This window comes from Narcine bancroftii, chromosome 4 (genome assembly GCF_036971445.1).
Source record: "Narcine bancroftii isolate sNarBan1 chromosome 4, sNarBan1.hap1, whole genome shotgun sequence".
NCBI classification, from domain to species: Eukaryota; Metazoa; Chordata; class Chondrichthyes; order Torpediniformes; family Narcinidae; genus Narcine; species Narcine bancroftii.
In genome coordinates, this window is record NC_091472.1 from 210,622,209 (window position 1) to 210,694,297 (window position 72,089).

General features: G+C 44.1%; 1 protein-coding gene across 1 annotated transcript; it reads left to right on the forward strand.

The window, feature by feature from the left end:
* Positions 1-46,068: 46,068 nt before the first annotated feature.
* Positions 46,069-46,369, forward strand: LOC138762432 (gastrula zinc finger protein XlCGF7.1-like; the record flags this gene model as incomplete). Its single annotated transcript, XM_069936189.1, has 1 exon — positions 46,069-46,369. A coding segment is annotated over one exon (273 nt), but the record flags the coding sequence as incomplete, so codon positions are not given.
* Positions 46,370-72,089: the final 25,720 nt, after the last annotated feature.

Here is a 72,089-nt window from a genome sequence, read left to right on the forward strand (position 1 = left end):
AATAGAAGAGGAAATAATAGATCCAGCAGGGAGATATGTAATGATAAAATGTCAGATATATTCGGATTTTTGGAATTTACTCAATGTATATTCACCTAACGAAGAAGATTAAAAATTTATGCAAGATATTTTTTTGAAGATAGCAGACACGCAAGGGAACATACTAATAGGAGGGGATTTCAACCTTAATTTGGATTCAAACATGGATAAAACTGGGAAAAAAATTAACAAAAAGAACAAAGTAACCAAATTTATTATTAAATCGATGCAAGAAATGCAACTTTTGGATATATGGAGGAAACAACACCCAAAGGAAAAGGAATATTCACATTATTCGGGTAGACATAAAACATACTCAAGAATAGACCTGTTCCTGTTATCAGCTCGCATGCAAGACAGAGTTAGGAAAACAGAATATAAAGCTAGAATATTATCGGACCACTCACCCCTGATATTGACAATAGAGTTAGAGGACATCCCTCCAAGAATGTATAGATGGAGATTAAACTCCATGCTACTTAAAAGGCAGGATTTTAGAGAATTAATTGAAAGACAAATTAAAATGTACTTTGAAATAAATACGGAATCACTGAAAGATAAGTTTATACTAAGGGGCGCAATGAAAGCGTTCATCAGAGGGCAAATAATAAGTTATGTAACCAAGATGAAGAAGGACTACAAATCAGGAAACAGAGCAGTTGGAAAGGGAAATAGTAAATATAGAAAAAGAATTAGCAATGAAGGAAGACACAACTAAAAGAAGAGAATTGGCAGATAAAAAAATAAAATATGAAACACTACAAACATATAAAGTGGAGAAGAACATAATGAAGACAAAACAGAAATATTATGAACTAGGAGAAAAAACGCACAAAATTCTAGCATGGCAGCTTAAGACAGAACAAACTAAGAGAATGGTATTGGCATCAAGGAAAAAAGACAAACAAATCACATATAATCCAACAGAGATTAATGAAAACTTCAGAGAATTCTACGAACAATTATACCAAACTGAGAACGAAGGGAAAGAAGACAAAATAGATGAATTTTTAACTAAAATTGAACTACCAAAATTCTAAATAGAGGAACAAAATAAATTAACAGAACCATTTGAAATAGTAGAAATACAAGAGATAATAAAAAAAACTACCAAATAATAAAACACCAGGAGAGGATGGATTCCCAATAGAATTCTATAAAACATTTAAAGATTTATTAATTCCTCCCCTCCTGGAAGTAATCAACCAGACTGATAAAACACAAAGCTTACCAGATTCATGCAGAACAGCAATAATTACAGTAATACCAAAGACAGGGAAAGATCCACTCGCACCAGCGTCATATAGACCAATATCTTTACTTAACACAGATTATAAGATAATAGCTAAACTATTAGCAAACAGATTAGCCGACTATGTACCAAAAATAGTAAATCTAGACCAAACTGGATTTATTAAAAACAGACGAACAACAGACAATATTTGTAAATTTATTAACTTAATTCATGCAGTAGAAGGAAATAAAGCTCCAACAGTAGCGGTTGCTTTAGACGCAGAGAAGGCCTTTGACAGAGTAGAATGGAATTATTTATTCAAAGTACTACAAAAATTCAGCTTACCAGAGAAATATATTAATTGGATTAAAGCATTATATAAGGGGCCATTGGCGAAAGTGACAGTAAATGGATATATATCAAAGCAATTTAACTTAAGCAGATCAACAAGGCAGGGATGCCCAATATCACCCTCATTGTTCGTGTTAGCTATAGAACCACTAGCAGAATTGATAAGAACAGAAAATAGAATAAAAGGGATTGAAATAAAAGAGAAGGAATATAAAATCAGTTTATTTGCAGATGACGTTATAGTATACTTAACAGAACCATAAATATCAATAAAAGAATTACATAAGACATTGAAGGAATATGGAGAAGTGTCGGGTTACATGATTAACGCAAATAAAAGTGAAGCAATGCCAATGAATAATGCGGATTTCTCAAAATTTAAGAAAGAATCACCATTCAGATGGCAAATGTAAGCAATACGATACCTAGGTATACAAATAAATAAAAACCTCGGCCATCTATATAAACTCAATTATTATCCACTAATGAAAAAATTACAAGACGACTTAGAGCATTGGAAAGATTTACCACTAACACTAATAGGAAGGATAAACTGTATTAAAATGAACATTTTCCCAATGATACAATACCTATTTTAGGCATTGCCAATACACTTGACGGAGAAATTCTTCAGGGAGTTAAAGAAAATCAAAAGGAAATTTTTATGGAAAGGGGGGAAACCGAGGATAGCACTAGATAAATTAACAGAATGGTATAAACAAGGAGGCTTACAACTACGAAACTTTAAAAATTATTATAGAGCCGCACAATTAAGATACCTATCAGATTTTTATCAAACAAGGGAAAAGCCAGATTGGACTAGATTAGAATTAGATAAAATAGGGGAGAAGATATCTGAACATATATTATATAAATGGGATGAAAAATTGGTACAACGTTGGAATTCTTCAGTATTACATCATCTGCTCAATATTTGGAAGAAGATTTATGTAGAAAGGAATAAAACAAATTACCAATTACCAAAACTAATACTGACGCAAAATCAGCTAATCCCTTTTACAATAGATAACCTTTCCTTTAGAGAATGGGAGAAAAATGGAATCAAAAGAATAGAAAATTGCTTTTCAGGAAATAAATTACTATCCTTTGAACAAATGAAGGATAAATATAATATAACTCAAGATACAGTTTTGGCATACTACCAACTGAAATGCTACTTGAAGGACAAATTGGGAAGCAGTCTGAGGTTACCAGAGGGAAGTAATTTTGAATATGTGATTACAGACACAATGATAATCAAAAAATTTATAACAAATATGTATATTAAACTGCAAGAAAAGGAGAATGAGGAAACAAATGGTAAAACTAAACAAAAATGGGAACAAGATTTAAACATAAAGATAAGGAAACATGGGAGAAGTTATGCTCTGGAACTATGAGAAATATAATAAACACGAGGTTACGTATGATACAATATAACTGGATACACAGTCTATACATTACACCTCAAAAGTTAAATAAATGGGACCCAACAGTATCTGACAGATACTGTTGTAAAAAAGAAATGGGAACAACAATTCATGCAATCTGGACGTGTGAGAAAGTGAAAAAATTTTGGGAAGATCTAAACCAGATATTAAATAAAATCACAGAAAGCAATATACCAAAAAACTCAGAGATCTACCTCCTAAGTAACATAAAAAACAAAGAATTTGGACTTGATTTGGATGGTGCACAAAAAAGATTTGTTATGATAGCCCTAGCTGTAGCAAAAAAATGTATTATGTCAGCCTGGAAATTAGAAGATAACTTGAGAATAGAACAATGGTATATAGAAATGAATAAATGTATTCTATTAGAAAAAATAACATATAATTTAAGAAATAATATTACAATATTTGAACAAATATGGGAGCCATACATGAAACACAATAGAGAAAACCTACCGGGGACATCTACCACCTAAAATGAGAGAAGGAGAAGGAAATGAAAAGAATTGACTCAGTGGAATTTCTTGTTTATTTTTATTGAGTGACAACATTGTTTGACAGGTTTAATGTATCTTAGATTCTGTACTTTAAATGAATGGGAGGGGAGGGTGGGATGGGAAGAGGGAGGGGGGAGAAAACAACACTGTATATATTTGAAAAGGAAAATGTATGTATCTTGATCAATGTGGTTTATCGTGTGAAAAATAAAAAATTTAAAAAAAAGAGAGCAGGTGGTTCCCGATAAAGTTTGCAATAAGGTCACAGTCTTGGCCACTCCTACCTACAAAAAAGAGACCCAGCATTTCCTAGGGTTATTCTGATACAGGCATGCCATATTCCACACTTGGCATTGCATTTTCGTCCTCGATATAAGGTTACCCGAAAGAAAACAGACTTTTTATGGGGTGACGATCAGGAAAGGGCATTCCAGTCCTCCAAGCAGGCCCTGCTGATTTCTCCCTGCATCCAAAATACCCCCTACGCACTACAGGTCTCCGTTACTGATCATGTGGCCTTCTGGAGCCTCTGGCAGAAACAAGAGGGCCACTGGGATTCTGGTCACGAACCATGCCCGAGGCTACCACTCGTTATTCTGCTTTTGAACAACAATTACTGGCCTGTTACTGGGCCCTGCTGGAGACTGAAAGAATGACAGACGATGTAGATGTCCAGTTGCGACCTGCACTTCCAATAATGAACTGGGTCCTGGCTAATGACGCTAATCTAAAGATCGGGCGGGCTCAGCAGTCTTCTATTGTTAAATGGAAGTGGTATATTCAGAGTCATGCAACCAGAGGGCCTGAAGGGGTTGGCCGCATACATGAACAGGTGGCTGATCGTCTGTCTCGTCATGAGGATGTTGAACCCGCCTTGCCCCCTCACCTACCACCTTCACCAGTTCAGTGGGGTAAACCTTATGATTTGCTCACTCCAGCAGAACAAGAGGATGTCTGGTTTACTGATGGTAGCAGCCAGTGGCTGCAAGGAAAGCAGAAGTGAAAAGCGGTGGCTTACCATCCCAGGTCAGGAACTCACTTATTGGAGGAGGGGGATGGTGGCTCCAGTCAGTATGCTGAGTTGAAGGCGGTCACTTTACCACTAGACCCTCTTCGCTTGTTTACTGATTCCTGGGCTGTGGCTAATGGACTAGTGGTATGGATGCCTGATTGGCAAAAGAATGACTGGCTGGTACATGACCGCCCAGTATGGGGCAAACAGTTGTGGCAGCTGTTGTGGGATGCTTCCCATCATCATGAGATAACCGTATATCACGTTGACAGCCATACCAATGCAACGACGAACATGGCACAACATAATGCTATAGCAGATCAGCTTGCCACTATCAGCCATGCCGATACCATCCCCCTAGCTCGATGGGCACATGAACAGAGTGGCCATTTGGGGGAGAAGGGATCAGCTATGTAGGCCTGTACACATGCCTTACCCGTCAATCAGGACGATGTCCGCTCGGTCATGCGTACATGCCCAGCATGCCAGCTTGTGAAGTCCCGCACTGTTCCTCCTGGTCCGCATGGCTGAATAAAATGGGGAGCTCGCTCAGCTGCGGTCTGGCAAATTGATTACATAGACTGTATGGGTAAACGTTACGTCCTAGTAATGGTTGACTCCTTTTCAGGCCTGGTTTTTGCTTTTCCCACCAAGACGGCTGACCAAGCTGTCCAAGGACTAAACCATTTAATTTCTCGTTATGATGTACCAGAGGAGATTCAGTCTGATAATGGCTCGCACTTCTCTGGGAAGGCAATCTGTGATTGGGCAACTGACAACAGTATCTTATGGGTCCACCATATTCCTTTTTACCCGCAGGCTGCCGGGTTAGTTGAACAAATGAACGACTTAATGAAGGAACAAATTCGTTTGTTAACACCACTGGAGACCCTGAAGGGGTGGTGCCATGTGCTGCAGCAGGCAGTCGACAATTTGAATCATCGCCCTTTAAAGGGAGGTACACCTTTCCACCGACTTCTTCACGCTTGTGAACTACAGCTATTCCAGAGGAAAAACAGTAATTGCCCCCATTCCCGAGCTAGAGAATGCCGGCCAAAAGGTATGGGTGGTACCACCAGGTAGTGGCCCTCCTGTAAAAGGGGAAATAGTGACATCTTCCCAGGATAACACTCGGTGGGTAGCTACTGAGGGACAGGTTGATTTAGTTTGTTTAAATACTATGTCAGGACAGTAGCTTTACAGAATCGTATGGCCCTGGATTTTCTTTTGGCAAATCAGGGTGGCACGTGTGCCATTGTCGGTTCTGAATGTTACTCGTATGTTCCCGATGTATCCACTAATGTATCTGATATTTTTCAGCATGTATCAAAATCTGTTCGTGAGCTTCAGTGTCTGGGTATTGTGGCCCACAAGGATAGTTTGAGCCTTGATTGGAATCCTTCTTCATGGTTAGCTGGTACATTTGGGGGATTGGGCCACAATATTCTCTGTTGGTTGCTCGCATTATTGCTTATTTTTGTGCTTATTATAGTTTTAGTTTCTCTTTTTTGCTCCTTCTGTACTCAAATGCTTGTAACGTCTCGTAAGTGACAGGCTGCCACCAAGGGGTGGAATGTAATGGAGGATTTAGACCAGCTTATGCAAGAAGGGATGCAGTTGCATCAGAAGACATAATCTAAATTCCACCATGGGGCCCAGAGATGCAGTTGTCTTTTGTTGGTCGCAGAATGTCAGGAGATCTTGAAGATAATTAAATCATTTATTCAAAGCGATAAGTTATGAGTAAACAACTTTTGGGTAATATAAGCCATGGGCCCACTGCTGAAGTTTGAGACTCTCTGAGAGGTGGCAACATCTCTCAGCTAGAATGAAGACTCCAACCAACATCCCGGTTGGGGGAGGTGGAGAAGCTGCTACCGGCGCCCAGACAACCTACTACAAGTGTGCAGTCGTTGCCTCGCTTTGGCAGTTGGGACCAGTCCAGGTGTTGATAAGTATAATTTGGGAAGGCTTACATATTGTAGTTTGAATTCAGTTTTAGATTTAGTAATAAAGACTTGTATAAACTTAAGTGCTCTCGGTGTGTGTGTCTGGTTTTTTTTCGGTAGCTCAAACACTGTGACCAATCATCAGCCTCAATGGGTCATAAAGTTGTGAAATGCAGAAAATAGCCCCTTTGACCCAGATTGTTCGTGCTGGCCCCATTTGGCCCACATCCCTGTTACACCCTTCTGATCCATGTTCCTGAATATATGTCTTTAAGTTCACCTGCCTCCTCGACTACCCCTGGCAGTTCATTCCACATGCCCACCACCCTCTGTGTAAAGTTAAATAGAGGAGTCTGCAGATGCTGGGTCTGCATTGCAATACTGGTGAAACTCAGCAGGTCACTCAATGTCTATAGGTTAACTAATATTTCGGGCCTGGGCCTTTCATCGAGGTAAGAGGAAAAAGCAGGCAGTCACCTGAATAAAGAGGGACGAAGGAAAGGGAAGGAGCTCAGGCTAACAGGAGAGAGGTCATAGGTGGATACAGGGGAGCGAGAAAAGTGGAAAAAGCTGAGGCATGATGGGGGGGTAACTGATTGGGAAGGGGAGTGGGGAGCTGGAGGAAAGGAAATGGAGAATAGGGAAAGAGAGAGGGACCCGGGGGAGGTTCAATGGAAACAAGAGAAGTTGATGTTAGACACATCTGGTTGGAAAGTGTCCAGATGGAATATTCGAGGTTCCTCCAATTCGCAGGTAGCCTTGATTTGGGAGTGCACAAGGCACATGGTTTAGGTGTTTTAAAATGAATAGTATGGGAGGTAGAAAAGGGGGGTGGGTAACATTACTGGTCACGGATAGTAACACAATGATAGAAAGGGAGGAAGCTGCAGAGGGATTGTCCACTGAGTCAGTGTGGGTGAAAGGTAGAAATAGGAAGAGGGGCTGTCACTGTGTTGGGAGTGGACTATAGACCCCCAAATAGCCCCCAGGACACTGAGGAGCAGATAAGCAGGCAGATTTTGGAATGGTGTTGGAAATACAGGGTTGTTGTTATGGGTGAGTTTGACTTCCTTAATATTGCTGGACCCTACTGACTGCTAGTGCAATAAATGGTGGAGAATTTGTGTGGTGTGCTCAAGAAGGATTGCGGACACAGTATGTGGACCAGCCGACTAGAGGAGAGGCCGGACTGGATCTGGTTCAGGGGATGAACCTGGTCAGGTGGTGAACCTTATGGTGGGGAAGCATTTTGGAGAGAGTGACCACAACTCCCTTAGCTTCAACATAGTTATAGAAAGGGATGAAAACTGTCAAAACGGGAAAGCACTGGACAATATGAAGGTTAAAGGAGTGGAAGAGTTGGATCTTCTTAAAAACATCAAGATTGATATGTATCTGGTGCTGAAAGCAATATGCCCCAGGCTGCTGTGGGAAGTGACAGAAGAGGTAGCTGGGGCAGTAGCTATGATCTTTGAATCCTCTGCTCACAGGGGAGGTGTGAGAGGGGAATGGCAAATGTAGTCCCTGGTTTTTAAAAAGGTAATAGGGAGAATCCTGGGAATCATAGATCAGACAGTCTTATGTCAGTGATTTGCAAACTATTGGAGAGAATCCTTAAGCATTTGGAGAAACACAGTCTCGGCATAGCCTCATGAGTCCAGTTTTTTGAGAAGATAATAAAAGAAATTGACAAGGGTAGGGTGGTAGATGTGGTCATCATGGAATTTAGCAAAGCATTTGTCAAGGTACCCCATGAGAAAGACATCCAGAAAGTCATGAAACACAGGATCAGTGGACCCTGCACTGTGTAGGAAGAAAGCAGAGAGTAGTAGTGGAAGGAAAGTGACCAGTGGAGGGGCCATAAGGATCCGTCCTGGGACCCCTGCTCTTGGTGATTTTTCTAATGACCTGTATGAATAGATGGACGGATGGGTCAGGAAGTTTGCATATGACAGGAAGGTTGGAGGAGTTGTGGATGGAGCTGAAGGTTGTCGGAGTTTATGAGGATATGGAGAGAATGCAGAGTTGAGCAGAAAGGTAGCAGATGGAGTTCACTCCGGATAAGTGAGAGGTGATGGATTTTGAAAGGCTAATAGTTATTTCAGAGTGGATGAACAGAGGGACCTTCGGGTTCAAATCCATACATCCCTTAAGGTCAGTGCACAAGTTGATAGGATAGTTAAGAAGGCCTATGGGATGCTGGGTTTCATTAATAGGGGGAATTGAGTTTAGGAGAAGTCATGTTGCAACTCTACAAATCTCTGGTAGGACCACACTTAGTGTTGTGTTCATTTCTTGTCACCTCATAAGAAGGATGTGGAAGCTGTAGAGAGGGTTCAGAGGAAATTTACCCTGTTTCCCAGCAAACCCTAGAGGACATCTGTGCAAAGTTAAGGGAGATAAGTTTAGGGGAGACATCAGGGATAAGTATTTTCCACAGAGTGTTGTGGGGGCCTGGAATGTCTTGCTGGGGATGGTGGTGGAGGTTGCAACATTGGGGTCATTTAAAAGACTTTTAGACAGACACATGGATGAAAGGAAAATAGTGGGTTATGGGATAGGGAGGGTTTCATACTTTTTTTGGAAGGAATATGTGGGTTGGCACAACATCAAGGGCCAAAGGGCCTGTACTGAGCTGTGTGGTTCTATGTTCTAATGCAGCGTCAAAAGGAAGCAAAGGGATTTTCAAAGTGTGGGCTTGAGCCCTTTTCAAGGTCTGAACAAAAAGCTGGCAGGTGCTGGAATGAAAAGGTGGGGAGAGGAACGGAGTGAAGGGGACGGGGTAGGACCAGAGGACAACAGGCAGGAGGTAGATGTGGTTGGAGGGCGGAAAGGAAGAAGCAGAGAAGTGATGGTGTTACAAGATCAAACCAGCAACCACAAAGAAGGCATAGCACACAGAGGTAAAGATGAACAATTACTTTATTAACAAAAAATTGACCTTCAAACTTTAATTCAAAATCCCCCCTTTTATAACAATGCCCACTGGTTACTATGCAAATTTCTTTTACAATGTAAAACTAATAAATTCCCCAACCTTAATATAACATGTATAATTAAAGTCCAAGTTATATTTCCAACCAGCCCATAGAAAACACTTACACACAAAACACACAAGACTCACAAAACTTCAATCTCAACTGAAGCAAAGATCATAAACAAAATTCAGTTTGTTTGGTAAACTGAAGCCAAAAGATCTTTGAGAGAGAGAGAGAGCACAAAATTCGAAGTTGTCTTGTGTTGTTTGCAGAGAGAGGAACAACTGGCTTGGTCCAGATCCTTCTGGCTGCCTTCGGAATGTTTATCCCTTTTAAAATGCCCAACATTCTAAACTGCCCTCCAGACCATGACTCATGTTTTTGGGCCTTCTTCCACTCCACAGCACCCCCGAGTGGTGGTTTATCATCCAAGTCCAGAAATTTTTAGATCATTTTCTTCACATGCCCAGTCTGTCTCCCACTCTCTCAGCAGTCCACCTTCACCTTGGCTCTTAAAGACAAACTGTCACTTTTTAACATAAAACCACACAATACATAGGTCAATACACAACACAGAACTTTGTAACACCTCCCCTGCTAAAAAGAAATTTGGATTTTTAACCATTAATGGAAGTATCACATAAACAAAATATTTTTTGTTACTTTTTTTTTACAGTAAGTATGTGATTAGATTCATATCTACCCAGATTAACATCGTGACAAACAATCTGCTATTACATTACATTATCCATCCCCTTTATGTGTAATAATTAAATCATACTCTTGTAATAGTAAGCTCCAATTCTTCTTCTTATTTTGGATTATGATCAGTATATATTATTAATGGTTTTTGAGGAGTACAAATATACACATCAAAATGTTGCAACACTAAAACAAGTGCTAATAACTCCTCAATGGTTGAATAATTTTGTTGATGGTCGTTAAACTTTTTCGAGAAATATGAAATAGGATGTTCTACTCCATCACCATACAGCACCAACCACAAAGTCACTGCCGTCCACAGCTAAAGAGAATGGCTTTTTAAAGTTAGGGGACACAAGTACAGGTTGATGGCATAAAATGGCCTTTAACTTCAGAAACACTTTCGTACATGCATCTGATCAGTGTGATAGTACAAATTCTATCACCAATGTGTACTGTACGTACTTTGATAGTGTGATTGGCTGAGAGTGTAGCCACACCTACTGGCAGGTCTTAAAGGATTGCTCCAAGCCAGACCAGGTCATTCTGGACTGGTCAACCTACTTGTGATATGCTCCAGTCTTTTAGTTAATAAAAGCCATGGTTTGGATCAACAAGTCTTTGGTTCTTTTGATGCGCATTACAATTTTATTAACTAAAAATAAATTTTGAAGGGATGGAGCGTATGCTATGGCTGGAAAGCCTCAACATCGACCCACAGTCAGCTATAGCCTCAAATGACTTTAAGTACTGGTTGAGGTGCTTCGAAACATACTTACAGCTCTCTGATCCTGCCGTGATAGAGGACAGCCACCGACTACTAATATTGATGACTATGATGTCCCTGAGAGTCTACCAGTGTCCAGGACGCGACCACTTATGTCGCAGCCATGAAGGTGCTGAAAGGGCTCTACGAGCGACCAGTGAACAGGGTCTGTGCTCGGTACAAACTTGCTACAAGGAGGCAACAGCCCGGTGGGTCTTGTAAAGCTTATATTCAGGCACTAAGGGCAATGTGCAGGGACTGTGCTTGCACAGACACAACTGCTGCGGAGACCACAGATGATCTCATTCAGGATGCCTACGTGGTCAGGCTTCGATCAAATGAGGTGAGGCAGTGCCTGCTAGAGCACAGGGGAGAAAACCTAGAGGATGTGATCCAGATCGCAGAGACGATGGAGGCTGCGGTCTTAAGTATGGACATGTACACTCGGGACTGGACTCCACACTCTGATGTAAGTAGGATGTCCTCCCTCTACCCTAATACTGCCACTACACTGCCTGATGCAACCCCAAAGTGTTATTTCTGCAGGAGGAACAAGCACAGCAGGTCCCAGTGCTCAGCGAGAAAAGCCAGGTGCCATAAGTGCCTTAAAAACGGCCACTTTGCTGCAGTCTGTCACTCCAAAATGGCCACTGTCAAACACAGTGCCTCATTTGGAGCCAAATCGCCACTCTCCATTTCAAACTCTTCTTCCTCAGAGTTCTTGTCCAATGAGAGCGAGGACTCCACCGTGCGGCAGAGCCTTATGTTATGGGGCAGACGCTGAGCCCGCAAGGTACAACCCACCCTCGCCGCACTGACGTTCACCCTAACATCCGACCAGGTCCCAACCTCAATGCCCACAGCCGCTGCCGACCAGGGACCTGCCACCACTGACCAGAGACCCGCTGCTGCCGACCAGGGACCCGCCACCGCTGCCGATCGGGGACACGCTGACACTGCCGACCAGGGTCCCAACGCTGCCTTCTGGGGACCCGCCACCGCTGACCGCCCCACCACTGACGGCAAGCAGTGACCCCCAACACTTACCTTTGGTTTCAGGCAGCAACACCATCTCCCCGACACTGTTTCTTCAGGCCCCACTGTTTGCGTGACATCATCACGCACACGTTGCGTGACGTCATCACACAGGTCTCCACTCTCTACATTACAAGTCTCTGCATCAATAACCCTTGACCAGGACTTCCCCCAGCCCCTCACAAAAGCAAAGGAACTGATTAAAGTGCACGGACACTATACCACTTGCTTATTTGACTCTGGGTCAACTGAAAGTTTTATTCGCCTGGACCTGGCCCACCATTGCGGACTAGCTATTCTTCCTACTACACAGAGAATTTCATTGGCGACCAGATCGCTCTCAACTGGGGTAAAGGGATACTGTGTGGCGACCCTGAAAGTCCAGGGCATCATGTTCACAGACTTCAAACTATTAGTCCTTTCCCAATTGTGCGCCCCTGCTCTGCTGGGACTGGATTTTCAGTGCCAATTCCAAACCACTTCCCTGCACTTTGGGGGGGCCTCACGCTCTGCTGAGCTCTGCTGAGTGGTCTGTAACCACTCCACCCCGGGAACCACCTGCCAGCAGCAGCCCGAGCCACCCGCCCCCGCACCCAGGGGCCTCACCTGTAGTCTCTCTACCCTCTGAGATGCTCCGCCAGCACTTTTCGCAAATCTCACCCCTGGCTGGAAGCCTGTGGCCACCAAAAGCCGGCAATGTAGTTCTGAACACAGGAAATTTATCACAAATGAGGTGCGCAGACTGCTGGATGAGGGCATTATCGAACCTAGCTCAAGTCCATGGAGGGCCCAGGTAGTAGTTGTTACAAACGGGGAGAAGCTGCGGATGGTGGTTGACTATAGCCAGACAATCAACCGCTTCATGCTCCTGGATACGTACCCCCTTCCACGGATCATGGATGTAGTGAATCAGATCGCCCAATACCGTGTATTTTCCACCATTGACTTATGTTCAGCCTATCATCAGCTCCCAATCCACCAAGAAGACCGACCTTTCACAGCCTTCGAGGTGAATGGGCGGCTGTATCAATTCCTCAGGGTACCCTTTGGGGTCACAAATGGCATCGCGGTCTTCCAGCGGGAAATGGACCGGATGGTGGACCAGAACGGGCTGACTGCTACTTTCCCGTATCTGGACAATGTCACCATCTGCAGCCATGACACTGAGGATCATGATGCCAACCTTGAGAAATTTTTTCAGACTGCGATTCGGCTGAACTTGACCTACAATTTCGACAAGTATGTCTTCAAGCCGAGTGACTCGGCTCGCAATTCTGGGCTGTGTGGTGGAGACAACCATCCCCTCATGGATGTTCCCCCCCCCCACCACACCCAGAAGGCACTCAAATGCTGCCTGGGTTTTTTCTCTTACTATGCCCAATGGGTTCCACACTATGCCGACAAGGCACGGCCACTCATCAAGACCACATCCTTCCCCCGTCAATCGAAGCCAAAGCGGCCTTTGACCGCATCAAATCGGACATCGCTGCTGCAACACTGCATGCCATCGACGAGTCCATTCCGTTCCAAGTTGAAAGCAATGCGTCCGACTTTGCACTGGCTGCCACTTTGAACCAGGCCGGTCGGCCGGTAGCTTTTTTCTCCAGAACGTTCCAGGGTCCTAAGAGCTGCCACTCCTCTGTCGAGAAGGAGGCCCAGGCCATAGTCGAGGCAGTACGTCGTTGGAGACACTACCTCACTGGCAGGCGCTTTACGCTGCTGACCAACCAATGCGTGGTCTCCTTCATGTTTAGCAATTCCCAACGAGGTAAGATCAAGAATGACAAAATCGGCAGGTGGAGAATTGAGCTCTCCACCTTTAATTATGACATACTGCATCAGCCAGGTAAACTCAACGACCCGCCAGATGTGTTCTCCAGGGGGACTTGAGCCAACATGCAACTGGACAGGCTACAGAAACTCCACGAGGAGCTCTGTCATCCAGTGGTCACTAGGTTCACGCACTGTCAAATCTCGCAACCTGCCCTACACAGTTGAGGAGATTCGCTCCATGACCCTGGCCTGCCCAGTGTACGCTGAGTGCAAGCCCCACTTCTTCTGACTGGAGAACACCCACATCATCAAAGCCACCCGCCCCTTTGAGCGTCTCAGCATAGACTTCAAGGGGCCCCTACTGTCAACCAACCGTAACACCTACATCCTTACAGCCATCGACGAGTACTCCTGCTTCCCGTTCGCTGTGCCCTGCTCGGACATGACTGCCTCCTCAGTTATAGAGGCCCTGCACAGCATCTTCGCCATCTTCGGGTACCCCAGTCACATCCACAGTGACAGGGGGTCCTCATTTATGAGCGTGGAGCTGCGGCAGTACCTTCTGGAGTGTGATATTGCTTCAAGCAGGACCACCAGCTATGACCCACGCGGTAATGGGCAAGTCAAAATAGAGAATGCCACCTTCTGGAAAGCGGTTACGCTTGCCCTCTGGTACAAAGGTCTCCCCACCTCTCACTGGCAGGATGTGCTCACTAGTGCCCTACACTCCATCCGCTCCCTCCTATGCACCGCGACCAATGCCACCCCCCATGAAAGGATGTTCTCTTTCCTGAGGAAATCTGAGTCAGGTACGACCATACCAGCATGGCTCACGGTTCCTGGTCCAGTCCTTTTATGATGCCATGTCCGGTACTCTAAGAATGACCCCTTGGTTGACCAAGTGACTCTACTCCATGTGAACCCACAATATGCCTACATTGAGTACCCAGATGGACGGGAGGACACACTCAGTAAGGGACCTAGCCCAAGCCGGATCAGACACAGCAGTGCCTTTAATCCAACCTCCCCCTATTCCTTCTACCCCAGGTCATGTGCTTGAATAGAGGGACCAGCAACACCCCACCAGCTCAGGCCAGACTGTCGACAACGGCATTGGGGAATTGAGCGAAGCAGTGGCCGCACACTACGGTCCTGCCGGCGACCCCAATCCCGGCGCCACGGCGGTCACGCCAGATGGTCAGACCCCCTGACCGGTACAGCGCCTAACCTCCATTCACCGTGGGTTGGTTCTCAAAGAAGGGGTGAGCGTGATAGTACAAATTCTATCACCAATGTGTATATGTACATATGGTAGTGTAGGATGACTGTGATTGGCTGAGAGTGTAGCCACATCTACTGGCGGGTCTTAAATGATTGCTCCTAGCTAGACCAGGTCATTCTGGACTGTCGACCTACTTGTGATATGCTCCAGTCTTTTAGTTAATAAAAGTCTTGGTTTGGATCAACAAGTCTTTGGTTCTTTCGACATGCATTACAACCAGATAATTTTTTCTTTCTTTCCAAGTAGTTTTGTTAATGAGAGCGCAATTTCTGCAAAGTTTTACAAAATCTACGATAGTAGTCAATCATACCTAGAAATCTCCGAAGAGCTTTCTTATTACTGGGGATAGGGAACACAGTGATAGCCAATACTTTTGCTCCAACTGTCTCTGTCCTTCCACATAACCCAGATAAATTACAGTGACATGTCCAAACTCACTCTTGTGCAAATTCACTGTGAGGTGTGCTTCCACCAGTCTCTCAAATAACAGCTCTAATTCAAGCATGTGTTCTTCCCATGTATCCGTACTAATTACTAAATAATCGATATAGGGTCCTGTGGGGCTTTAAACCCTGAATTACTGCATTAATCATTCTCTGAAATGTGCCAGGTGCATTTTTCATCCCAAAAGGCATATTATACTCATACAATCCCGAAGGTGAAACAAATGCAGAAATCGCCCTGCCTTTCTCTGTCAAAGGAACACACCAGTATCCTTTCAAGAGATCAATCTTTGTAAGAAACTTAGCCTTCCCCACCTTATCTATACAATCATCTATTCTGGGAATAGGGAACGCATCAGTCTTTGTCATCATGTTCACCTTTCGATAATCTGTACAAAACCTAATTGAGCCATTTGGCTTAGGCACCCGAACACAGGGTGAAATCCAATTTGAATGATTTTTGTCACTTTTGAACATATAATCCACCTCTTGATCCAACAATCTGCTCTTTTCTTGATTAACTCGGCGAGGATGCTGCTTAATAGGCTTAGCATCACTGACCTCCACATCATGACAAGCCACAGTAGTTCTTCCTGGAACATCTGGGAATATATCCTTAAATTTCATAAGTAATGTCTTAATTTCTTCCCTTTTTGATTTAGTCAAATGCATTAACTTGGTATCTAAGTTTTTCAAAACTATAGAATTTTCCAGCCTGGGGCTTATCACTTTCTGTGTTCCATGACCTTCTGTGAAACTTATCTCCTCCTTACTTTCCTCTATAACTAGCTCCTTGGTTGGAATCCTAGTCTCCTCCTCAGTCATTTTCTCAAAGTAAGGTTTAAGCATATTCACATGACAGACCTGTGTCTCTCTTCGACAATCAGGTATCTCAATGACATAGGTGATCTGGTTAATTTTTGATTTCACCTTATATGGTCCTGAAAACTGAGGTCTCAAAAGGTTTGACTGCCTTGGAAACAAAACCAATACTTTGTTGCCAGGTTTAATGTCCCTAATTTTTGCTTTTTGATCATACTGAATTTTCATTTTTCCCTGAGCAGTTTTTAAATTTTTCCTTGCCATCTCGCAACCTGATGTAATCTGTTTTTAAATTTGAAAACATAATCCAACAGATTTGATTATATATCATTATGTATCCACTGTTCCTTCAACAATAGTAATTGACCCCTGACTTCATGACCAAACACCAACTCAAATGGACTAAAGCCAAGAGAGTCCTGAGTTGCCTCTCTAACAGCAAACAACAACAAATGGATTCCTTCATCCCAATCCTTGTTAGTTCCCACGCAATAAGCCCTCATCATATTTTTCACAGTTAAATGGAACCTTTCCAAGGCCCCTTGACTTTCAGGATGATAGGCAGACAACACAATTTGATGGGGTCCCAATTCATACACCACCTGTTGAAATATTCCAGACATAAAATTACTCCCTTGGTCTGATTGAATTTCCCTTGGTAGGCCAAACAGTGTGAAAAAATTTAGCATAACCTTCACAATTGTCTTTGCTTTAATGTTCTCAGGGGTAACACATCTGGAAACCTTGAAGCTGTGCACATGAGTGTTAACAAATATTCATTTCCTGCTTTGGTTTTTGGCAATGAGCCAACACAATCCACTATGAGAAGGGCTCCCCAAAAGCAGGGATGTGTTGTAAAGGTCCACTGATGGTCCTTGATTAGGCTTGCCCACCAGTTGAAAAGTGTGACAGGTTCTACAAAAGTTCACAACATCCTTTCTTAATTTCAGCCAATAAAACTTTCCTTATCTTTTCTACCATCTTCTTCACTCCAAGATGACCTCCCAAAGGTGTACTATGAGCCAACTTTAATTGTAAGTTTTAGGAATTACAACTTGCCTTATTACCACCCAGTTTTCACTGGCAGGTATCGCTTGTGGTCTCCACTTTCTCATCAATATTCCATCTTGAAAAAAGTAGCCTATTGGCACAGTTTCAATTTCCTGGTTAGACAGAATCTTATCTTATCCCAGCAAGATCAGGATCATGCTTTTGTCTAGCTATTGACAACAGCAAAGCTGGATGCTTATGTTTGTCCTCAATGCTTGTCTCCACTACGGGATCATCATAGACTTTCTCTACCTCTACCTTTTTTCTAGACATGGCTCTAGTAATGGCACACGCAGGGTAGATTTCCAAATCCTTTTTGGACTCATAAACCAATGGCTTACTTGTGAGTTTCACCGCAGGTATGACTTTACCCTCTGCTAAATCATTTCCTAACAAAAGAGAAACTCCATCCACCGGCAGACTTGATCTTATCCCTATCATAACCGGGCTATTAACTAAGTCTGATTTCATCATTCAATGCAAAGGTATAGGCTCTGCTTCACCACCAATGCCTTTAATTAAATTCACATCTCCAGTATCGGTCTCCTCACCAAAATTCAAAACGTTGCTTAATACAAGCAATTGGGCTGCTCCAATATCCCACAGGATTTTAACTGGCACTTGATTGGATCCTTCTTTAACCGAAATGAAACCTTCAGTCATGAATGATTTAAAAATGTCCCTAACTTTCTCACTCTGAACACAGGCAGTTGGTACCACCCCTTTCTCTTTCTTCCTTTTCAGTACAGGACAATTTGTTATTATGTGCCCTGGCTTCTTACAATAGTGGCAAATAACACTCAAAAACTTTTCCTTCACCCATTTCTCTTCCTCTCTTCCTTTAACCTCACTTCTAGATTTTCTTTCTACTCTACATGGATTATCAGCAGTATTCCTTTGAAATGTTTTCCCTGGTGTCTACTTAGGCTTTTGGGTTAAAGCATATTCCTCTGTGAATTTAACCAATTCTTGCCAAGTTTTTATATTTTTCTCTGCCAAGTAAACTTGAATATCATCAGGAACACAATTTTTAATCTCCTCAATCAGAATGATTTTCCTCAATAAATCAAAATTATTTTCTACTTTCACTGCAGCACACAACCTTCCTATAAGCAAAATCCAGGTAAGATTGGTTTGCTGCTTTTTTAAAACTCCTGAACTTTTGTCTATAAGCCTCTGGTACTAGTTCATAAGATCGGAGTATAGCCTGCTTTACGAATTCGTAATCAGCTGCTTGTTGTACAGTGAGACATGAATACACCTGTTGGGCTTTCCCTTTCAGAACACTTTGTAACAGGAGTGACCACTGGTCTGGTGGCCATTTTTAATTTCTAGCCATTTTCTCAAAATGCTGAAAATACTGGTCTATTTCAGCTTCCTCAAATGGAGGAACCAACCTCACTTCTCTACTGACATGAAACCTCTCCTCCTGACCAGCATGTGGTTTTGGGCTTCTCTCTCTCCTTGGGTTAGGGTCAGCTTTAATTTAGCTAGTTCTAGCTCATGCTTCTGTTCTTTCTCTCTTTCCTCCCTTGCGGCTGCCCTTTCCTCCATTTCTGCCTGCCTTACTGCTTCCCATTTGGCTTTCCTTTCTACCTCTCTTTTTTCCTCTAACTCGAGTTTTCTCAAAGCCAACTTTACTTCCTCTGAAGTTTTCTGCTTTGGAAACTGCTGTAATGCAGCTTCTTCAAATACCCCCTTTCCTACATAGTGCTTAACAATCTTTTGGGCAATTTCCTTCTTTTTCATCCCAGTTCTTACTGTAAGAAGATTTAACTTGCCAACTATAACCATCAGTTCTGACTTTTTAGCCATTTTTAAATTAACCACTGTAGGGTTAGCTATGAACTGGTAAATATTTATAGTTGCTGGTTTTTCTGCTGGTGATTTACGCTCACCGTTTATTTTTAATTTCAAGCTGGAGCTTGAGTCAAACTCAGACGACTGATAACTAAGCACAGGTCAATCACTCCTAAAGCTTCCAAAGTGGTTTGATCCCAGACGAATTCCCCAAATTATGTTACAAGATCAAACCAGCAACCACAAAGAAGGCATATCACACAGGGGTAAAGATGAACAATTACTTTATTAACAAAAATAAAGGGTGTGACCTTCAAACTTTAATTCAAAATCCCTCCTTTTATAACAATGCCCACTGGCTACTATGCAAATTTCTATAACAGTGTAAAACTAATAAATTCCCCAACCTAAATATAAAATATGTAATTCAAGTTTAAGTTATATTTCCAACCAGCCCACAGGAAAACTTAGACACAAAACAAACACAAATCACACAACACTCACAAAACTTCGATCTCAACCGAAGCACAGATCATAAACAAATTTCAGTTTGTTTGGTAAACTGAGGTCAAAAGATCTTTGAGAGAGAGAGAGAGAGAGAGAGAGAGAGAGAGAGAGAGAGAGAGAGAGAGAGAGAGAGAGAGAGCGAGAGCACAGAATTCAAAGTTGTCTTCTGTGTTGCTTGCAGAGAGAGGAACAACTAGCTTGGTCCAGATCCTTCTGACTGCCTTCGAAATGTTCATCCCTTTTAAAATGCCCAACATTCTGAACTGCCCTCTAGATCATGACTCATCCTCTGGGCTTCCTTCCACTCCACAGCACCCCCAGTGGTGGTTTATCATCCAAGTCCAGAAATTTTTAGATTATTTTCTGCACATGGCCAGTCTGTCTCCCACTCTCTCAGCAGTCCACCTTCACATTGGCTCTTAAAGGCAAACTGTCACACAACATATTGGTCAATACACAAGACAGAACTCTGTAACAATGGGGTGTTGTGTTGGGAAGAGTATCGGGTTCGATGCGTTCACAGAGTTGAGTCTGGACACGTAACACATAGGAGACAAACGGGAGAAGGTTAAACTGTACTCGATCACTAATTCACATCAGCAATGATACAGATATTCACCTTGGACTTCAGTTGGATTCTGACAATGGTGAACCTACACTCAACCTGTTCACACTCTACAAACAGTGACTCTTACACACACCTGGTTCACTGACCAATGTGGGTGCAGCTCCCTGCAAGTATTGAACTATTGCAAAACTTTCAGTCAGTATCAGTGTAGTGCACACTTTACCCACAACACTTCTGGCGAGGTCCACAGTAGTGACTTGGTGTGGAGCAATGTCTGGGGCTTGGACGATGAGGCAGAGGGAAAGAATGTGCTGAGCATTGATGTTATATTCAGTGTTAATCTGTGCTTCTAGCTAAAGATGATCCAGGCTGATTTAAATTAGCCAAGGGCAAGGTGTGCACTAATAAGTGGTTGGAGTCCAACCTTGATTGACAGGTAATGTGACTTCTGAATACTTTTCAGATGAGAAGGACACGTGACCACCCACAACATACACATTCCAGACTGGCAGGGAGGCCACGCTCAACATTCCACCCCTCGGACATCACATTACTCTGTAATCACTTTGATGACGATCAATGGCTCTTCATACATGTTATGACTATAACAACAGGAAAAGAAAAGAACAAAAGATGTATTAAAAGTAAACAATTCTAATCAAAAGAATCAATAGATACATGTGCCTTTCGAATGCTGGACAAAGCACATAATCAAATTCAATGACAATGCCTCACCACCTCCCACACCCCCGACCAAACAGGGCTGCTGTGTTCCCGATGGAGCAGGGGTCTGTGGGAGCTATTTCCCAGTGACAGAGGTGAGGGTAGAGAAAGAAATTTGGTGATCAACTCGCATGGCTGGTTTCTCTAGCTTGGCTGGCAAAGGTCAGCACCTTTACCACCAACATCTGTGAGCCCGTGCCTTGGCCTCATGCTTGGGCACTCCATAAGCACAGTTCCCAAATGGGGATCACTGTGCTATCCCATGGTGAGGCAGGGGTCAGCTCAGCAAGCATATACCAAGGTGTTCCCAGAGTGCCCCATTCTTCTGGGCTGTTGGCCAACTCCAGGATGCTGTTCCTGTTCACGTTCTTTGTAAACAGGTGCCCTAAGTCCCTGGTCAGATCCTTGTAATGGGAGCCAGGAGGAGTTGGACTGAACGTTGGCCAATTTGTGATTTTAAATAAAAGCTCCTGAAGCCCCCACCCCATGTTAGTGGGAGGGCTGGTGGGAACGCTATCATTGCCCAGTGGTAACAAAAAAATACAATATTTCCTGCCAGTGTGTGATCTGTAGCATCGTAATTACAAGCTGGAACTACAATTTCCTTCATATACTGAGAGACATTATGCAGAGTAGATTCCACAGCTCAGGTACAAAAAAAAACTCCATTACAAAGGCTGTAAAACAAAGGATAGGGTCGAATGGCCATTGTTGACGTTTAAGGTATGGGTAAAGCCCTTGCTGCACTTCGCGCAGGAGAACGGCTTTTCCCCAAAGTGGACCTGCTGGTGGGTCTGCAGTTTGGAGGTGTGGCTGAAGCCCTCGCAACACTCAGGGCAGGTGAAGGGTCTCTCCCCAGTGTGGCACCGTTGGTGTCTCATTAACTCACTCTCCCATTTAAAGTTCTTCCCGCAGACAGAACACTGAAATGGGTTCATCGCTGTGGGGACGAGAGGGTGTGACCAGGGCATAAATCAATGCAGGTCTGCCCCAGGGCACACAGCTTGTGCTCAGCCCGATGCAGACTCCCGGAGAACTGGGCAGCAGGTTAAAGGCTGGGATTAGAGCCGGACCCGGGGAGAAGTGTCCACCACCCGGGCGTTACCCGGAACGCTCCCTGCTCCGGGACCCCGCTCTCCTCCTAGCACCCTTCACCGAACCACCCTCAGTCCCCGACAAGCGCTGGGAAATTTTGAGCAGTTCACATGCACGTGACGTCACTTCCCACACGCTCCTTTCTGTCACACGTTGATGGGGCACTTTCTTGGCCGAATGGGTTTCTGGGTAACGCTAATCACCATGAAAGGTGTTGAGGAATTGTCGTTAAACGAAGATGTTACCGGGCCAGTGTCTCCCACATCAATTTCGCAGGGCCCGACTGCTACGATGGACGAAACACGGCCGCCCATCAACGCACAGAAAGATCCCATCAACGATGACAACAACGATCAATGTTTTTATGTCGAATGAGGAATAAATATCCGAGGATTAGTTCCCAGCGTCTCTCGCCGCCGCCCGCCCCTCGCTGAGCCCCTTTAAAAACCTCAACATGAATTCTGCTAGTCTATTTGCCCCATTTCGGTCCAGTTTTACACCCCCATTTCCGTTTCCCTTCTTTATTCCACCCCCTTCACTGCTTTATTTACCCCCACCCCCCGCTTCGCTGATATATTTCCCCTTGTTCCCGGCCCCAATTAAACACTTTGCTTCCCAGGGGAAACAGACCACCCGGAAACGGCTCGGGAGGGGTCGCTCCTCAGATGGACAGCTCCCTCCTCCCGGGCTGCATTCGCCCCGTCACGTGATGGTCTGACCCGGCCCAGCTGCGTGCGCGATGACGTCACGGGACTCCCGATTGCAACGGGCCGGTCCATGGAGGAGGCTTCGGCCTGGACCTCGGGGGTGGAGGTGAGACTGGGCCCAAGCGGGGGGAGCGGCCGGGGGCCTGAGTGGTCGATGCCCGGGGCGTGGGTCCGGCCCTTGTTGGAGCCACGCTGCCCCTCCCCAACATCACTGGCAAACAATCCCCCCCGGGACAATCCTGCCCTGGTGCCGACCGTCCGGACGGGCCCTGAGGAGCCCTGGCAAGGGGTTGGTGGAATGTGAATATATTTAACACAAGGTTGGATAGATTTTTACGTTGAGGTTATTCTGGGTCAAAACACAACGGCAGCATCTGCCCCAGATTCACGTGTGGAAAGTTTCTGCTTATCCACGTGTTGGCTGAACAACGTGAGCAAGCCTGACAGAGTGAAATGGACCAGAGATGGTGGAAAAGTAGAGGTGAAAATGAGCAACGGACACGTGAAACCTGGCCTTGTGTCTCCAAATGTGATCAAGCAGGGGCAGCATTTAGATCAGAAATGGAGAGGGGACAAAGATAGGGGAGGGCCTGATGCAGGAGGGGTTTTAGAACACAAATATAAAGGGGCTTTAGAATGTCTGGGTCAGAACTTGGCCTTTGAGATGACCCATCCTAAGTTAATGACAGAACATCAAATAGTATTTCCACTTTGTCTGGTGAATTCAGTGCATTACATGGTTAATGTGAGAAACAGAAGTACCTTCACAGAATTTGCTTGAGACAAAAATTGAGAACAAAGAACTTTTATTATACTATTACAACAATGCAAAGTTGGGTGCTTCCCCTTACTCTGGGAATACACACAGATACTGAGGCAGACCCAACTTTTATACATTTCATTTCAGTACAGAGATACCTTCCCCTTAACATTCTTCTGCATCCTGGATTGGTTTAGCATTAGGTAATTCTGCCCACGTGGATTCTAACTTCTTATCAGTTTATGTGCCTTCCTGCAAACTTGTTAGCCAGGAAATATCATGTCTTTGTTCTTTACTCATTAATCAATCCCCAAGACTTGCTAAAGCTATTTACTTGCTATCCTGTTTTGAAGATCCTTATTTTATTATACTTTTATAACCCTTCCTAACCCTTCTTCCCATTCCAGCATCCCTTCACCCTGATTTAACCCATAATACTTCATTTCTAATGAGCACTTGCTTGACTCCTCACATTTCAGTATCCCTTATCCTTAAGTTAACCCATAATACTTCATCCTTAATTAGCACTTGCTTGACTCCTCACATTCCAGTATCGCTTCACCTTAAGTTATCCCATAATACTTCATCCTTAATTAGCACTTGCTTGACTCCTCACATTCCAGTATCCCTTCACCTTAAGTTAACCCATAATACTTTATCCTTAATTAGCACTTGCTAACGGTAGTGTTCCGTTAAGCTTGGTCCCTTTCCCAGCGAGTGAGTAAACGAACTGCGGCCTCAGCATCATCAGACGGAGTTTGGGAAGCATACATCATTTGGGTTGTAGTGACCTGCCGAAGGGCCCGTTGAATTAAACACTGCACACAAGTCTTTAGGCAGGGAAGCACCATAATGGCCAGAATAGCAAGTCCAGCTGCTATAAGGGCTATGGGTGTCAGACTCCAGTTACCAATAAAAAGTCTAGTCCATCCCACACCGGACCAAGGTTGCCAAGTCTGAACCTGGGTATGGGAAGATTTTCGAACTCCTTAAGAAGTGTCTTTAACCGCCTGACCATTGTGAGCATTGTCCTTAACCAGTCTTTCACAAACGATGCCTTCAGCAGCCAGCGAGTAATCGAGAGCCAGGTGGTTTTGTTGAACTGTGCCTCGTATCTGTCGTCTTTCTTCAGCCCATAAATTCAGGGCCATCACTGTCTGTTCGGTGATGATCTCCAAGGCTGAAGTCTGATTAAACGATTTAAATGCCAAGCAGCTTTAGTATTCTGGAGCAGCTTACTTCGTTTACAGCTGGAACTCCCCTTACAGTGGTGGGGTTTTTTTTAACATTCGGAATGTCTGTGTGACCCAAAGGATGCTTTACAGGAGACCAAGTTGGGGAGGGGTGTTTCTTGTCACTTAACCTGTGAGTTGCAGCTTGTCTGCGAACATTAGCATAAGTATCACTGAGCCTGAGTTGCAGCCAGTTTGTGAACATTAGCATATGTATTAACTCTATCTCTGCCACATGTACAATCCTGACGAACATTCTGATGTCTTTGTCCCACCATCTCCTTTGTGCTATCCCTTTAAAACTCCTCTCTTTAATACCTGTAGAGGCCAAATTATAAATCAAATCTATTCCTCTAGAGCCGTTCTGTTCCCCATGTCCATGTTGGGATCCTATATTAACCCATATCCCACTATGACTATACTTTATATCTATGCCCTGTCTACATTCTAAAGGTAAATAATTGTCACCTCTGCTGCCCCTATTCCAGGAGGACTTAATACATCGTGAGTAATTTAGGGATGTCCCAAAAACGGGGAATCAAGAAGTAAACAAAACAGTAAATGGTAAAAACAACATTACAGCACTTTTTCCCGGCGTAGTGTAACTTTCAGATAAGAAGGATGAAGGACAGCATGCCCGGAGGAGGGTAGATTATCAATGTCTTTAGTCCATGGATCAGCAGCTTGTTTAATTCGTTGTATTTGAGTTCACCCCTTTTCTTTCGTTCGCACTGCAGTGTCTGTAATCAAAAGTACACAATAGGGGCCATCCCAGACAGGTTTTAGTTGGTGATCTTGCCATGCTTTTACATATACGCAATCACCAGATTTAATAGAATGAATAGGATACTCCAGGGGTGGGCAGTAACAGCTGCATGTCTATTATCTCCGTGAGCGCAGCCTGTTTGGCAGCTGCATCTGCCTGTCTGTTCCCCTGTGCTTCAGGACTGTCACCACTTTGATGGCTCCGTACATGAACTACAGCTATTTCCTCAGGTAATGTAAGAGCATCTAGAGATTGGACAATTAAGTTTTCATGGATCAACTTTTGTCCTTTTTCAGTTATCATTACCCGCTCTTTCCAGATCTCCCCAAAGGTTGCACTACACCAAAAGCATACTCTGAGTCTGTGTAGATCGTGCCCACCTTGTTTTCTAGACCCTGGAGAGCTCTACAGAGGGCATACAATTCACAAGATTGTGCTGACCAATGACCGGGAAGGCGACCGGCTTCAATCACTACTCCTTCCTTCCCATCCATTACACTATACCCGCTATAGCAAGTGCCATCAATTCAATGGGAAGATCCATCAATAAAGCACCTTTCACCCTCCTGTAAAGGCTCATCGCTTAAATCCTCTCTAATTTTGGTCTGTAAATCTATTACCTCTAAACATACATGCTCTAACTAATTTATGGCATTGTCAGAATTGGAGAAACCAAGAAAGCTGCTGGATTGTGTTCTTTATTCATAATCAGGGTCAAATCATCCCTATCCATTAGGATCGCTTCATATTTTAAAATTCTAGAGGCTGTGAGTCACCTTCCAGCACGTTGTAAGAGAATATTGCGGACTGTGTGAGGGGTGTGAACTATCATCGGGGCACCAAACATAATCTTTTGTCCTTCCTCATCTAAATTAGCAGTGGCTGCGATGGCTTGCTCACAATCTGGCCAACCACGACAAACAGGGTCTAAAACTTTTGACAGAAAAGCAACTGGCTGTCTACAGCCTGCCCTCTCTTGTGTTAGTACTCCGGTGGCTACACCTCCTTTCGCATTGGTATATAGGTCAAATGGCTTATTTAGGTTGGGTAAAGCCAACACTGGGGCACTAATAAGGCACAGTTTCACCAAGTTAAAATCTTTAATCTCTTCCTCTGTCCAGACAACAGCTTGGCCCCCTAGAATCGTGAGTTTATCACAGAGAAATCTGACCAGGCTAGAATAATTTTCAATCCAGATTCTACAGTATCCCACTAAACCAAGGAATTTCCTAAGTTCTTGGGCATTCTGGGGGGGGATCTGTAATATACCACGTATCCTCTCTGGACTTATTTTCCTAGTTCCCTGATTTACCAGATGACCTAAGTATTTAACTTCTGATTCAACAAATTGTAATTTGGATTCACTCACCTTGAGATCCTTATTCTCCAGAAAATTCAAAAGTCCAACAGTATACTGTTATGAATACTAATTCATAAGTTTTTCCCGTAATTAACAAATCATCAACATATTGTATCAACTGACAATTCTCTCTCCGAGGAGCCTCATCTAGTATTTGTTCTAAGACCTGACCCAATAAATTTGGTGATTCTGTAAAGCCCTGGGGAAGGACCGTCCACTGATATTGATTCTTGCGTCCAGTAAAAGGATTTTCCCATTCAAAGGCAAACATGTCTCTGCTCTCTGTTGCTAACGGACAGGTCCAGAAAGCATCTTTGAGGTCAATCACACTAAACCATTTACTATGTGGATCGATTTTACCCATTATTGTATAGGGATTAGGTACAACCGGGTGACGGGTGAGAATAATTTTGTTCAGCTCCCTCAAGTCCTGCACTAATCGATAGGTACCGTCTGGTTTTTGGACAGGTAAAATTGTGGTATTAAAAGGTGACATACAAGGTTCGAGTATACCATCTTTCACCAACTGGTCAATTACTGGCTGCAGCCCCTTTCGGCCAGCCATAGGAATTGGATACTGTTTTCGTCTAATTACTTGTTCAGAATCTTTTAAAGTAACTTGCAGGGGAGGAACATCTAACCTCCTCTATTTCCTTTTTTTTTTCGCCCATACTCTAGGATTTATTATTTTCCGATCCTCCTCTGTCAGCACATAAAATTGAACCCCGATACCTGATCCTTGTGGTCTGGTACCGATAGCCAATTGGTCCTGTAAATCACGTCCCATCAAGCAAACTCCAGCTTGGGGAACTAGTAAAATATCCTCTGTTATTATCTTTTCTCCCATTTGTATTCTTACATCTCTTAATACAGGGACTGTAAAGTCTCTTCCTCCTACTCCCGAAATCATCACTGTCCCCTCTATCTTAACACCCTCAGGTGGCTGCCCCAGAATCTATTAAAAAGATCATCTTGTCACTGTGGGGTCTTATGCTTAAATTTACCAATGGTTCTCTGTGCAGCCCCACGGTGTGTATTGACTGAGAACCGTGACCCCCCCATTCATAATCTGCTTCCATCTGTCTGACTCTACCCTACCCTTAATTTAGTTTATGTGTCGTCTGAGTCCAGCGTGTTCGTTAAATGAAGTGATAGGAGAATCCGTTTATTACACAGCATAAGAATAAAGCTTAACAGAGCTCTGGTTCAGTCATTAGTTCATAGGTCACCTGCACAGTGAGTTATTCCCCAAGACTGACCTCTACTGTCCAGTCTCTACAGTTTATATAGCTCAACCTTATCATACAGAACAAAAGTTGGCTTCCTTTGCTAGATTTCTTGTATAAGATTTATCATAAGTAATTTCCTGCTCTGCAGTTATCTGGGGTGTAGAGCTCCCATCTTTTTTAATCCTCAAGGTCAGATTATCCTGTTGTTTTGATCAGAAATCAATTCATACCCCAGATATTTCTAATTATTTCTTTGTTCTCATCTGGCCATATTCTTCTGTTCTACTAAACACCTCCTTCTGTCTTAGCTTCTTATGATTCCATTCTCTTTGTTTCTGACAGTCTCTGTCAGATTCTTTTTGTTTGTGCTAATCAACACCTCCTTTTGCCTTAACATTCCTACTAAATTGTTTCATACATATCCTCTCTTTTGTATTTTGGGAGCAGGCAATTCTAAACCTACTGTAATCAGCCAACTTTGCTACATACTGTGACTGCCCCTTACTTACATTACTCTTTCCCTTCACCATGAGATAAACATTAAACTGCCACATAGTACTGGATCCATGCACACAAACTGAACAGTACATAAGCACACACTCCACACGATTAATTAATTCCTATATTCCAACACATCAGTGCGTAAGATCGCGTTTCCCTGGCTTGCATTGGGCATTCTCTCTTAAAATGTCCCTCCTTTTTACAATGGTAGCAAACTAATGCTCCTGTTTCCCAATTCCTACCGGGATTACCATGAGGTCCCGGGAATGGGCGTCATCCCCGGAATTCACCTCGACTCTGCCCCTGCTCTGGTCTCTACTCTCCCACTCCCGGAGCTCCTCCCAATGTCCAGGAGCTGGCACACATCCCCAACCCTTTCCTTGCTGTCCCTCAATGACTTCCTTGACTGCCTGCATCAAAATCTTAGCCTTTTCTTTCTGTTTATTGGGCATTCTCTCTTAAAATTACGCACCTCCGTACCAGTCAGGGGCACATTTATGAAACTGAGACCCCCTCCCATGGGAACTTCCCGTAAAGGTCTCATCCAGTTAATTTCTGGCTTGAGAGGATAAGCCATTATAATGTCTAGATTCCTGCTCTCTGGAAAATGAATCAAAGGGTTCTGCCCTTTCTTCCCGGAGGGCCTCACACTGCTCTAAATTAAAGTCGCCTCTCTCTCTTGTCAATAGAGGTGGTAATCGAGTACTTTGTGAAGGGTCATCATACCCCTGCTTTCTTCTCCTTTCTTTAGCTGTGGGGGAGGAGGGGAAGGTGCAGCAGGGTAGAGCATAGGAGGTGGGGGGAAAGATAGGAGCCGGCATAGGAGGAGCATAAGGTGGAGGAAGGGAATGTAACACATCCCATCCTTGTGTTTCAGGGACAAAAGGTTCCTCATCCTTCTTGTCCTTACATTCCTTTTCATTCAAAACCAGTTGATCAACCGATCCACTGAGCCAGCAGGCTGTATATTCTCTGCTCTCAATATTATCTCTTTGATTTTGATAGAGCCAGATTTTCAATGCTTGACACATCCAGTCATCCTCGGATCCGAGCTTTGGCCAATATACTGAACTAGCTTTAATTGGACTTTTAACCCATTCCAAACTGGAATACCTGACCATGGTCTGTTTGTCCTTCCCACGGGTTCTCCCCGCACCCCAATCAGATAGCATTAATCCTAACGGACTTTGCTTAGTTATCTGATTGTCCCGTCCTTCCTTAGGACTATGTCCCTTGCTACTCACACCTCCCATACTAACAGGTAAGTAAAATTCCTCTTACCGGGATCCAGTAGCTATTCCTAGCGCGCTTCCTTAACATCCTCCTGTCGTTTGTTCTCAATGCCTCTTCTCGGATATCACTCGCTTTGTCCACTGACAAGTCACCCGCCGTCCGTGAGTCCAGCTGAATCAGCCGGGGTGCACCTACCCTCGTCGTCGGGCACTCTGTCAGTGGAGGGGAGTGGGAACCCGGACAAGCTCCCATTTGTGAGAAACAAGTACCTTCACAGAATTTGCTTGAGACAAAAATTGAGAACAAAGAACTTTTATTATACTATTACAACAATGCAAAGTTGGGTGCTTCCCCTTACCCTGGGAATACACACAGATACTGAGGCAGACCCAACTTTTAAACATTTCATTTCAGTACAGAGATACCTTCCCCTTAACATTCTTCTGCCTCCTGGATTGGTTTAGCATTAGGTAATTCCGCCCACGTGGATTCTAACTTCTTATCAGTTTATGTGCCTTCCTGCAAACTTGTTAGCCAGGAAATATCATGTCTTTGTTCTTTACTCATTAATCAATCCCCAAGACTTGCTAAAGCTATTTACTTGCTATCCTGTTTTGAAGATCCTTATTTTATTATACTTTTATAACCCTTCCTAACCCTTCTTCCCATTCCAGCATCCCTTCACCCTGATTTAACCCATAATACTTCATTTCTAATGAGCACTTGCTTGACTCCTCACATTCCAGTATCCCTTCACCTTAAGTTAACCCATAATACTTCATCCTTAATTAGCACTTGCTTGACTCCTCACATTCCAGTATCCCTTACAATGTTGTCATAAGTTTTGAATTGTTGTGCCAGTTTGAGACTTGGACACAACAATATAACCTGAAACAAAACTTATTTTTATGTTTAATTTTAGAGATCCAACCCTAGTGTAACAGACCCTACCGGCCCATGAGCCCATACCACCCAAATACACCAAGTAAATGACAAACCCCATGAGGATTCTTTTGTGGAGGCTGGGAGGAACTCACCCAGGTCATGGGGAGAATGTGCAAACTCCTTACAGACAGCACCAAATTAGAACCCAGTACTTGGAGGTAAGTGGGAAATTCACTGTGGGGTCAGGTCCAGGGGGTGGGCAAATGGGAAACATCCTGTGGAGTCGGGGGAGGGTGGTAAGCGGGAAATTCCCCGTGGGGTCAGGTCAGGGAGTGGGTGTGGGAATCTTCACGTGGGATTGGGCCCGGGTGGGGGGAGTGGTAAGCGGAAATTCCCTATGGAGTCGGGCCTCATGGGGGTTAAGTGGGAAACTCCCCTTGGGGTCAGGTCCAACGGGGTGGGGGGAGAGGGATATTCTCTGTGTGGTCGGGTCCGTGGAGCGAGTGGGAAATTTCCAGTGAGGCCGGGTCCGGGGCTGGGGGGGGGGGTGGTGTGGGAGGTTTGGGAAATTCCCTGTGGAGTTAGGTCCGGGGGTGGGTGTGGGATATTCCTCGTGGGGTCGGGTCCATGGAGGAGAGGTAAGTGGAAAATACCCCATGGGGTCAGGTCATGGGGGGAGGGATGTGGAAAATTCCCCGTGGGGTTGAGTACGGTGGAGGGGGGTAAATTCCCCTGGCGTCAGGCCTCCAGGGTGGGGGTGGTGGAGTAAGTGCAAAATTTAACTCAGTGCTGCCACTCACTTCAGGACAGCGAGTGGATCATCACCGAGAGAATCACCACAGACGTGTCTGCATCAGTGCTCACTTCTTAGGAGCTGGTCCCTGGTCCCCTCCATTACCCACCCACTCCATCACCCCCACCCGCACACCCCTCCTGCATCGCCCACCTCCTTCCACCCCCTCCATCATCTACCTCCATGCGTACCCACCTACTCCATCACCCACCCCCTCTCCCATCATTTACCCCCCACACGAAGGTCTCGTTGTTTCCTCTGATGTAGGTTTCTGCTGGTTTACCTGTTATCTATGGGGTCAGCCCATTGATGTAGAACTCATCATCAGGGTTGTCTCCCCCTTGTTCCGACTCCAACTGGTCGTCCTTCTGGGTCTGGTCTATGTGTTGGTTTCCTGCCTGAATCTGCAGCATGTGCTTTAATGGTTCCACTTTCCACAGGTTTTGCACTGCTGGCCAAATGCTGGGCACATTTCTCTTCTCGCCATGTGATTGCCTCCGCAGTTACTGTGCCCTGCCCTGGACGAGGGTGTGGGGTGGCCTGGCTGGCTCTTCCTCCTGTCCTCCAGCCACTGTCTTCCGGTCCGCCTGGATTGGGTCGTTACTTGTGGCCTGCTGTGTGGAGACGCCAGCTTTTTGCTGTTTTCCTCAGTAGTTTTGTACGCCAGATAGGTAGAGACTTCCAAGTCCTTCTCCACAGTCAACATATAGTGAGTAGATTGGGACTTTATTCATTGGAGCATAGAACGTTGAGAGGGGATTTGATAGAGGTATTTAAAATTATGAAGGGAATAGATGTGAAGAGGCTCTTTCCCCTAAGGATAGGGGAGATTGGAACAAGGGGTCATAAGTTAAGGGTTAGGGGGCAAAACTTTAGGAGTAATATAAGAGGATGCTTCTTCACTCAGAGAGTAGAATGATCTACTGGAAGATGGCCTTTGCTAGCGTTAGCTTGCTGTCACGCAGAAGTGCTTTCCACATACTGTCGTCACAAATACGACAAACCATCCTATCTAATTAATTCCTCACAGAGCGATCCAAAGTTACTGGTCTTCTCCCTGATTTTCAAATCGCTGACATATGAGTGGATTGACTCGCCAGGATTTTGATCGCTAGTATTAAACTTGAGCCTTTCCATCATCATGTTTCTCTGTGGATTGCACATTTCCCTGAATTTTCGTTTTAAACATTCAGGGACCCCTCTTGACTCAGTTGGCCCCTTTGTGCACTTTGTCTGTGTATACGTATGATCTCTCCCTTTCAGTGGCTTCTGGGTCGACCAAATTTAACAAATGTACACATTGGTGTAGCCAGTCTTGTCACTGGGTGTTAAATATGTCATACGCTTGTTCAAAATTATTTCAGTTCTCCGCTACATTTCCGTGGGTCGGGTTGTCAAAATCCGTCTGCCATTATGGAGACTGTTGCAAACGTGAATCTGAGTCTGATTGGAAGGCCTCAGGCTTGGGATGCTCTCGAACCCGCCTCTGACACCATGTTCATTATTGCATGCTGAATAACTAGACGAGTTGGCAGTGGAGGTGAACCAAACAACTTTACTGTACACAATCAGAGACAGAGAGAGAGAGAGAGCGCCCATAGCATGGCATCTGCTCCCTGCTTGTACTCAATTCAACTACCACCCCCCCCGCCCCCAAATGTGGACCTCGCGCTGGCGCTGTACTCTATTCCGAGCATGGTGACTATAGTGCGATTGCAGCAGGTGCAGAGCAGCCGATGGCAGTGACTGTCCACAAGTGTGTTACATTGTTTGTGTAAAGTCATAAGTTTTGAATTTTTGTGCTAGTCGGAGATTTGGACACAACAATCTAACCTGAAACAAAACTTTTTTTTATTTTTAATTTTAGAGATCTAGCACAGCACCAGACCCTTCCAGCCCATGAGCCCGTACCACCCAAATACACCAATTAACTGACCAACCCCGGGAGGATTTTTTCTGGAGGCTGAGAGGAACCCACCCAGGTCCCAGGGAGAACGTACAAACTCTTTACAGACAGCGCTGGATTAGAACCCGGGTGCCTGGAGCTGTAATCGCACTGCGCAAGTCGCTCTGCTCTGCTGGAGGAACTCAGTGGGTCGAGCAGCATCGGTGGAAGAGAAAGAGAATCCCCAACGTTACTGGCCAGTGCCTTCCGATGTCCCCCTCTCCTCACGTTTATACAAAATATGGCCTGAAATGTTCCGAGGAGGCGCTGTGAAATAATCCTGGGATATTCACTCCTCAACATAAAAACAATAATGGATGTCATCATCATTGATGGGATCTTTCTGTGCATTGATTGACTGCTGTGTTTCGTCCTGGGAGATTGATTTGGGAGACACGGGCCCGAGAACAGGTTTGTTTAACGACAATAGCTCAATGACAAACGCCTCTCATGGTGATAACCGTTACCCAGAAATCTGTTCGGGGAAGAAAGTGCCCCATTACCCTGTGAAAGAAGAGAGTGCACAGGCTCATGGGAAGTGACTTTATGTGCACGTGAGCTGCACCAAAGCTTGTCTGTGAACCAGGAGCAAAGTGCAGCGCCGGGTCCCAAAACGGAGGGCTCCTGTGGGTCCGTGGCTTTTAACGTCTGGTTAGAGGATGCTTCTCCCCAGGCCCCAGCCCTAGTCCCAGTCTCGTTATTGATTTTACCCATTGCTCAGCTCTCCAGAAGCCTGCATTTACTGTGTGTCCCGAGGCGAGACTGCATTGATTTATCCCCCGGTCACAGTCTCTCGTACCCACAGCGATGAACCCACTTCAGTGCTCCGACTGTGGGAAGAACTTTAAATGGTCGAGTCAGTTAACAATGCACCAGTGGTTCCACACTGGGGAGAGGCCCTTCACCTGCACCGAATGTGGCAAGGGTTTCATCCAGACCTCCGACCTCCATAGGCACCAGGTGGTCCACACCGGGGATAAGCCATTCATTTGTCCCTTGTGCAAGAAGGCTTTCACCAGGTTGTATAGCCTTCAGATACACCAGCGGTTGCACAAGGGGGAAAGGCCCTTCACCTGCCCTGAGTGCGGCAAGGGCTTCAGCCAGACTTCCAGCCTGCTGATGCACAAGCGGGTCCACACCGGGGAGAAGCCCTTCACTTGTCCTGAGTGTGGGAAGGGCTTCGCCAAGTCGTCCAACCTGCGGAGGCACCAACGGGGCCACACTGGAGAGAAGCCCTTCACCTGCCCCGAGTGTGGCATGGGCTTCACTCAGTCCTCCAACCTGCTGACCCACCAGCGGGTCCACACTGGGGAGAGGCCCTTCACTTGCCCTGAGTGTGGCAAGAGGTTCACCCAGACCTCTCACCTGCTGACCCACCAGCGGGTTCACACCGGTGAAAAGCCGTTTGTCTGCCGTGAGTGCGAGAAGGCCTTTGTCAGTTTGTCCCAGCTTGACATGCACAGGTGGGTCCACACTGAAGTCAGACCCTTCACCTGCCCCGACTGTGGCAAGGGGTTTACCCAGAACTCCCACCTGCTGACACACCAGCGGGACCACACCCGGGAAAAGCCGTTCTCCTGCCCCGAGTGTGAGAAGAGCTTCAACAATAGGTCCAACTTTGAGATACACCGGAGGGTCCACACTGGAGAAAGGCCCTTCACCTGCCCCGAGTGCGGCAAGGGCTTCACCCACTCCTCTAACCTGCGAAACCACCAGTGGGTCCATACTGGGGAGAGGCCCTTCACCTGCTTCAGCTGCAGCAGGAGCTTTACCCAGTCAGATGGCCTGTTGAAGCACCAGCAGGTGCACAAGTGAGCTGGATCCTGTTGCTAATCTGACCCCAAACCCCTGTCATTCTATCCAGGGAAGGACTGTGTCCATCTGTAACCGTCCTGCAGCTGAATGTACTTGGCACCTGCCAAATAAATGGCCTGGACTTGATCATCCATTGTGTTGTCTGTTGAATAATGAGGCCTATACAGGGGCATCAGTTAGAATTATTTGAATGGTCTTTCTGCTGTTGAACCACAAACAGCACAGAAACAGGTCATTTGGCCCATCTATCCTGTGCTGAACTATTATTCTGCCCAGTCCCATTTACTGTAAGGCAACTGAAAGCTTTTCCCTCCTCTGGTGATAGAGCGGGGTGGGGGGGGTGGGGGGGTAGGTGGGATTATGGCATCTGGCCATTTGGGGAGCAGAACTTGGGGAGTCTGGAAGCCTTTGCCACAAGTGTTTCATAAACTGTCATTTGAAAACTCAAGGTGAATGAATGTTTTCTGAACCAAGGGGTATGGGGCATGGGTGGGCATTCGAAGTTGGGTCGTGGATCAGTCTCAATGGGTCATAAAGTTGTGCAGCGCAGAAAACAAGCCAATTTGGCCCAGCTTGTTTGTGCTGGCCCCATTTGTCCACATTCCTCTTATACTCTTCTGATCCATGTTTGTGAATATATGTCTTTAAGTTCACCTGCCTCCATAACTTCCCCTGGCAGCTCATTCCACATGCCCACCACCCTCTGTGTAAAGTTAAATATGGGAGTCTGCAGATGCTGGGTCTGCAGTGTGATACAGGAGAAACTCAGCAGGTGCTGAGAAACTCAGCAGGTCAGAAACTCAGCCTGGGCCCTTCATCGAGGTCTGAGCAAAAAGCAGACAGTCTCCTGAATAACGAGGAAGGAGAAAGGGGGAGGAGCTCAGGTTAACAGGAGAGAGGTCATAGGTGGATACAAGTGGGCGGGAAGAAGATTCTGATGGGGGTAACTGGTTGGGAAGGGGAGTGGGGAGCTGGAGGAAAGGAAATGGGGAATAGGGAAAGAGAGCGAGAGAGAGGTTCAATGGAAACTGGAGAAGTCTATGCTAATCCCATCTGGTTGGAAAGTGTCCAGAGGGAATATTAGAGGTTGCTCCAATTCGCAGGTATCCTCGATTTGCAATGCACGAGGCGGTGGACAGACGTGGTTTAGGTGTTTTAAAAGGAATAGGATGGGAGATAGAAAAGGGGGGGTTGCAACATTACTGGTCATGGATAGTATCACAATGATAGAAAGGGAGGAAGCAGCAGAGGGATTGTCCACTGAGTCAGTGTGGGTGGAAGGCAGAAATAGGAAGGGGGCTATTACTGTGCTGGGAGTGGTCAATAGACCCCAAATAGCCACTGGGTCACTGAGGAGCAGATAAGCAGGCAGATTTTGGAATGGTGTAGGAAATACAAGGTTGTAGTTATGGGTGAGTTCAACTGCTAGAGCAATAGATGGGAGAATTTGTTTGGTGTGCTTAAGAAGGATTGCGGACATCTGGTTCAGGGGATGAACCTGGTCAGGTGGTGGACCTCTTGCTGGGGAGCATTTTGGTGAGAGTGACCACAACTCCCTTAGTTTCAACATAGTTATGGAAAGGGATGAAAACCATCAAAACTGGAAAGTGCTGGACAATATGAAGGTTAAAGAAATGGAAGAGTTGGATCTTCTTAAAAACCATGATTGATACGTCTCAGGGGCCAAACGCGATATGCCCCAGGCTGCTGTGGGAAGTGAGAGAAGAGGTAGCTGGGGCAGTAGCTATGATCTTTGAATCCTCTGCTCACAGGGGAGGTGCGAGAGGGGAATGGCAAATGTAGTCACCTGGTTTTTAAAAGGTAATAGGGAGAATCCTGGGAATTATAGATCGGTGAGAGATTCCTTAAGCATTTGGAGAAGCACAGTCTACTCCAGGATAGTCGGCATAACCTCATTAGTCCAGGTTTTTGAGAAGATAATAAAAGAAATTGACAAGGGTTAGGTGGTGGATGTGGTCAACATGGATTTTAGCAAAGCATATGACAAGGTAACCCATGAGAAAGACATCCAGAAAGCCGTGAGGCACGGGATCATTGGACCCTGCACTGTAGGAAGAAAGCAAAGAGTAGTCTTGGAAGGAAAGTGACTAGTGGAGGGGCCACAAGGATCTGTCCTGAGACCCCCGCTCTTGGTGATTTTTCTAATGACCTGTATGAATAGATGGACAGATAGGTTGGGAAGTTTGCATATGACAGGAAGGTTGGAGGAGTTGTGGATGGAGCTGAAGGTTGTCGGAGGTTATGAGGATATGGAGAGAATGCAGAGTTGAGCAGAAAGGTAGCAGATGGAGTTCACTCCGGATAAGTGAGAGGTGATGGATTTTGAAAGGCTAATAGTTATTTCAGAGTGGATGAACAGAGGGACCTTGGGGTTCAAATCCATACATCCCTTAAGGTCAGTGCACAGGTTGATAGGATAGTTAAGAAGGCCTATGGGATGCTGGGTTTCATTAATAGGGGGAATAGCATTCAGGAGAAGTCATGTTGCAACTCTACAAATCTCTGGTAAGACCACACTTAGTGTTGTGTTCATTTCTGGTCACCTCATTGTTGGAAGGATGTGGAAGCTGTGGACAGGGTGCAGAGGAGATTTACCAGGATGTTGCCTGGATTGGGAAACAAGTCTTGTAAGGCAAGGTTAGCAGAGCTGGGACTTTTCTCTTTTGAGCGTAGAAGGATGAGAGGAGACTTGATAAAGGTCTACAAGATTATGAGAGGCAGGTAGAATGGACGGCCAGTGCCTGTTTCCCAGGGCAGGATCAGCAAACACCAGAGGACGTCTGTATAAAGTGCAGGGAGGGATGTTTAGGGGCAGTATCAGGGGTAAGTATTTTCCACAGAGAGTTGTGGGGGCCTGGAATGTCTTGCCGGGGATGCTGGTGGAGGCTGCAATTTTGGGGGCAATTAAGAGAATTTTAGATAGACACATGGATGAAAGAAAAATAACGTTATGGGATAGGGAGGATTTAGTACTTTTTAAAGAAGGAATATGTGGCTGAAGGGCCTGTCCATGGGTTTCAATGCAACCCCCACCCTCATTCTTCTAAACCCCAGCGAGTACAATCCCAGAGCCTTTGAATTTTTCTTGTATGAAAATCCGTCACTCCATGGATCATCCTTGGAAACCTCCGCTGAGCCTCTCTCCAATGGAGCACACCCTTCCTTTGATATGGAGTCCAAAGCAGAGCTCTCACCAATGCTTCATAAAGCCTCATCATATTCCTGCTTTTACTTAGACGTACAACACATGAACCCGTGCCGCACAATCACCTTACAAACCCAGATAAATTTCAAACAGTGAAAGGAAACTGGAGCACCTAGAGGAAAACCCACACAGACACGGGGAGAATGTGCAAACTCCATAGGGACAGCGCAGGATTCAAACCCCATTACCAATCATTGGCGCCTTAACAGAATATTGGGGCTGGATTATATTCTGTTGAGGGATTATTTTCTCTCCCTCTTGAAATCAATGCTGGCATTTCATTTGCCTTGATTGGAGGAATAAGCTGATTGGAGGAAGAGGGGTCAAGTGACCTGAGGAGCTCCAATTAGAATTTAAAAAGAGACTAGGCAGCAGCAAGAAGCTGATTGTAGGAAAAAGCTGAGTATCCCTATAAAAGTGAGGGACTGTGTCGCGGAGCAGTTATCGTCAGAGTGGACTGAGTCAGAGGGGTAAGGGTTTGGCTCAACAGGCTTCAGCGAAAACAGGTGAGAGGTGAGGAATAGTTGGATTCAGCAGGTAGACACAGGTAAGGGCAGGTTTTAGATATATATTTTCTTCTTGTCATAAACAGTGGGAATGGCAACCCAGGCAGGGGAAAGGTCCTCTTACAGAATGTGAGTCATCAGGGAAGCCAGCAGTATCCCAGACAACTTCAACTGCAAGAAGTGCATCCAGCTGCAGCTCCTTTCAAACCGAGTTAAGGAACTGGAGCTGGAGTTAGATAAACTCCAATCACTTGGAAGTCAGAGGGGGTGATAGGAGTTACAGGGACACTATCACACCTAGGAGCCAGGAGGAGGGTAGTTGGGTGAAAGGAGAGGGAGAGGGAAAGGGAACAGGTAGGTAGGGCAGGGCACCCCTGTGTCTGTGCCCCTGAACAACAAGCATACCATCTTGGATACTGTTGGGGGGATGAACTACCAGTGAAAAGCCATGGAGATCATGTCTCTGCCATGGAGTCTGGTCCTGTAGCTAAGAAGGGAGGGGTGGAGAAGAGACGAGCTGTAGTGATGGGGAATTCCATAGTTGGAGGGGGGAGGGGGGTTAAATAAGATGTTCTGTGGAAGAGATGGAATATCCCAGATGGTTTGATACCTCCCTAGTGCCAGGGTGCAAGATATCTCAGATCGAGTTCATGGCATTCACAGGAGGGAGGGTGAGCAGCCAGATGTCGTGGACCAGTGGTTCTCAACTTTTTTCATTCTACTCACATCCCACTTTTAAGTATTCCCTTTGCCATCAGTGCTCTTGGATTGTAGGGATTGCTTAAGGTGGGATGTGAGTGGGAAGGGAAGGTTGAGAACCACTGTTCTAGACCCAATTGTTACTGAAATATTTTGCTTGAGAAAAATTGTCATTGGTCCATTTCCTTTGGAGTTATGAAACTGTACACATAAAGAGTCAATGAGGTATGATTAAAACAGTGGCTCTCAACCTTCCCTTCCCACTCACATATCACCTTAAGCAATCCCTTACTAATCCCAGAACACCAATGGCATAGAGATTACTTAAAGTGGATTGTGAGTAAATGAAAATGGTTGAGAACTGTTGTCGTAGTCTATGTGGAGACAAATGATGTGGGTAGGAAGGGTGAGAAGCTCTTGCAAGGAGACCTCAGAGAGTTAGGTGCTAGGTTGAAGGACGGGACCTCCAGGGTTGTGATCTCATGATTGCTACCCGTGTCATGTGCTGGTGAGGTTAGAACTAAGAGGATAATGCCGCTTAACATGTGGCTAAAGACGGTGCAGGAGGGAGGGTTTAATGTTTCTGGGTCATTGGGCTGCAGATCCAGGGAAGGTGGGACATGATCTGACGGAATGGTTTACATCTGAACTGGAAGGGGACTAATATCCTTGTGGGAAGGTTTAAAAGTGCTGCTCCAGTGAGTTTAATCTAGATTTACAGGGGGATGGGAACCAGTGTGCCAGAGCAGATAGAGAAGTGGAGATGGGAAAAGACGATGTCAAAATTGCATGCACCATTATAAGTCAATGGGTTGGATGTGGTGGAAATGTTCTCAGGTCCACTTATTTCAATGCAAGGAGTATTGTAGGAGAGGCAGACAAGCTCAGAGCATGGATTGGCTCATGGAATTATGACATTGTGGCCATTAGTGAAACTTGGCCGCATGACAGGCAGGATCTGCAGCTCAATGTTCCAGACTTCCATTGCTTTAGACACGGCAGACAGTGGGTGGGGAGGGGGTGGGGGAGGAAGTGGCATTGCTCATCAGGGAATATATCACAGCTGTGCTCAGACAGGGCAGGCCAGAGGGTTCATCTACTGAGGTGGAGCCAAAGACCAGGAAAGGTATGACCACACACGAGCTTGTATTATAGACCACCAAATAGTCAATGGGAATTAGAGGGATAAATCTGTAGGGAGCTAGCAGACAGCCGTAGGAAACATAAGGTTGTGATAGTGGGAGGTTTTAATTTTTCCACATATTGACTGAGACTCCCATACTGTAAAAGGGCTGGATGGCTTGGAGTTTGTCAAATGTGTTCAGGAAAGTTCTCTAACTCAATATATAGAGGTACCAACTAGAGAAGGTGCAATCATGGATCTTGTATTAGGGAATGAGACAAGACAGGTGACAGATGTATGTGTCGGGGAACATTTTGGGTCCAGTGTTATTAGTTTCAAGTTAATTATGGAGAAGGATAGATCTGGGCCTATTGAAAGGCCAGTTTTGAATAAATAAGAAAGGATCTAGAATGTGGGGATTCTAAATTGTTTTTGGGCAAGGATGTGTGAGGTCAGTGGAAGACCTTCAAAAGTGAAATTTTGAGAGTAGAGTTTTGTCCGGATCAAAGCAAGGTTAGAAGGTGTGGGGAACCTTGGATTTCAAGGGATATTGGGATATTGAGGGATCTCAGACATGAAAGAGATGTATAGCAGGGACAGGCAATATGGAGCAAATGAGGTACTTGACAAGTATGAAAATGCAAGAGAAACCTCAGGAAAGAAATCAGGAGGGCTAAAAGACACGAGGTTGCTTTGGCAGACGTGAAGGAAAATCTTCAGGGTTTCTGCAGGTATATTAAGAGCAAGATTAATCTTGATTAAGAGTAAGGGACAAAATTGGTCCCCTTGGAGATCAGAGTGGTCGGTTTTGTATGGAGCCAAAAGACGTTTTAATTTTTTTTACATCAGTAAACAACACAGAGTGATGGGAAGTAACGAAAACAAGCAGTGAGGTCAGGGAACTGATACAGATTAAAGAGGAGGAAGTGCTTGCTGTCTTAATGCAAATAAGGGTGGATAAATCCCCAGGGCCTCACAAGATATTCCCTTGGGCCTTGAGGGAGGCTCTTCCGGCTGGTGACTACTTGAAGTAGAAGAGAGTCGTCGAGAGCTCCTGCAAGCTGTCAAATATTTCCCACTCATTCAACTTCATTTATTTAACCAAAGTGGCTTATATTTTGTTCCTTCACAATTTAATATCAATGTTTCTGAAAATAATGATGACTAGAGGTGCCAAGGCAGCCAAAAATGGTAAAGAAGAAACAGCCCCTCTGACATCAGATCTCATCTTGGACATGATGGATAAACAATTGTGGGAGAGAACAAAAGAAATAGCTGTGGCTCTGAAAAATGCCATCAAGAGACCAATTCCAAGGTTGAAAAGCTTCTACAATCAATTTCAGCAAAATGAAGATCATTTGGATGCTGTGGAGCTTCAATTGGTATCTGTTAATAATCAAACTCAGAAGTTAGAAACTTGGGAAGAAATGGGTGCGAGTTAACCTTGAAGGTGGTTGACTTGGAGATCAGGAGCTGATGTCAAAACATTTGGATTTTGGGCTTAAAGGAAGAAACTGAGAAAGGCTAGTTAATGAACTTTGTCTTTAAATTACTTGTGGAAGTGTTTGGAAAAGGGTTTTTCATTACTAAGCCCGTGCTTGATAGAGGTCACTGGTCATTGATTCCAAAGCCTACCTCGGAAAACGGACCATTTTCAGTAAGAACACACACTGCTGGAGAGACTGAGCAGTTCAAATAGTGTCCTTTATGTAGCAAAGGCAGAGGTAAAGAACTGCCGTTTTGGGCCATGTTCGGTAATTATTTATCTGTGAAGCCTGTCACAACAGAAATCTGAGCTATCAGGGTCCACAAATTGGATTTGTTGAAGATTTCTGCCCTGAAGCCATGGAGATGTGGAAAAAATACAGATGTTATGGCTGTGCTTTCCAAAAAAGGACACAGGCCTGCTCTTCTGTACCTGGCTCATGGAAAATAGCCACAATAAATTCCATGTCTCTTCAAATTTCACCAATAAATCAAATACAAAATTTTTTTTTTTTTCTAAACGAAAACAGGACATAATATACGAGAACCATTGAAACACTGTTGGAGGTTTATAGTCTTTCCATTGAATCAGATGGTTCTTCTAGCCAACAATGTAGAGAAGGCCACAACCCATTACAAATGTGTGGTTCAATATCCCCAAAAAGAGCAGTTTTTGGATTGGTCGTAGCTCCACCTGAAATGCAGTTGAAAAGACATTAAAACTATCTTTCCAATCGATTTCTAAGGATGGACTAGACCAAAACCTTTGTCTCAATGTAGCAATATCAGATTTGCATCTGTTTCAAGTAGGGTTAATATTAGAAAAGATACAAGCCAGCTTATCTTTGGACATGTGAACATGATGCACCACTTTGAATTGGGTTAATGAATATCGGGCATGTAGGTATTTATATGTATGTTATTAGTAAGGTTACTTTGTAGGATGGACAGGGAACAGCCAGATAACACACACCAGAGTCTGTCTGGAGCTGGAGTAGTTGATTGTTCCATTGAAAGTTTGAAACAAGGGATGTTTGCTAACGAAGACACCCATATAAACAAGCAGAAGGCCTGTCTTGGGTAAACTTATACCTCTCATTTTGTTCATTTTAGATTGGTCACAGTGTTTGAGCTACCGAAAGAAAATAGACACACACACACCGAGAGCAGTTCAGTTCATACAAGTCTTTATTACTAAATAGCTAGCTGAATTCGACCTTTCAGCTTTCCTACTCCCTGGAAAACTGCAGGGAATTCTTGCTTCATATCCTCGTATGACTGAACTGAATTGACACGAGCTCCAATATGAAGTATTGCCAGGTCTTGCGCCGTGCGTCTACTCAGCAATGGTTCTCCCCTCTCGTCTATGACAACAAACTCTGCTTCAGTGTACTTGTCACCAGCTTCAACAGTCGCAGTGAAACATCCAATGGTCTGCAATGGCTTGGTTGCTGTGTATGGATACAGTTTCTTTGAACACTTCTTTGATGTACAAATGATTTTTTTTCTTTTCAATTTCTCCCATAAATGTCGGTCAATTACATTACTGTCACTGCCTGAGTCTACAATGACCGGAACTGTCACACCACCAATTATCACTGGGACCTTCTCATGATGTACATCATTCAATGTAAACTGATAGTATTTCTGCCCATCCTGGTTTTCATCATCATCGTCACTTTCTGGGTCATCTTCTATATGGCGAATAGTGCCTTTCTTTCCAGGATACTTTCCTTTCCCCCAAGCTTTCCCCTTAGAAGCTGTACTCTTATCATTCTGGTTTGCATTTGACTTACTTTTGCACTTCTTTGCAAAGTGGTCCTTACCTCCACACTTTCTACAAACTTTGCCTTTTGCTGGGCAGCATGGGTCTTTTCCAAAATGACCTCTGTTTCCACATCTGTAACATTCCAAGTCATGTGTCGGCATATTTCTTGGCTGGCTATGGCTATGCGAGAGCCTATTTACTTGTTGACCAACTTTGTCTTTACTGGGCTGGCTTGAGTTGTCTTTCAGTTTCATGGTATGAAATTGCCCCTCAACAGCCTCTAATGCAGCAGCCATTGTTAAAGCATTGGTAAGTTTCAACTCACCCCCTTTTTCCAGCAGTCACCTTCTGAGTTTGTCTGGTCTGCAGTGCTGCACGACTTGATCCAATAACTGGTTATCCAAATCAGCTGCCACGTAATTGCATCCAACAGCCAGTTGTCGCAATCTCGTCACGTACTGGGCAACCGTTTCTCCATCTTCTTGTTTTGTTTTGCGAAACAAATGGCATTGAAATGTAGCATTCGGTGTCACCACATAGTGTGCATTCAATGCATCTACGGCTTTCTGGTATTCCTCCTTCCTTCCAGTATTCAAAAGCATCTTAAAAGTTTCCCGAACTGCGGGTCCTGCGGTGAAGAGAAGTAACGCCCTCCGCTGCACTTTCTGTTCCGCCGTACTGCTATCGAGAAATAGGCCACGACTGTCGGCGTAGGCTTCAAATTCTTCCAGCCATGCCTTCCACTTCACACTCACAGTGCTTGCATCACCCGTCGGGTCAAAATGAGGAACACCTCGAAGTGCTAGAAATTCAGCTCCTGTGACTGCCATGAAGAAAACCTTCCAGCTCAAAGCCACCGATTCAAAATCCAAAATGTTTATCACATTTAAAATCCAAAATGTTTATTCTCGTCGCCAATGTCACATTTGTGGCCCAAAATGTGAAATTAATAACACCATCACCACATGCTTTACCAGTTGAACATCTCCGTGTCTTTATTTTCCTGCTTCCATTATTCCACCATTTTGCACCCCCCTACCTCCAGTGCATACCATCTGACTTCCAGTCAGGTTAATCTATATCATGCTTATTCATTATCATGACAAAATGTACCCCCGTCGAAGCAAAGTGTTTCATTGGGGCCGGGAACAAGGGTGAATAAAACAGCGAAGGTGGGGGGGGGGGTAAAACTGGGCCGAAATGGAGAAATAGACGGGCAGAGTTCATGTTGGAGTTTTCAAAGGGGAAGCTGAGCGCAGTGAGGGGAGTGGGTGGGGCAATAAGGAGCGAACAGATTGAGAAAGGCTTCAGCATCATCCTGGTCCAACGTTGGGTCAGACACAGCTGGGGATGTTGGGGATGGAAATATGATTCCGCCCTCCAGCTCGCGGTGCGGGATCTGTTCCGGGGAGGCGCTGGGAACTAATCCTGGGATATTTATTCCTCAATCGACATAAAAACATTGATCGTTGTTGTCATCGTTGACGGGATCTTTCTGTGCATTGGTGGGCGGCCGTGCTTCGTCCATCATAGCAGTCGGACCCTGGGAGATTGATGTGGGAGACAAGGGCCCGAGAACATCTTTTATTGCCTTTCATGGTGATAAGCATTACCCAGAAACCCCTGCGGCTAGGAATGTGCCCCTATCGTGTGACAGAAGGGAGCGCGTGTGAAGTGACGTCGTAAATGTGCGTTGCTCCATATCAACCAGCGCTTGGTGGGGACTGAGGGTGATTAGATGCAGGGTGCCAGGAGCAGGGAGCAGAGCGCAGCACCGGGTCCCGGAGCAGAGGGTCCCGTAGTTCCGGGTCCTGCAATGCCCGGCTGGAGGACACTTCTCCCCGAGTCTGGCCCAACCTTGATTTAACCTGCTGCTCAGCTCTCCGGGAGACTGCATCAGGCTGAGCACAAGCTGTGTGTCCCGGGCAGAACTGCATTGATTTATCCACTGGACACACCCTCTCGTCCCCACAGCGATATACCCATTTCAGTGCTCTGTCTGTAGTGAGTGGTGCCACATTGGGAAGAGACCCTTCACCTGCCCCGAGTGTGGCAAGGACTTCACCCACACCTCCAACCTGCAGACCCACCAGCAGGTCCACACCGCAGAAAAGCCGTTCTTCTGCCCCAAGTGCGGCAGGGGCTTTACCTCTAACTTGCGGAGGCACCAACAGGTCCACACTGGGGAAAGGGCTTCCACCTGCCCAGAGTGCCGGAAGAGCTTCATCTAGACCTCCCACCAGCGGATCCATACCGGGAAAAAGCCGTTCACCTGCCTCGTGCAAAAAGATCTTTTCTAACAGGTCCCACCAGTGGGTCCACACCGGGAAGAGGCCCTCACCTGCCCCAAGTGCAGCAAGGGGCTTCACCCATTCCTCCAACCTGGTGACCCACCATTGGGTCCACAGCAGGGAAAAGCAGTTCACCTGCCCTGAAACCAAGAAATCCTTCGCCAGTTTGTCCCAGCCTTCACCAACATACAACCTTGAGATCCACCGGCAGGTCCACACCGACTAAAGGCCCTTCACCTGCCCCGAGTGTGGCAAGGCCTTCAGATGTCAATCAAACTTGTCTACCCACCAGAAGATTCACAAGAGCAACAAGCCATTCATCTGCCCCGAGTGCGGGAAGGGGTTCAGCCACTCCTCCAACCTGCAGAGGCATCAGTGGGTCCACTCTGGGGAAAATAGTTCACCTACCCCGAGTGCAAGAAAGGATTCAGCCAGCAATCAAATTTATTGACCCACCAGAAGATTCACAGCAGTGACAGTGTGATGGATTTGTGCTAATATTAATCTTTAGGTAAATAATATATATTTCTTAATAAAGGGATTTTGTTGGATGGACAAGGAAAGACAAACAATGTTTTGAGATGGCAGATGGAGAAAATACCACAGACTGTCTAGTAATTCATTGTCATTCTATAAACAGCTTTGGAATCAGAAGTGATTGTACATTGAAATTAAGAACAATAGTATTTTCTGAAAGAAACACCTGTGTACACAAAGAGGACTTTTGATTCAATGGCCAGCATACAGAGAGGAGTCATTGCTTTTGAATTATTACTTCTAAAGTAGTTTGAAGTAAGTTAAAAGACAGCAGTGATGTCATGTAATGCCAGGGACTAAAGGAGATCACTTAAATCGGTGTGGACTAGAGGGGCCGAAATGGCCTGTTTCCGTACTGTAATTGTTATTTGGTTATATGTCAGGTGATAAAGACAGTTGATAAAGACTTCTTTAATATTGCTCCAAGAAACATCTGAAGTCAGAAAAGCAGTAGCCTCTAGAAAGAGAGGAACTGTTCTTATTGTATTTTCTTTCCCATGGGAGATGCACAAGGTCAGGGACAAGGAAGAGCCACTTTAGCTGTTCCTTTAAAAAGAGGACAGTTCCACCTTTAAAAGGCCACTTCATCTAACTCTTGCCTGGGCTTTGTTGAAATCAGCGTGCATAGATCACGTACTGTAACCTCCATGCAAGAGAAGGAAACCATTCGGATGAAGAAACAATTCTCTGAAAACAACTACAAGAAATTTGTGAGTTTGAGAACTTTTGAACAGCAGTAAAGACTTTAAGTTTCAACACAAAACTGAATGAACTTTAAAAATTGTCGCTTTCTATAATCATGCCAAAGAAGAAGTGTTATATTATAAAGAGTACTTAATATGAATTATTATTTTTTAAGATACCATTGTTTTGGTAAATTTCTATTGTGCTGGTCTAGGTTCACCTGCTCTGAGTGAGGCAAGCACTTCTCCTACAACAGGTCTACTCCAGGGAAAGGCCGTTCCCTGCTCCAGGTGCAGGAGGGGTTCATCCAGTTGGACAGCCTGGTGAAACACCAGCGGGTTCACACAGAAAGTTTGCAGAATGTGGAATATTTAAATATCACTCACTCAAACACCAGGAGGTACTGAGGTCTTGTGGTTATTAAAGCAACAAATCAAAACATATCTTGGTCTTCTTGTCAATTTGCAATTTGTTTTCAGGTTCAAGTTTATTGTTACAAGTACAAAGGTGCAGTGAGGAAGTTTGTTTTGGAGCAGTCCAGCTGGACATCCTGTACATAGTCCAGCAAATAAGCCACAGGGCCGGAGTGTAGTTACAGGGATAGATCAGTTGGTACAAGGTAAAAGCAGCAGGTATGAGGATTATTCAGGAATCTGATAACAGGGGGAAGGAACTCCTTGAATCTGGTGGAAGGTGATCTCACACTGATGAATCTTCTCCATGGGGAGGAGGGGAAAGGGAGTGTGTCTGGGGAGGGGGGGAGACTTTTAATATGTTGGTTGCTTTTCCAAGGCAGTGGGAGGTGGAGGTGGAATGGATTCTCTCTCCCTCAATGTTAGAGACTCCGATTATATATTTTTAAACATTAACAATACATCATAGTTGAAGGTTCTCCAGCCCATGAAACCTGTGTCGCCCAATTAACCTCCCAATCACGGGGTGATTGTGCAGATCCCTTACAGGCAGGACTGGAATTGATCCTGGATCGTTGGCGATATAATAACATTTCACTAACCGTGCCACTCAATTACAGGAATTGGATTTGATGTCCTGGATTGAAACATAAAACAGTATAGGCCCGTCAGCCCTCGATGTTGTGCCGACTCATATATCCCTTCCTTTAAAAAAAGTACAAACCCTCCCTACTCCACGACCCTCTATTTTTCTTTAATCCATATGTCTCAGTCACTTTATCCAACAGGAAGACAATGATCCCAAATATGTTACTTAAAAGAGTTTTTCCAAGCTTAAAAATAGGAACATTTTGAATGGCCAAATCAGTCCCTGATCCAAGTCCAATTGAGCATGCTGAACAAAGGAATTAAGGGGGCCAGCCCCTGAGACCAGCAAGAGCTGAAGGTGACTGCAGTCGAGGCCTGGCAGAGGTTCACCAGGGAAGATTGTCAGCATTTGGTGATGTGAATGAATCACAGACTTCAAGCAGTCATTGCCTGCAAGGAACATGGAACAAAGCTCTGAACATGACAACTTTAACATACATACCCTGCCTATGTCCCAAACATTATGGTGCCCTGAAATGGGGGAACTATGTGTAAAAAGTGCTGTAATTTCCATATGGTCAAAGCAAAATGCGTACAAATAACATATAATACAGAACAATACAACACAGGACAGGCTCTTCAGCCCTCGATGTTGTGCTGTCCACATATGCCTTAAAGGAAAAAGTACTAAACCCTCCCTACCCCGTAACATTCTATTTTTCTTTCATCCATGTGTTTAAGACTCTTAAATGACCTCAATGTTTCAGCCTCCACCACCATCCCTGACAAGACATTCGAGGCACCCACAACTGTAAAAAACTTAACCCCGGATGTCTCCCTTAATTTTGTAAATATGTCTCAGGTGTTTGCTGATCCTGCCCTGGTAAACAGGTGTTGACTGTTTCATAATCTTGTAGACCTCTATCAAGTCTCCTCTCATCCTTCTATGCTCCATAGTGAAAAGTCCCAACTCTGCCTACCTTGCCTCAATACTTGTTTCCCAATCCAGGAAACATCCTGGTAAATCTCTGCCCCCTCTCCAAAGCCTCCACATCCTTCCTATAAAGAAGTGACCAGAACTGAACTCAATACTCTGTGGTCTTAGCAGACATTTGTAGAGTTGCCTCAGGACCTCCTGAACTCTATACCCCATTAATGAAGCCCAGCATCCCATAGGCCTTCTTATCTATCCCATCAACCTGTGTGCCAACCTTGAGGGATGTATGGATTTGAACCCCAAGATCTTTCTGTTCATCCACACTCTTAAGTAACTGACCATTAACCCTGTCCTCAGCCTTCTGGTTTCTCCATCATCTCACACTTATCCGGATAGAAATCCATCTGCCACTTTCCTGCCCAACTCTGCATCCTGTCTATATCCTCTTGTAACCTTTGACGCCCTTCAGCTCCATCCACAACTCCTCCAACCTTCCTGTTATTCACAAACTTACTGACACATCATTCTGCCTCTTCGTCCAGGTCATTTATAAACATCACAAAGAGCAGGGGCCCCAGAACAGATCCCTGCGGCCCCTCCACTAGTCACCGAACTCCAAGCAGATACTTTCCTTCCACTACTACACTCTGCTTTCTTCCTACACAGTGAAGGGTCCACTGATCCAGTGCCTCATAAATTTCTGGATGAGTCTCTCATGGGGACCTTGTCAAATGCCTTGCTAAAATCTATGTTGACAACATCTACCACCCTCATCATTTCCTTTTGTTACTTCCTCAAATACTCAATGAGACTCATGAGGCAAGACCTTCCATTCACAGAGACATTCTAACTGTCCTTGAGTAGACCTTCTGAGTTTCTCCAGATTCTGCTGAAGATATCCTCTGGGGCTTCGACTCCATACTAAATTGATCTTGGTGCTTCTTTTGAACGGTTGGCCCAGATTTTTCACTTTTTCCTACAACTTTAATAACTAATTTCTTTTGTTTCTGGCCTCTTCCTTTCTTCATTTCTTGTTGCCCCAACACTCAATACTGTCTGATAGACTTTTAAAATTTTAACAGTCTTTAAATTTTGGGCATTAACTAGACCAGCCGGGGAGGGACAGATCCCATGTCCTTGTTCTATGCCATCTCACCCCCCCACCCCCACACTGTTGCGCCTTCCTGACAACTGAGGAGATGTGTGTCCAGGATAGGTCAGTAGTAAGTGTATATGCACATGCATTGCGTGTGTGCGCGTGCATGTATGGGCACATGCGGGTGTGTGCATGTGTGTGTTGTGTGCATGCATGTTTGTGTGTGTGTGCACATGTGTGTACATGCACGGTGGTCTGGACAAACATCGTTAGTCTTTTTTTGCATATTTTATTTAATCAACAAATATAAGATCAAATAATTGAGAATAATATACCAAAATAATATAATAGAATGTTAACTATAGCTTGGATGCAGATAATGCGCCAGCAGATGCAGCTGGGGAGTGCAGCTGCTACGATCAGGTGGCTACCGAGAAGATGCCCTTCTGTCACCTGAAGGTGCCGGCTGAAGGAGAGGTGCGTCCGAGCGAACGCTGGCTCCTGTGGTCTGCGGCTGTAGTCCTACTGCTGTGGGGGAATATACCTACAGGAGGAGGCTTAGGTCAGTGCTCCTCCTGACCAGGTTCTCCACTTTCAGGTGGCCACCCGACAGCTGTATTGGGGTAGAGTAGGTGACTTTACGTTTGGGTGTTCTAGCCACCTGAACGTGGCTAAATATATTCTGAAACTATATATAAGAAAAAAATAAAATCTAAAAAACCAAATTAAAAATACGACCTACTACAAATAAAAAATAAAACCCCTGTTAACCCCCCTCCCCCCTAAACTAATCTAATCCCAAAACTAAAAGACATAATATTTCATTACAAAATGATTACAAGTAATTAATTTGGATGCATCAGTTGACACTCAGAGAACTCAAAAATATCATAAGATTATTACACCTTCAGGGAAAACTTCACTGATCAGGAAAAATAAATAAAAATTTTATAAACTTAATCTCATTATTCTAGCAAATTTTTATTCCTTAAATTATACGTATTTTTTTCAGCATGCCATCTCTCTAATGTTAATGAAAAATCAGATTTCCGAGTTACAGCGACACATTTCCTTGCTATTACTAAAACCAGTTTAACAAATTTTAATTGGGAATCTGACAGCAATAATTTAGGAGTAACACTTTCAAAATTCCCCAACAAAAGTAATTCAGAATTTAAAGGAAAATTCACCCCCATGATCCATTGTAGAAATTTACTAATAGAAACCCAGAAAGGATGAACCTTTGAACAAGAACACATAGAGTGAAGGAAAGTTCCAATTTCTGTTCCACATGTAAAACACTGATCCGATAAATCTCATTTCCTTCTATTTAATTTCTGAGGAGTAATATACAATTGGTGTAAAAAATTAAAAGGAAGTAATCTATATTGTACATTAATAGTATTTGTCATAACATCTTTACACAAATTTTGCCAGACTTGTGGTTCTATAATCGTATCTAAGTCTCGTTCCTATGCTTTTTTGTTAAACAAACCTACTTTAGCTGTCTCTTCTTGTATATGCAATTAAAATAAACTTTTTAATCATTCCATCAACCATAATTTGTTCCAAATTTGAAAGATCTTTTAAAATCATTTCTGATCCTAATTTCTTTCTTAAATAAGCCCTCAATTGAAAACAACAAAATAATGTATTACGAGGTATTTTATATTTCATCATTAACTGATCAAAAGACATCAATCCATTATTATCATAACAATCCTCCAATTTAGAAATACCATATATTTAAAAAATCATTATCTTTTGAAAAAATGAACAAGGGATTAATTAATGGTGATTTTAATGAAAGAATATATCCATCTGTTTCTAAGAACTTTATTCCAAATATTCAGTCAACAAATGTTTTAATATCAGAGCTTCCTTGTCTATTAACTAGATTTAGGTTTCCATTTATAAATAAACTCGTCTGGTTTAACTTCTCCTATCTTAGTTAATTCAATATCCACCCATGATGGTTTAATTTTCACAAACATGGAGACTAAAAACCTTAATTATGCTGCTCTGTAATAATTCTTAACATTGGGAGGTTGGAATCCTCCTTATTCCTATTTCCATATTAATTTTTTCTAGCGACTTTCTCACCATCTTACCTTTAAAAAAAACTTCCAAACTTGCTTATTTAAATTTTGAAAAAATTTTTGAGGTAAAATTTGAAATAAATATTGAAGTTGTGGAAAAATGTTTATCTTAATACAATCAACTCTCCCAATTAACGTAATTGGCAAATTTATCCATCTCTTTAAATATTCCTTTTTTAAAAATAGAGGGATATAGTTTAATTTTAGTATCGGTGCATATACCTAGGTATTTAATCTTATCTGTCCATTTAAAATGAACTGCTTGTATACATTGTGAATAATCTCCTTTTCTAATTCCGTTATCTCGCTTTTCTTCCAATTTATCTTGTATCCTGAAATTTTCTGATAATCTAATAATCGATAAATGTAACAAAAAGTCTTGGTAATGATGTTTGTGGTTGAATTAAATAAATTAATACATCATCAGCAAATAAACTAATTTTATGTTGAATCTGGTTTATCTCAAATTCCTTTAATTGTTGGTCATCTTTAAATTTTTGTGCAAGTGGTTCCATAGCTAAAGCAAACAAAGCTGGTGATAAAGGTGTGACAGATTATGTTATATTTTATATTGTATATAGATATGTTTGTGGGAGATAAATGGGGGCAGGTTTTTTTTTAAGAGTAGGTCACATACAAACACTTCAAAACAGATCTCATTTAAAATACTGGAGCTCTGCTCAAGCCAGATAGGGTGGCTCCTGGGGGCCTTTGCAAAAACTTAGGGGAATGATCAATAGAATTCACTAATGGATTGTTGTTTTGAAAAGGAACAAATGAAAGCTTGCTGTTCTAAGAGTGTCATGTGGTTTTGCAAGCATAGAGGGTCAAACAGGTTTTTCTCTGAACGAGAGAGCGAGAGAGAATTTAGTTCTGAAATTCCAGAGTCAGCAGCAGCAGCTGAGACTGAAACAGGACAAGCTGGCAAGCTTGTGGAAAACCCCACTTGGAAGACGGGTTGTGAGTGCTTAGTTCAGCCTGGTCAAAGCTCTTGTGATACATACAAGAGGAGAAGACTGGTTGTATAATTTTTCAATTGAAATGAGGGAAACAAAAAGGAACTCTGTGGTGACTTGAAAGAAAGAGGTTATTATCTGGAAAACCCTGATGGGGCAAGTTTCTTCAGAAAATTCTAGGCCCCATTCCCACACCCGCATGTCTGTCCACGGCCTCGTGCACTGTCAAACCAAGGCTACCTGTGAACTGGAGTGTGAGAGATGAGTAAAACTAATATGAAAATACGAAAGATGAAGAAAACTAGTATGGATATATGTGTAATGAATAAAGCCAGTATGAATAGGATAAGGATAGATAATAGAATGTAGGAAGTAAAGTTAGTCTGAATAAGATAAGGGTCTTCTAGCCTTTTAGACAGAATCAGCAAGTTCTGCATATGTAATTAGTAAGCCTTAGACAGAATTAGCTAGTTCTGCATATAAGAAGTTAGTGAGAGTCGGGAAGGTGTGAATAAGAACAAAGACAGGTTTGTCAATGAGGACAATGACATGCTGGGACACCGACAGGATACCCCCTGGTCCTCCAAGTTCACAGAAACAGCACGTAGGCAGACAGGATTGCCTAATGCCAAACTCATCCAGGAGGCAGAAGAATATAAGGGGGAGGGTGCTTCTACACTGAAATAAACTGTATAAAAGTTGGGTGAGCCCCAGTGTGTGTGTGTATTCCCAGGATAAGGGGAAAGCACCCAACTTTGCATTGTTGTATAATAAATGTTCTTTGTTCTCAATTTTTGTCTCGAGCAATTTCTGTGAAGGTACTTCTGTTTCTCACAAATCGGGATTCGTCCAGGATCCCACTCCCTGCACTGACAGAGTGCCCGATGATGAGGGTAGGTGCACCCCGGCTGATTCAACTGGACTTACGAATGGCGGGTGACTGGTCAGTGGATGAAGCGAGTGATATCCGAGGAGGCATTGAGAACAAACGACGGGAGGACGTTAAGGAAGTGCGCTAGGAATAGCTACTGGATCCCAGTAAGAGGAATTTTACTTACCTGTTAGTATGGGAGGTGTGAGTAGCATGGAAGATAGTCCTAGGGAAGGACAGGACGATCAGATAACTAAGCAAAGTCCGTTAGGATTAATGCTATCTTTTTGGGGTGCGGGGAGAACCCGCGGGTAAGACAAACAGACCATGGTCAGGTATTGCTGTCTGGAATGGGTTAAAAGCCCGATAAAAGGGAATTTGTTATATTGGCCAAAGTTCAGATCCGAGGGGGACTGGATGTGTCAGGCATTGAACATCTGGCTCTATCAAAACCAAAGAGATAATATTGAGAGCAGAGAATATGCAGCCTGCTGGCTAAGTGGATCGGTTGATCAACTGGTTTTGAATGTAAGGACAAGAAGGATGAGGAACCTTTTGTCCCTGAAACACAAGAATGGGATGTGTTACATTCCCTTCCTCCACCTTATGCTCCTCCTATGCCGGCTCCTATCTTTCCCCTCTCTCCTATGCTCTACCCTTCTTCACCTTCCCCTCCTCCCCCACAGCTAAAGAAAGGAGAAAAAAGTAGGGGTGGTATGATGACCCGTTCACAAAATACTAGATTACCACCTCTATTGACAAGAGAGGGAGGAGATTGGGACTCAGAACAGTGTGAGACCCTCCGGGAGGAAAGGGCAGACCCTTTGATTAATTTCCCAGAGAGCAAGAACCAAGCCAGAAAAGCCAGAAATTAATTGGATGAGACTTTTACGGGAAGTTCCCATGGGAGGGGGTCTCGGTTTTGTAAATGTGCCCCTGACTAGTATGGAGGTGCATAACTTTAAGAGAGAAATGACCTCCCTGATAAAGGATCCTCAGGGATGTGCCGAACAATTAGATTAATTTTTGGGACCAAATATATATACATGGGATGAGTTAACATCGATCTTTAGGGCTCTGTTCACTTTGGATGAATGTGGAATGATTCACCAGGCAGGGATTAGAGTCTAGGATAGGGAACACCAAGAGGGACCAGAGGTGATACCTGGGGAACTTAAACTCCCCCTGGCAAAACCAAATTGGGATAAGAATACTAATGATGGTTGCACATTAATGGAGGAATATAGGGTTAATCTGATAAAAGAAATCAAGGAATCTGTTCCAAAGGGACAGAATTTTAAGAAAGCATTTGAGGTTCCCCAAGGTTCCGAGGAGACCCCCTCTGCATTTCTGAATAGATTGTGTACGGCCATACAGCAATATGGGGGTCTGGATATAGAATCCCCAGCGGATGAACAATTGGTATTAACGGGCTTCGTTACAAACTCAGCCCCAGACATTAGAAGGAAATTGCAGAAGACTGAGAATTGGCATGAGCAGGGAATAACACAACTATTACAGATCACACAAAGGGCATATGTCCAGAGGACTGAGGATAAACAGAAAGGAAAGGCTAAGATTTTGATGCAGGCAGTCAAGGAAGTCGTGGAGGGACAGCAAGGAAAGGGTAGGGGCTGTGTGTCAGTTCCTGGACATTGGGAGGAGCACCAGGAGTGGGGAAGTAGAGACAAGAGCAGAGGCAGGGGTAGAGGAGAATTCTGGGGACGACTACCATTCCCGGGACCCCGTGGAAACCCTGGTAGGAATTGAGAAACAGGAGCATTAGTTTGCTACCATTGTAAAAAGGAGGGACATTTTAAGAGAGAATGCCCAATGCGAGCCAGGGAGACGCGATCTTACGCCCTGATGGAAGCAGATTATGAATAGGGAGGTCACGGTTCTCAGTCAATACACACCGTGGGGTTGCACGGAGAACCATTGGTAAATTTAAGCAGAGAACCCCACAGTGACAAGATGACCTTTTTAGTAGATTCTGGGGGAGCCCGGTCTAGTAATTTACAACCACCCGAGGGTGTCAAGATAGAGGGGACAGTGATGATTTCTGGAGTCGGAGGAAGAGATTTTACGGTCCCTGTATTAAGGGATGTAAGAATACAAATGGGGGAAAAGATAATAACAGAGGATATTTTACTCGTTCCCCAAGCTGGAGTTTGTTTATTAGGACGAGATTTACAGGACCAATTGGCTATCGGCATCAGACCACAGGAATCGGCTATCGGGGTTCAATTGTATGTATTAAGCGAGGAAGATCGGGAACTAATAAATCCTGGAGTATGGGTAGAAAGAGGTAATAGAGGAGTGTTAGATATTCCTCCCCTGCAAGTTACTTTAAAAGATCCTGAGCAAGTAATTAGACAAAAACAGTACCTAATTCCTATGGCTGGCCGAAAAGGGCTGCAGCCAGTAATTGACCAGTTGGTGAAAGATGGTATACTCGAACCTTGTATGTCACCTTTTAATACCCCAATTTTACCTGTCCAAAAACCAGACGGTACCTATCGATTAGTGCAGGACTTGAGGGAGCTGAACAAAATTATTCTCACGCGTCACCCGGTTGAACCTAATCCCGATACGATAATGGGTAAAATCGATCCCCATAGTAAATGGTTTAGTGTGATTGACCTCAAAGATGCTTTTTGGACCTATCCACTAGCAACGGAGAGCAGAGACATGTTTGCCTTTGAATGGGAAAATCCTTTTACTGGACACAAGAATCAATACCGGTGGATGGTCCTTCCCCAGGGCTTTACAGAATCACCAAATTTATTCGGCCAGGTCTTAGAACAAATACTAGACGAGGCTCCTCGGAGAGAGAATTGCCAGTTGATACAATATGTTGATGATTTGTTAATTACGGGAAAAACATACAAATTAGTTAAACAGTATACTGTTGAACTTTTGAATTTTCTGGAGAATAAGGGTCTCAGTGTGAGCGAATCCAAATTACAATTTGTTCAATCAGAAGTTAAATACTTAGGTCATCTGGTGTGTCAGGGAACTAAGAAAATAAGTCCAGAGAGGATACATGGTATTCTACAGATCCCACCTCGCAAGAATGCCCAAGAACTTAGGAAATTCCTTGGTTTAGTGGGATACTGTAGAATCTGGATTGAAAATTATTCTAGCCTGGTCAGATTTCTCTGTGATAAACTCACGATTCTAGGGGGCGAAGCTGTTGTCTGGACAGAGGAAAAGATTAAAGATTTTAACTTGGTGAAACAGCACCTTATTAGTCCTCCAGTGTTGGATTTACCTGACCTAAATAAGCCATTTGACCAATATACCAATGCGAAAGGAGGTGTGGCTACTGGAGTACTAACACAAGAGAGGGCAGGCTGTAGACAGCCAATTGCTTTTCTGTCAAAAGTTTTAGATCCTGTTTGTCGTGGTTGGCCAGAATGTGTGCATGCCATCGCAGCCACTGCTATTTTAGTTGAGGAAGGACGAAAGATTACATTTGGTGCCCCGATGATAGTTCACACCCCTCACACAGTCCGCAATATTCTCTTACAATGTGCTGGAAGGTGGCTTACAGACTCAAGAATTTTAAAATATGAAGCGATGCGAATGGATAGGGATGATCTGACCCTGATTATGAATAAAGAACACAATCCAGCAGCTTTCTTGGTTTCTCCAAATTCTGACAATGCCATGAATGAGTTAGAGCATGTATGTTTAGAGGTAATAGATTTACAGACCAAAATTAGAGAGGATTTAAGCGATGAGCCTTTACAGGAGGGTGAAAGGTGCTTTATTGATGGATCTTCCCATTGAATTGATGGCACTTGCTATAGCGGATATAGTGTAATGGATGGGAAGGAAGGAGTAGTGATTGAAGCCGGTCGCCTTCCGGTCATTGGTCAGCACAATCTTGTGAATTGAATGCCCTCTGTAGAGCTCTCCAGGGTCTAGAGAACAAGGTGGGCACGATCTACACAGACTCAAAGTACGCTTTTGGTGTAGTGCACACCTTTGGGAAGATCTGGAACGAACGGGGAATGATAACTGGGAAAGGACAAAAGTTGATCCATGAACACTTAATTGTCCAATCTCTAGATGCTCCTACATTACCTGAGGAAATAGCTGTAGTTCATGTACGGAGCCATCAAAGTGGTGACAGTCCTGAAGCACAGGGGAACAGACAGGCAGATGCAGCTGCCAAACAGGCTGCGCTCAAGGAGAAAATAGTCATGCAGCTGTTTCTGCCCACCCTATATGAGGTTCAAAAGACTCCCATCTTTTTACGGGAAGAAGAGGTTTACATGAAAGACCAGGGAATGCATCAAACTGTTGATGGGTTGTGGTGAAGGACACCAAAGTGCTGAACAAAGCTTTGTTCGGCAAATTATTGATCAGCTCCACCAGCAGACACATTGGGGAACACAGGCACTTGTGGATACTTTTGTACGATCTTTTCATTGCTCGGACATATACACTATAGCCAAGCAAAGTACTCGGGGTTGTCCAATCTGTCAGACAGTAAATAAGAAAGTTATGCGCCAGGTAATGCCTGGCGGTCGCGATATAGCTGTACACCCGTTTCAACGGATACAAATTGATTTTACGGAATTACCTAAGATAGGGGTTTACAAATACCTCCTGGTGATGGTAGATCATTTCACACGATGGGTTGAGGCTTTCCCAACCACTAATGATTGTGCCGTTATCAGGATACTACTGGAGTCTGTGATTGCAAGATATGGTATGAATCAAACCATTGACTCAGATTGAGGTACACATTTTACCTCTCAGGTACTCCAGGGTGTGTGCAAAATACTGGGAATAGATTGGCAGCTACATACCCCATGGCACCCCCAGAGCTCAGGCCGTGTTGAACGAATGAATCAGACCTTAAAAAATCAGCTCACTCGACTTCTTGAGGAAACTGGCCTCTCCTGGATTAAATGCTTACCCTTAGCTTTAATTAGGACTTGCACAGCTCCTCGTAAGGACCTTGCTGTCTCACCATATGAAATGATGTTTGGTCTTCCTTACATGGGATTCCACACTGATACCCCTATCTCTGAGGCTAATGACCAGTACATATCTAAATATTTACAGGGACTTTCTACTTCTCTGTATGACTTACGACAGAAGGGCTTATTAGCTCAAACCCCACCCCTGGAGTATCCTATTCATTCTATTAAACCTGGTGATTGGGTATATGTAAAAGCATGGCAAGATCACCAACTAAAATCTGTCTGTGATGGCCCCTATTGTATACTTTTGATTACAGACACTGCCGTGCGAACGAAAGAAAAGGGATGGAGCCACATCCAACGAATTAAACGAGCTGCTGAACCGCAGAATAACGACATTGATAATCTACCCTCCACCTGGCGTGCAGTCCTTCATCCTTCTGATCTGAAAGTTACACTACGCCGGGAAAAAGTGCTGTAATGTTGTTTTTACCATTTGCTGTTTTGTTTACTTGTTGGTTCCCAATTTTTGGGAAATCACCAAATTGCTCACAATGTATTAAATCCTCCTGGAACAGGGGCAGCAGAGGTGACAATTATTTACCTTTAGAATGTAGACAGGGTGCAGGTATAGAGTATAGTCATAGTGGGGGTATGGGTTAATATAGGATCCCAACATGGACCACCCAGCCTCTACAGGTATTAAAAAGAGGAGTTTTAAAGAGATAGCACAAAGAAGATGGTGGGACAATGACAGACAGAATGTTAGTCAGGATTGTACATGTAGCAGAGATAGAGTGAATACATATGCTAATGTTCACAGACAGGCTGCAACTCACAGGTTCAGTGATACTTACGCTAATGTTCGCAGGCAAGCTGCAACTCACAGGTCCAGTGACAAGAAACACCCTCCCCAACTTGGTCTCCTGTAAATCATCCTTTGGGTCACATAGACATTCGGAATGTTAAGCACCACCACGGTAAGGGGAGTTCCAGCTGTAAACGACATAAGCTGCTCCAGAACACCACAGGTGCTTGGCATTTAAATCGTTTAATCAGACTCCAGGCAGCTTTGGAGATCATCACCAAACAGACAGCAATTGCCCTGAATTTATGAGCTGAAGAAAGACGACAGATACGAGCCACAGTTCAACAAAACCGCCTGGCTCTCGATTACTCGTTGGCTGCTGAAGGCAGCGTTTGTGAAAGACTGGTTAAGGACAATGCTCACAACGGTCAGGCGGTTAAAGACACTTCTTCAGGAGTTCGAAAATCTTCCCATGCCCAGGTTCAGACGTGGCAACCTTGGTCTGGTGTGGGATGGACTAGACTTTTTATTGGTAACTGGAGTCTGATACCCACAGCCCATATAGCAGCTGGACTCGCTATTCTGACCATTATGGTGCTCCCCTGCTTAAAGACTTGTGTGCAGCATTTAATTCAACGGAACCCTCGTCAGAACACTATAACCCAAAGGATGTATGTTTTCCTAATTCTGTCTAATGATGCTGAAACTGCAGTTCGTTTACTGACTCGCTGGGAAAAAGACCAAGTTTGCAAGTAATACATTTCAGTTGAGAGATCAGTAATACTGATCTAAAAGAAAAGTGAGGATTGTAAGAGATCAGTAACACTGATCATTGTGAGAGTTCAGTATCACTGATCTAAAAGAAAAGTGAGGATTGTGAGAGATGAGTAAAACTAATATGAAAATATGAAAGATGAAGAAAACTAGTATGGATATATGTGTAATGAATAAAGCCAGTATGAATAGGATAAGGATAGATAATAGAATGTAGGAAGTAAAGTTAGTCTGAATAAGATAAGGGTCTTCTAGCCTTTTAGACAGAATTAGCAAATTCTGCATATAAGTAGTAAGCCCTGAGAGTCGGGAAGGTGTGAATAAGGACAATGACATGATGGGACACCGACAGGATACCCCCTGGTCCTCCAAGTTCACAGAAACAGCATGTAGGCAGACAGGATTGCCTAATGCCAAACTCATCCAGGAGGCAGAAGAATGTAAGGGGGAGGGTACTTCTATACTGAAATAAACTGTATAAAAGTTGGGTGAGCCCCAGTGTGTGTGTGCATTCCCAGGGTAAGGGGGAAGCACCCAACTTTGCATTGTTGTGTAATAAATGTTCTTTGTTCTCAATTTTTGTCTCGAGCAATTTCTGTGAAGGTACTTCTGTTTCTCACACCTTTAAATGCTGTCGCATAAATCAGTTCTAAAGCCTGTCTTATCCATAAGGGAATAGGCGATGCAACATCTGTAAATAACATTTACTGTGACAGGCCAAGAATGAGTGATTACAGACAAGAATTAATTAAAAGACTTTGTAAGTTTCTGTTGAATGGTCAAGGCAACTGTCATGGATTCCAATTTAATGAGCAAATGTAAATATGTTTCCAATTAGCAAGAAAATGTGAAAGCATTGATCCAATTTACTATATGTCGACCCCTTTCAGATTTATCTTTGAGAAAAGACAAAGCACTAGAGAAGAGTTACTGACTTTTCATAGTTCCTCTGCTTTTCCACTCGCCTTTACTGCAGTTGAAGTAATAAACTATTTGTACTGGTTCTATGGTACTCTGCAGTTTTCTTTATTCATAAATAAGTTTGCAGCATGGGAAAACTTCGACATGTTCATCTGCCCCGAATGCGAGAAGTGTTTCACTGAGTCATCCAACCTGAGGACCCACTGGCAGATTCCTGTTGACCTACCAGTGAGTCCACTCCAGGGAGAGGCTATTCCTCCACCTCGAGAACCTTCTGGATCACCATAGGGGAAAAGCCATTCATCCGCCCCCAGTGTGGAAAGGATTTCACGCAGTCCTCCCACCTGCTGAGCTACCAGTGAGAACACACCAGGGAGATGCTGTACACCTGCTCTGTGTTCGGAAAGGACTTCACTTAGTTCTCCAAACTGCTGATCCACCAGTGGCTCCACTCTGGGGTGAGGCTGTTCATCTGGCTCAGGTGCAGGAGGGGGTTCACCCAGTCCTCCCACCTGCTGAACCACCAAGGAGAATACATTCACATACTCCAAGGGTGGGAAGCAATTGACCCAGTTGAACTGCCTGGTAAGATACCAAGTGCAATAAAGGAAGGTTAATACAGTAGATGAAAGAGAGATCGAGGAATTCTATGTAGACTGAAAGCAAGAAAGAAAACGAGACTGGATGTGGAGATTAAAAATGAATGACATACATTTCAGTTAAATTGGATACTGGAGCACAAATTAATGTAATATCAGAGACTGATTTTAAGAAGATTAGACCCAGACCAAAGATGTTTGGAACAAAAGTGAAGGTGACAGGATATTCAGGTACTGATAATACCAGTGAAAGAAGAATGCATGGTTAAAGTGAAACACAAGGATAAAGAGCATATGCTGGCATTCATTGTGGTACCATAGAATGTACAGGCTAGGGTTAACAGCCTGTGAGGATCCGAAACTGGTACAAAGAAACTGGAAAACGAAGGAGAGATAATCTATGATGAACTCATGAAAGTTCATCATAAACCCTGAATTACCTATTTCAGGGTCAAGGCTGCCTTCCAGGAGGATACATGATCAGAGTGGATAAACGTGCCACCGATAATACATCCATGCAGAAAAGTTCCATTTGCGCTTCAAAAGCAATTAAAGGCAGAGTTGGATAGGATGGAAAACCTGAATGTGATTCAAAAGATAGATGAGCCAATGGAGTGGGTGAGTTCACTCGTAGTCGTGGACAAAAAGAATGGCAAGCTTAGAATTTTCCTGGATCCAAGAGATCTAAACAGAGCAATAAAGAGTGAACACTTTAAGCTTCCGATGTGTGAAGAAATCATGTCACAGTTTGCAAATGCAAAGATTTTCAGCAAGTTAGATGCATCATCAGGATTTTGGCGGTTGAAATTGGATGAATCAAGATCAAGACTGTGCACGTTCAATAGTCCATTTAACCATATAACCATATAACCATATAACCATATAACCACTTACAGCACAGAACAGGCCAGTTCGGACCTACTAGTCCATGCCATAGCAAATCCTCACCCTCCTAGTCCCACTGACCAGCACCCGGACCATACCCCTCTAGTCCCCTCCTATCCATGTAACGATCCAGTCTTTCCTTAAATGAAACCAATGATCCCGCCTAGACCACGTCTGCCGGAAGCTCATTCCACATCCCCACCACCCTCTGCGTAAAGAAATTTCCCCTCATGTTCCCCTTATAATTTTCCCCCTTCAATCTTAAACCATGTCCTCTATTTTCAATCTCCCCCTTTCTTAATTGAAAAAGCCTATCCACATTTACTCTGTCTGTCCCTTTTAAAATCTTAAACACCTCTATCAAGTCCCCTCTCAATCTTCTACGCTCCAGAGAAAAAAGCCCCAGTCTGCACCTTTCCCTGTAACTCAGACCCTGAAATCCTGTCAACATTCTCGTGAACCTTCTCTGCACTCTCTCTATTTTGTTTATATCTTTCCTATAATTTGGTGACCAAAACTGTACACAGTACTCCAAATTTGGCCTCACCAATGCCTTGTACAATTTCATCATAACCTCCCTACTCTTGAATTCAATACTCGGATTTATGAAGGCCAACATTCCAAATGCCTACTTCACCACACCATCTACCTGAGTATCAGCCTTGAGGGTACTATTTACCATTATCAGCCTTGAGCGTACTATTTGGTAGATTCAGATTCATAAGATTACTATTTGTAATTGCCTCAGCTCCTGAAGTGTATCACAAAACTATCCACGGTCTATGAGGACCTGGACGGAGTTGATATCATTAGTCTTTTTCAGGTGCATTCTCCGCTAGAGCGGCTGGCGGGGGAGAAGGAGGTTGGAGCAGCGGCGGGGAAGAAGGAGGCTGGAGCGGCCGGTGGGGGAAGAAGGAGGCTGGAGCGGCTCGCGGGGGAAGAAGGGGGCTGGCCAAAACAATGCCGGTACTCGACTCAAGTGCCTCCTCCTCCCCCGCCGGCCACTCCATCCCCCTTCTCCCCACTCCCAAAATCAGTCCCCACACTGTGGGGACAGCCCGCACCAGCCACCCAACAGAATGGGGACTGATTTCATGAGTGGGGAGAGAGTAGGGACAGTGGCTGCATTCGGATGACATTGGGCTGTCAGTGCGAGGATGTGTCCACACTGATCCCACTGCCCTGCTCTCTCCCCACTCATGGAATCAGTCCCCACACTGTAGGGCGGCCGGCGCGGGCTATTCCCGGACCGATTTCAGGAGAAGGGGGCTGGAGCGGCCGGCGGGGGAGAAAGAGGCTGGCCGAAACAATGCTGGTACGCAACTCAAGCGCCTTCTCCTCCCCCGCTGACCGCTCCAGCCTCCTCCTCCCCCACCGGCTGTCCCTGCACGCACTGACAGCCAGCCATCCTGACTTGACAGCCCAAGGGACAGGAGCCAGAATGCGCTCAGATGTCCTTTCATGTGGCCAACATTGCGCTTTCAATGGTGCCACCTGAACTGCAATTTAAAGCCTGCTTCTGCTTCTTCAGGCGCATTCTTAGTGGAGAATGCACCTGAAAAAGCCTTAAGGAAAGTGCTGGAAGCAACAAGGAAAGCAAACCTGATGCTGAATAGAGAGAAATACCAGCTCTGGGTGACAGAACTAACATTAGTAGGAGATATTATTGGCAGTGAGGGCATCAGCCTAAATCCGAGAAAGGTGTCTGCTATTGGGAACATGCCAAGGCCACAATGCAAAAAGGACGTACAGAGATCAATTATATGAGTAAATTCATATCCAAACTCTCAGAAAAGATGGTTCCATTGAGAAGACTAACAGAAAAGAACGTTGAATGGGAGTGGAATCACGAGCATGAAAAGTCATGGAGCGAACTAAAGAAACTGCTCACAGAGGAATCAATTCTGAGGTTTTATGACCCAGCGAGACCTATCAAGATATGATCAGACACATCGCATAGTGGGCTCAGTGCAGTTCTTCTGCAAAAATATGATGATTGGCATCCCATTGCGTATTCATCACAGTCAATGATGGATGCGGAGATGCGATACGCTCAAATTGAAAAGGAGCTAACCCTTGGTTGCATTGTTCCAAAAGCCATTAAATGAATGTCCACAGAATGCAAAGAATGATGATTAGGCTGCAACATTATACACTGAATGTGGCGTACACTCCAGGTAAGATAATGTACACAGCAGATTGTCTCTAGACACATTGTCTAGAGCTGTTGACACGAGAGAGCCTGCAAGCACCAAAATGGATGAAGACGTGAATGCCTTCGTGGACATGATCACAAGTTCACTGCCCATATCAGATGCAAAAATGGAGCTTAAATTCAGAGACAAATGAAGATGAGACAACTGAAGCAGGATTGCTCACCTGATGTTTCAGAGTACGTGAACTGCAGGGCGGAACTATCAGTGGTTGAAGACATCATCTTTTCTTTCTTTGGCTTGGCTTCGCGGACGAAGATTTATGGAGGGGTAAATGTCCACGTCAGCTGCAGGCTCGTTTGTGACTGACAAGTCTGATGCGGGACAGGCAGACACGGTTGCAGCGGTTGCAGGGGAAAATTGGTTGGTTGGGGTTGGGTGTTGGGTTTTTCCTCCTTTGTCTTTTGTCAGTGAGGTGGACTCTGCGGTCTTCTTCAAAGGACATCATCTACAAAGGAAGTAAAATCCTTATCCCAAAGAGTCTGAGAAAAGAGATGTCTAAAAGGATTCATCTCTGAATCGAAAAGAGCATGAGAGGTGATGTTCTGGTCAAGAATCAACATGATATTACAAATGAGTGTCAAATTGTACAATATGCCGTATCAAGCAAGCAATCCTGAAGAACCACTAAAGCCACGCTCAGCACCACACAGACCTCACCAGAAGGTAGGCGCTGACCTATATGAGTGTCAAGGGAAGGACTATCTTTTAGTCACAGACTATTACTACTTATATCCAGAGGTGTGTAAACTGAACATCACCATTGCAGATGCTGTAATAACAGGTATGAAAGCCATATTCTCCAGACATGACTTGGCAAGTGAGGTCTTCACAGACAATGGACCCCAGTTTTGCAATTTAAAGTTCTAACAGTTTACCACAGAGTGAGACTATGTCAAGTCCTCATTTTCTACAAATGGTCTAGTGGAAAAATTGGTACAGGCAGTGAAAAGACTACAAGGCAAAAGACAGTGGAATGAACTTTTACCAGAGCATGCTAGTATACCGCACAATGTCACTCGAGTGTGGCATGTCACCAGCACAATTCCTTATGTCCCATAAGGCTAAGATCAAACCTACCCATTCAGAATCTCCTAAAAACAAAAAGGGGGTGGGGGAGAAAGCTCAAAGACCAACTCAGATTCAAGGACAATGAATCAGGAGATCATCAAGATACGTGAGTCCTCCGAAGAGACTCATTGAACAAATGTACAGACTCCTGTTATAGAATGATGTGGTGCTATCTTATTTGCTCTTCAGGTTTTAGTGTATGTAAATGTGAATACACAAAGCAAGTTTTAAAAATGTTAACAATGTTGATAATAATGAAAATGTAAGTTCTTGGTGTTAAAATTGCAGAGTTATACAAAGAAAACTTGTCAGTTAAAAGTAAGCTACTTTTTAAAGAAAGGGAGATGTAATGATAGTGATCAGGGTTGCATTTGCTACTAGCAAGGTCTTAAAGATATAGTTTCTGTTTGATTAGACTTGGCTGCCAGCAGGGGGAATGACACACAGTATGCTGCATCTGTAATAGAGGTTTGCAGCCTCATGGTGACTGTTTACAACAACTTTAAAGTAAAGAATTCACACTCAAATTTCAAACTCAAATTCACAGAGGGCCAAAATTAAAAACTTGGGCCAAATTAAATATTTATTGAAAATATTCAACAACATCTGCATGTTTTCTCTTCTTTCAACATATGTAATGTTAAACTTTTTCTTATTAAAATAAATTTTTAATAATAGTTTTGGTTAAACTCTTTCCAGAAGTAGCATTAACAAATGAGAAATAAAATATTCAATAAATAATATTTCTCTATAGCCTTTAAGCTCCTTTTAAATGTATTTTTTTTTCACAAGCCGACAAATCAAAAAAATAACAACTTGCTTCAATGAAAATCCAATCTTTCAACTATGAACAGTCCAAAGTTAACCAAAGAAAGTATTAATCCAAGCTTAGCTTGCTACACTGTGATTTACTCTGATGCACCTGGGTCTAAACCAGATACCTGGCATCTCTTCTTAGATGCAAGTTCATCAAACTCTGGGGTCAGGATTTTCCTCCCACCTGTCTTGAAAGGTCCTGTTTTCTGTCTTTCATTTGGCCATTTTTCGTAAGGGGTTTATTACATGTGAATTAGGCGACAGGTCGCAGATGCTAATGAAAGTAAAGAGAGGAGGTGGGGGCGATTAGCGGGCTGACGGGCCGGCGCCAACGCATTTCCAAAGCATTCTGGGATTTGTAGTATTAGCTGTGCATGCGCTATACTGGCGCGGCAGCCAGCGGGCCAGCTCTAATACATATTTGATATGATCTTGCGGGCCAAATATAATTATATCACGGGCCAAATTTGGCCCGCGGGCCTGAGTTTGACATGTGTGACTTACACATACAAATACAAGATTAAACAAATTAAAAAATCTTATTTAATTCAAAACTTAACCCCCAACAATGCACAAGTGTGTGAGTGTGTGTGCGTGGGAAAATCCCAAACCATTGCAGCTCATTCTGAAGCAATGATTCAAATTCAAAGTTCAGTCAAACATCTTGTGTTGAAACTTATAATCTTAAAGTTGATGTTCAGAAGTAATTATGAAGTGACACACCCAGTCATTAGACTTCTCAAAACTCATGAATTCTTGTCGAGTTGCTTTCAGAGAAATGTTGCTTTATATGAATGATTTCACAATTCTCTCACATACAGATTATAGAACCTGTGATCTCTGCAATGTTTTCACAAACCCAGGCAAGGGCTAAACAAAATAACCATCAAAATGGTTATGATCCAACTGCAAGAATGACCTTGCTTTCTTTTACCTAGATAAGGGTTAGTCAACAATAACTGCTGCAGCATTGCTCTCTCTCTTGACAAAGAGAAACATTTGAAGTGGCCATCCTCTCCAAAGCCACTTTAATTCTGACCCTCCCCTGACAAGGAGAATAAACAACAGTCCATCTCAGAGAATGTCACTGCATTTCTGTCTTCAGATAATTCTGGTTCATGACAATAGAATGCAGTTTCAAGTGTCTTTAATCACATGACTGCTTTGATCACTACTGGCTCTGTTAGGTTTCATTTCCAATTTTCCAAAAGTAGGAGTGATAGTGGTTGGCCTTGTAATGGAGGATTTAGACCAGCTTATGCAAGAAGGGATGCAGTTGCATCAGAAGACATAATCTAAATTCCACTATGGGGCCCAGGGATGCATATGAATCAGTAGACATTACCTAACTTCCACCATGAGGCCCAGAGATACAGTTGTCTTTTGTTGGTTGTAGACTGTCAGGAGACCTTGAATATAATTAAATAATTTGTTCAAAGAGATAAGATCTGAAGTAAACAACTTTTGGGTAATATAAGCCATGGTCCCACTGCTGAAGTTTGAGACTCTTCAAGAGGTGGCAACATCTCTCAGCAAGAAGAAGAACTTCAAGAGTCCAACTAACGTCCCAGTCGAGGGAGGTAGAGAAGCTGCTACTTGCGCCCCCACAACCTATACAAGTGTGCAGTCATTGTCTCGCTTTGGCAGTTGGGACCAGTCCAGGCATTGATAAGTATAATTGGAAAGGGCTTGCATATTGTAATGTGAATTCAGCTTGCTATTTAGTAATAAAGACTTGTATAAACTGAACTGCTCTCGGTGTGTGTGTGTCTATTTTCTTTCGGTAGCTCAAACACTGTGACCAATCTAAAATGAACAAAATGAGAGGTATAAATTTACCCAAGACAATTGGCATAGCGAGCAGGGTTGGTCTCAAGATGTTTCGCCGAAAGAAAGAGGTGCGCCCTGAGCAGTTCTTGATTCCGGGATGGACTTCCAAAGACGATGGGTTTGGCATGTTGGCCATACCCTGTCTTTGTTGGGACCATCCCTCAGTTGGAATGAGAAGTTAGATCCATCAAGTGCGCCTCTGGGAGAGCGGGTTGCCACTCTCCTTCGAGAAAGTAAATTTCCTGTTAAAAAGGGGATGCTGACGGACGGTTTTTGGCTGCTGGCCACAGCCTTACGCCACTCTGTTCAGCGCGAAGTAGAATCAGTTCAGTGAGAAGTAGAATCTCAGCGTAAGAGAGAGCAACTAGAGGAGGAGCTAGAAGCCCTGCGACAACGCTGTTCCATGATGAGTGAGATTGTTTGCACCGGTCAGGACTGAGCCAAAGAATGGGAGGATAAGCATGTCTAAACGATCTGCCATAATATTAAGCTCCGGCAGCAGCTCTGTGCAGATAAAGAAAGGCATGGAGTAGAACCCGATCCACATTGTATTCGTGCCATGATAAGGAATGGCGACGATCCTGATGTAATTGATGAATGGGACGGGAATATCTGGAAAGATGACCATGGTAATAATGCAGATACTCCTCAGCATGTGCCTAACATACTATCCTCTCCACCCAGCAGATTTTCCAAACAGACGGAAGGGGGGATGATGTAAGGGAAGAGATTGAAGGGATAGATACCCCGTTCTGAGGGATGCTATTTACAAATTTTTGGAGGTACAGGGATTGCTAAGGAGTAATCAGCATGGTTTTGTCAGGGGTAGATCATGCTTGACAAACCTGATTGAGTTCTTCGAGGGGGTTACAAAAAAGGTTGATGAAGGGAAAGCTGTGGATGTTGTCTATTTGGACTTTAGTAAAGCTTTTGACAAAGTTCCCCACAGGAGGTTAGGAAAGAAGGTGGAAGCATTAGGTATAAATAAAGAGGTAGTGAAATAGATTCAGCAGTGGTTGGATGGGAGGTGTTAGAGAGTAGTGGTAGAAAATTGTTTGTCCGATTGGAGGTCGGTGACTAGTGGAGTTCCTCAGGGTTCGGTCCTGGGTCCACTATTATTTGTTATATATATTAACGATCTGGATGTAGGGGTGGAGAAATGGATAAGCAAGTTTGCGGATGACACAAAGATTGGTGGTGTTGTGGACAGTGAGGTAGATTACCGTAGATTAAAAGGTGATTTAGGAAGGCTGGAGGTGTGGGCTGAAAAATGGCTGATGGAATTTAATACAGATAAATGTGAGGTGCTACATTTTGGAAAGGCAAATTTAAATAGGTCATATACATTGAATGGTAGACAATTGAGGAGTGCAGAGCAACAAAGGGATTTAGGAGTTATGGTAAATAGTACCCTCAAAGCTGATACTCAGGTAGATGGTGTGGTGAAGAAGGCATTTGGAATGTTGGCTTTCATAAATCAGAGTATTGAATTCAAGAGTAGGGAGGTTATGATGAAATTGTACAAGGCATTGGTGAGGCCAAATTTGGAGTACTGTGTACAGTTTTGGACACCAAACTATAGGAAAGATATAAACAAAATAGAGAGAGTGCAGAGAAGGTTCACGAGAATGTTGACAGGATTTCAGGGTCTGAGTTACAGGGAAAGGTTGTGCAGACTGGGGCTTTTTTCTCTGGAGCGTAGAAGATTGAGAGGGGACTTGATAGAGGTGTTTAAGATTTTAAAATGGACAGACAGAGTAAATGTGGATAGGCTTTTTCAATTAAGAAAGGGGGAGATTCAAACTAGAGGACATGGTTTAAGATTGAAGGGGGAAAATTATAAGGGGAACATGAGGGGAAATTTCTTTACGCAGAGGGTGGTGGGGATGTGGAATGAGCTTCCGGCAGATGTGGTCGAGGCGGGATCATTGGTTACATTTAAGGAAAGACTGGATCGTTACATGGATAGGAGGGGACTGGAGGGGTATGGACCGGGTGCTGGTCAGTGGGACTAGGAGGGTGGGGATTTGTTACGGCATGGACTAGTAGGGCCGAACTGGCCTGTTCTGTGCTGTAATATATCTCCCAAAAGGACCCAGGGGAAAATACCCAAACCCCTGCTTATGCTCAATGGCCCACCCCCTCTACAGGATGGCCTAGGCCTCGTCCCGTCCACTGGGCAAAGGACCCTGTGGGCGAATGTGGGAGCAGAGGTCAAGAGAAGTCAATGATAAGTGACTTCTCTATAAAAGAGCTGGCTGCCATTGGAGATCGATATAGGCAAAAGGCAGGAGAAACTCTGGCAGCCTGGCTCCTGCGTGTTTGGGAGCAAGGAGGGGGTAATGTATATTTAACCCCTGAGGAATTGTTGGGATTAGGAACATTGACTACTGATATCCAGGTCACTGCTGAGCTGCGGGGTAGAGGAAGAGAGGTGGATTACATACTTGCCACTCTAGGGGATGCCCTGCTACAAGTATAACTATCACCAGTAGATTTGGATTTACATTTACAGAACAATTGGGGCACCCCAGAGGAGGGTATAGCAGTAATTCGTCAGCAGGCCCTGGCCTCTGCCTTGTATGCAGGGCGTTTGAGGCTGTGGGTACATGGGGGGGAGCCCTGATGAAGAGATATTCACAGCTGGAAT